Source organism: Schistosoma haematobium, chromosome 4 (genome assembly GCF_000699445.3).
Source record: "Schistosoma haematobium chromosome 4, whole genome shotgun sequence".
NCBI classification, from domain to species: Eukaryota; Metazoa; Platyhelminthes; class Trematoda; order Strigeidida; family Schistosomatidae; genus Schistosoma; species Schistosoma haematobium.
In genome coordinates this window covers 37,678,935-37,733,000 of record NC_067199.1, presented here as the reverse complement: position 1 = coordinate 37,733,000, position 54,066 = coordinate 37,678,935, and the positions used below count along the sequence as shown (strand labels likewise).

The 54,066-nt window shown below is 35.7% G+C and overlaps 2 protein-coding genes across 3 annotated transcripts; one reads left to right on the top strand and one right to left on the bottom strand.

Annotated features, from left to right (window-relative positions):
- Positions 1–7,332: 7,332 nt before the first annotated feature.
- MS3_00008005 (uncharacterized protein) lies at positions 7,333–23,521 on the bottom strand. The gene is made up of 8 exons (XM_051216340.1): positions 23,153–23,521; positions 22,744–23,068; positions 19,310–19,406; positions 18,090–18,134; positions 14,903–14,971; positions 12,810–13,155; positions 10,935–11,308; positions 7,333–8,193 (listed from the first exon to the last, which is right to left on the bottom strand). The coding sequence occupies exons 2-8, from the start codon at positions 23,062–23,064 to the stop codon at positions 7,778–7,780; spliced, it is 1,668 nt and encodes a 555-aa protein (XP_051066918.1). The 5' UTR covers positions 23,065–23,068; positions 23,153–23,521; the 3' UTR covers positions 7,333–7,777.
- A 12,710-nt stretch (positions 23,522–36,231) lies between these two features.
- Positions 36,232–50,927, top strand: MSH4_2 (MutS protein msh4; the record flags this gene model as incomplete). 2 transcript variants are annotated; one of them, XM_051216339.1, is made up of 12 exons in its annotated part: positions 36,232–36,421; positions 38,758–38,832; positions 40,299–40,404; positions 40,448–40,585; positions 40,634–40,717; positions 40,774–40,833; positions 40,932–41,050; positions 41,351–41,723; positions 42,943–43,065; positions 44,869–44,948; positions 47,393–47,624; positions 48,720–48,944. In XM_051216339.1, exons 2-12 carry the CDS (start codon positions 38,795–38,797, stop codon positions 48,942–48,944), a joined length of 1,578 nt encoding a protein of 525 aa, XP_051066917.1. In that variant the 5' UTR covers positions 36,232–36,421; positions 38,758–38,794. The 2 variants fall into 2 exon arrangements, with proteins under 2 accessions (XP_051066917.1, XP_051066916.1); XM_051216338.1 differs by adding an exon at positions 50,779–50,927 and having other exon boundaries at positions 36,232–38,832; positions 40,634–40,833; positions 48,720–50,736.
- Positions 50,928–54,066: the final 3,139 nt, after the last annotated feature.

Genomic DNA, 54,066 nt, shown 5'->3' with positions numbered 1-54,066 from the left:
CCTATTTTATGGTACGATGTGGTCTGTTTGGGTTTTATATAAACTCAGTATGTTTGAAATATGTGATTCATTTCGCAGAGACTGAGATTGGTGTTCTGGACTCGACAGGCAGGATAGGTGGGAAATAGGACCGGTAAAGTCTCGTACAGGTTTTATGCGTCATTGATACGGTCGATAATTCACTGTTCTCTAATTGGCAGTATCATTACGTTACACATCAATAGGGCACAAGACCACTAGTTATAACATTTTCACACATACTTTAAAATAACACATAACAGAGGAAATAAATGGGATTATACAAAATACAGAATAACTATACTAGTCAACTGAACTGATACAGAAAACATAATTGTTTTTGATTGAGATCATGAATTGATCGATGTTAGATCACCATTGAAAAACTGTAAACACTGAAGAGCGTTCGCACGAAAGACAAAAAGTCCTGGGTTCAAATCCTGTGTGCGTACTGCTGAGTAGTCCTATACCAGGACGAAATGGTCAATCAGTCCTTCTAGGTTTTTACTGATGGTCTAACATTAGTTGATTTATGATTTTAACCAACAACTTGCCAAACTATCACAATCCCATACTGAAAATATAGTTGTCACACTGAATGAAAATACATACGTATTGTATTCAATAAAGTCTATACAAGAATTGACAACACGAAATTTTGATCTTATAAAGTTACACTGAATGAAGTTCACACGAAACAGTTTGACCAAAATTCATCATCCATTTATCTTGTCATGTCATTTAAGAAAGAAAGCTGTTGATGAACTTATCATAATTAAATGTAAGATTTATTACAGGGTAATGATATAAATCAATATTTAAAATAACTTTTAAATTATTATATTTACAAGTTGATAATTATGTCATACTACGCGGCAGTCCGTTCTGTTTTAATTTACGGCAGCGAAACATGGCCACTAAGAGTAGAAGATACTCATAAGTTACTAGTATTTAACCAAAGATGCCTTAGGAATATTGCTAGCGTCTGCTGGGATCATCGGATAAGTAATAGTGAGGTTAGACACAGGGTGTTAGGGAATGACGGTAAATCAGTCGATGAGGTTGTGAATCTTCATCGACTGAGATGATTGAGCCACGTGCTACGTATGTCGGGACGCTGATTACCACGACGTGAAATGCTAACCGGTGTTGATGGTGGTTGGAAGAAAGTTAGTGGTGACCAAACCAAAACATGGCATCAGTGCTTGAAGTCACTAACTTCTAGTCTGTGCCATGTTGGGAGATCCAGAATACTTGGTTGGGGTCCGCGCGACTGTCGTAACCAATGGTTGGAGACTCTTGGTGACATGGCTCAGAATCGATCACAATGGCATAGGTGTATACACTCTCTGTCTTCCCTTAAACTAAGAGATTAAAGTCGCTTCATATCTTTCTTTCTACGAACTAATTCTTTCTTCCTGTACTATGTTCTTATACGCAATCTTTCTTTTATATATTACCACATCTGAATTAACTACTTTTATGAATCCAGTGTCCATCTTGTTGTGTTAATGAGGTATGGGAACTTGGACCGATGTATATATGTGCCTGGTCCTACGTTGTAGCTGTCTGACTGATATAGATGTTATTATTGTTAAGATTAAACTTCGGTATGTGGATTGTAAGTAGAAAAAAAAGCTAAAACAAATTCAAGATGAGGATGTGTCTGACTGATATTCCATTACCTAGTTCATAGTTTTGTCATATCATCCAGCAGACAGATAACTGAACTTCAAACAGTTTACTGATCTTCGCCAAGGTGAAGGATGTTCAAAGTGCATCAATCAGCTTCATGCCATGAAAAGGCGCATGTGGCAGAGGTGTCACCTTGTACTTCTGTTAACTGATGATGCTAATATATACTGTTAACTATTGAGAGAATTTATTCTAGCCAGTCACCTAGTTATTACGATAGCATAAAAGCAGGTTAAGTATTAACCACGGGGCGTGACATCGACGTAAGCTAGGAAATCACACCATTCCTATTCAACCCTAGTAGACACGCAGTCACCCACATAGATCACCAACATTGGTGATCGAATAGATTCCTGTTTATCAGGTAGTATATATAGGTCTTCAGGTGAATTATAAAACACTTAACAATTTGATAGTTGGATGAAAAACTTAATGATTGACAGGAAAGTGAGATCAATCTTTATTTGTTCATTTATCGAAGTAATTTGCACGGGATTCACATTTGCTAGCTAAGACCCACTGAAATTCAATCGACGATATCAAAAACAGAATAATCTAAGATTATTATAATAGTGATATAAATCCTATACCTATTGCACAGATGAATGGTTACCTGGACTCAATAGCCGAATAGATAACGTATTCAACGTTCAAAACGAAAAGTACTGGGTCGGTGTCCCGAAATCAACATCAATTCTGGGATGCATATATATTCAGGTGACGTAGGTGAAATAGGACGAAACGAGTATCCTAGATTCTACTGCAAGCCATAATTATTCTCTTATATACATATACATACAAAATACAAAAAATGGGAGTCGGGGATTACGTAATCTTATTTCTATTACACTGGTTGTTGTGATCTGCTAATGTGGATGTTGAAGGTATAAAGTAAAGTATATGAAAATCCCCCTTTTTATTGTTATAATATATATATATATATAAAGAGGTAAACAATGATAAATTTAAGGTCAATAAGAACCAATCAACATCGAGGTGCACGGAACAAGCTGTGAAGCACATATGGAGAAATTCGAACACTTCACTTCTATCTGAAGTTGGTGCTTATGATGTCGTTCAGAAGAACGATGAAAGCTCCACGATCAAACCATCCAGCTCAGAGAACAAAACTCCACCAAAACCTTTTTATGATATATAAATATGAAAATCAAGTATGATCCATGTAAGATGAAGTACAGATGTGAAAAACACGAAAAAAATCACAAATTGTATGCTTCAAGAGCATGGATATTTAATGTTAATTGATTTAAACAGAAAATCTACCTCTTTCCAATAGTTGAATTTTGTTTTGAACATTGAAGATTAGCCCACCCAGTCAAATCAATTTCTGTACATTTAGACATACATAAACATATAAACACATTTATGTTATTGGACATATGTGGTTTAACATTTATTGGTTTCAGTCGACAATTTTGCGCTTTCAAAGAATTTATCCTTTTATCAAAGAGCAAATAAATAATCAGTATTAGTATGGAGATTGTTGAGATCATGAATTGATAAAAGTTAAATAACTATCAAAAAACTGAAAGCATTCGATAGCTGTTTCATCTTAGTTTGAGACTACTTAACAATATTCATTTATGACCCAGAACTGAGGATTCAATTCAGCAACTTTGATCTCGTGCGCAAACGTCTAATCTCTGAACTACTGAGTCTGGATTCAATTGTGTGCATGTCTAACTTCAATCAATTCACAATATTGTGCAACATTTATTCATTACACGTGGCGTAAAACGATCTCCCGGATATCACTGTTAAATTTAAGTGATCAGCTCTTCTCATTAGAATATCAGGAATTGCATCTTGAAGGTTGTTAGCTGGACATAAATTGTATGAAAGCATGCTCAATGCACGATTGCGTTGGTGCATGTTGATTGGCTAATGCTTATCCAATCAGCGTTAGTCGATACTCGGAGAACACTCTAGAATCTTCTGACGTAAAAACTATAAATATACTAAAGTTTTTCCTACTGTGCTTCTTACTTCCATCTAACTTTGTTATTTGGAATATAATCCATTTCCTGTTCAACCGTGTTCTGATTTGGGGACTTTGTCGAGTGAATTGGTGCCCAAGAATACTAAGCAATAGGAATAGCTAGGTTGTAATAAGAGAGAATTATAACAAAGGTAGTCACTAGTGACCACATAACCATTATCAGTATAAAGTTTTATTTATCTGTAAATGATAATGGACACACATTAGATCATCTGTATTCTCATTTATTAAATAGCCTATAGCAATAAATCATTGAGGATTCGTTTTAACTCTAATATAATACTACTCATTATTCATTTGCTACATAAACTAATGAGTTTTCTACCTTCACAATTGTGATATTGATTTGTGACATCAGAAACTTGTTTTCCATAACCATATGTATGTACGATCACTTATTCACCAAATAGATTTGATTATTTTGTTTAAAATTTATGACTGTATAAATAATATTTTTTATTACTCTGTTACAATTAACATATGGTTCCAATGAACTAGACCCAGAGGTATTGCTTTTCTGTATACGGAGAATATTTAACCATAAACGTTTATAATACACAAACAGGCGATGATTACATCTCAGTCCTACAGGAGGTTAGTCACGGCTCGGATAGCTCAGTGGTAACGTCTCTGACTGTGAAGCTGGGTGACACGAGATCGAACCCGCCAGGAAGCACCAGTTCCCTCAAGATTACAGACACACCTTGCTGATGAGTGCCAAGTAGCACGAAACCCGGGTCCAGGGTTTCCTGTCGACTACCTCCAACCACCATCTAATCTCACACTAGTGCATGCAATGTCGAGCCACATAGGCTGGTGGCCACATTGCAACATGGTCGATAGCATTCGATCTGCATTAATAAGGACTAGACACGCATGACATTGATCGCCACCCAGTGATCAATCAATTGTAATGATAAACCTTATTTTACCGTCCATTTTTCCTAATTATCTCATGTAAACATATGTTTTGATCTGTATAGTAGATGAAATAAATCATTCAGGGTAATACATTTATGAATAAGCATAATTCGATCCATATATTTCCTGGATATAATCTTTTGGAAAATATTTAGATGACATGTGAACTGAGCATTGAATACAAATGTATATTTTTTGTTGTGAAATGGTCACAAAGTTATTAGCAATATTGAAATGAATTATTATGAACTTTAACTACTCATAAGTAGTATAATATATTTCCATCAAATTCTATAATTAGGATCAATGACAGATTAGCAAAGAAAATTGTCCTTGCGATGATTTGATTCACTTAGGCTGTACAATTGTATTCATAATTTTTTTATCTGCTCAAATTATAGCATACAGTAAAACAGAATGATGTTGAATAATGAGAAAATTTGAACTGGTATAGTGTCATATAAATTATTTGCGAAAATCAGATATTGAGAAGGTAATAACCGGTTAGTGAAAAGCGCTAAAGTGATAATTGCCCACTCGACAGTTATTATAAGAGAGTAATTAAAAATCGTAATAATGACTAATTAATTCTTGAGAAGAGTGATTAGAAAGTAAAGAAAGATAAATTATGAAAAGTAGAAAAGAAGAATGAAGAACTGAACATACTAGTTATTGTACGCAACAGTTGTGCTTGAAATAGCGGAAAGCAATAGCCGCTTCCGTACATACGTTTTTCATTTGGATTCCTCTTGAACCGGCTTTTCCCACTACATAGGATTTGGAAGGAAGCTTCTGGTGAAGAGGAATAACCAGACTTTACTAGATGATCTATGATTTAGCTTTTGTCTGACTTCTGTGGTGTTTTAGGAAACCAGGCATCTCCAAATATAGCCCAAGCTCTATTCCACAATTATTAGTAAACATCATACAAACCTAGCTATCTAGTAATCAATTCAGAAGTTGAGCTATAACACACTACTACAAATCATGGTTTAAATTTCCTCTAATCACCAAGAATTGTACCTGGCTGTTGTCTAAATAAGAAGGGCGAAACAAATTGATTTTATTGTTAAAATGAGTCTTGCTGGTATGTTGGATGACAAAGGTTAATTTGAAGTTCTCATGGATATAAGGTATTAGTATTCTTTCACGCATAACTTTCTAATGTCTTCAGTATGACTAGTCTTTCTTACTATCATTGCTGCGATAATTAATTTGATCACTTTATCATCCAACATCCTATAACTTTGTGGTATGGGAATCTGGACTAATGCACACATATGTGTCTGACGACGTCAATTATAACTGGATATAAACATGAGAAATCCGTAAGTTGAACAGAGTCACACAAATTCACATTTTTATGATAAAAGATTATCATCACCACTGCAAAGCTTAGTTGTAACAGAAAGTTGGGGTCGAATCATTCGAGTTAGCATCAATTCATGAAGTAATTAACTATTAGAATGAACCATGTTGACAAAGTCCTGACTTCTTGCTTCGAGTTCACGTTACTATCGTAAACATTGGGTGACCTGATGTCAAATCTCGTTCAATAGTGCAGATGTATTCAGTTTTTTGTCCCTCTTTAGATTGTAAACTTAAAAATCATCTTTTACATTTCATTGTGCGAAATTATTTCTTCTTCTCGAATAACATTTTCCTTCGCCTAATCTTTTGTACTATAACTGATAATGTTACTACTTCTACTACTCTGACATTTGTCTTCATTTCGCTATATTGATACGCTGAAACAACTTGAACCAATGCATATTGTACATAGCTTTAGATTGACTTATTAAGTCTTTTATGTGTGACGAGATCTCAGCACGGATACAGGGGGCTCGACTAGCTTTTGCCAACTTGCGTCATTTATGGCGTAAGCGAGATATCCATCTATCAACCAAAGGACATATTTACTGCGCGGCAGTTCGTTCAATCCTACTTTATAGCAGTGAAACATGGCCGGTAAGAGTAGAGGATATTCGTATATTACTAGTATTTGACCATAGGTGTCTTCGAATCATTGCTCGTATATCCTGGGACCATCGAGTAAGTAATGCAGTTGTTAGGAAACGGATACTAGGTAAGGATGGCAAATCAATTGATGAAGTAGTGAAACTTGATCAGTTGAGATGGCTGGGACACGTGTTACGTATGCCCAACCATCGACTACCCCGACGTGCAATGTTTTATGATGTAGGAGTAGGATGGGAAAAAGCTAAGGGCGGCCAAGCCAAAACACGGAACAAATTCATGAATTCACTGACAAGCGGTAGGTGTAGACTACCTGGTTGGGATCCGCGAGACGATAGCAACCGATGGTTAGAGACCCTGAATGACATGGCTCAAAATCGTTTGCAATGGCGCAGGTGCATCCACTCTTTGTGTTCTCCCAAATTCTAATCTTCTGAATTCTTCACGTCCCTTTTTTTCTCTTTCTAAATTTATTTCACTGGATTATACTCCTTGAATAACATCTTCAAACCCTTCTCGATTACTGCTTATACTCTTACTAACTCTACCACTACGGGATTTGGATCGACAACTGCATCTCTGTTCTAATGTTGTATGGCTACTAGAACTGATGTATGTAAGTACGAAGTTCTACGTTGTTACTAACTGACTATGTAGAAAACAGAATACACTAACGTATAATTCTAATAACATTAATATTTTTGGCTTAAAATGAGAAAATAAGATGGACAAATTACTAGTAAACAATACTAGTTTATTGCAAATACCACAGAATGATGTTTTATTTTTACGAAAAAAAGAAGTCACTTACAAATAGTAGTAAAGCCTTGTCTTTAAAGAAAAATAACTTTGGACAAGAATATTGATTGTTAATAACGCATTCAGTTATACATTAATCAAGAAAAAAGGTATTATGTGAGATAAAAAGTAATCATCCAGTCACAGAGCTGGGAGAAAAAAAACACAATGTTAGTACAATTAAAACGATTCATTGTAAGTCGGTAGGAGGCGGGGGAACAGAGAGAGAGAGTAATCGTGTAACCACATTTTTCACGTGACAAAATTATCATTACGACTACTACATATTTTATTGCAATAATATTACGACAATTTATCATTACAACAACAGTAATAAGATTACTGTTGTCAAGTTGATCCATTCAAATTAAGCGGGAATAAACATTTCGCTGGCATAATTCCATGATTACTACTAATCTCATTCATATGCATGTTAGTTTGAACAAGAGAAATATCTTTAACTTCATCAGTAAATGGTGGACAATTTGTACAACTATTCTTACGATGTATAGGTAAGATTGGTGATAAATCAGGACTTTGAAATGATATATCAGTGTAACAAACATTTGGACTAGTACTACCACAACGATATTGTTGTTGATATTGTGGTGAATTCATTTGAGATGAACAATAATCAATATGTTTGTAATGACCAACATTTGTATTAGTATCATCGAAATATATAACATTATCATTATTATCAATATTTTTAGAAGTCTGTTCAACTGTAGTTCGATTCAACGTATGCATGCTGACTGAATTATCTGAAATGAAATGATTTATTATTCATTAAAGAATATCTTCGCATAGACCTTTATCACATAAAGAATTAATTTATGAGAAGCTAGTTACGTTGTACAAGCGTACATACAGAATTTTGGGATTTCTATGTAGTTTTGTTCTCTGAGCTGGATGGTTTAGTCGTGTAGCTTTCATCGTTATTCTGAACGACATCGTCAGCACAAACGTCAGGTAGAAGTGAAGTGTTCGAACTTCTCCGCATATGGCTCACAGCTTGTCCTGTAAACCTCGATGTTGATTGGTCATTGTTGACCTTTAACCTGTCACTGTTTACCTCTTTATTTTGGTTATATCTCCTATTGATTTGATTTTTGGTCCTATAGGAGATACAACCAAAATAACGTAAACAATGACAGGTTAAAGGTCAACAATGGCGAATCAACATCGAGATCTACAGGACAAGCTGTGAGCCATATGCGGAGAAGTTCGAACACTTCACTTCTACCTGACGTTTGTGCTGACGATGTCGTTCAGAATAACGATGAAAGCTACACGACTAAACCATCCAGCTCAGAAAACAAAACTCCATTAAAATCATCCACCTGAGCTAAAAATCTCCATTTTTATGGAGTAAATATCGTAGAAAAATACAACAAATCGTATACAAAGATGTTTAAAGATCTATAAATGTTATTTTGAAAGACATTTATTTAGTTAGCTTATGTAATAAGACCTCTTTTATTCTAGTTCAATAACATTTAGTTAAGCCGTAGATTGTTAATATTCCCCTTGTAAATAATAGAGAGTTACTTTCAACAAGAACTTTTTTTATAAACAAAGAAGTTTAGATACAAAAGAATATGCCAATGTAAAACAACTTTAGATCATTGTGAAAAAATAAGAGATAAATATCAGAATTTTACAGTTTACATCACGGACTGATCCTAGTTAGCCATGTAGTGAAAATCAGCAGCTCTTATTCACGAACCCACTGAAGATTGTTGAACCTATAGGTTTAACCTTCAGATTGAATCGAGATTCAATGGATTGTATAAATAAATTTAATCTATTCGCTATATTATACAATCAACTTTAATGTTATCCGTGGGTAATTGCCTCACATATGACGGTTGAACTTTACTGATCTCAACCTCTCACTAGGACCCTCGGAATTATTCTCCTGCAAGTAGTCACTAGAGAGCATATGATTATTATTACTATAAGAGGTATGTGGAGCTCATTGGATTTTGTAGTTCATGCCACAGACTGGCCTTAATTTGATACTGAGAATGATCGTGGATGTGCATTCCCACTGAGGAATCCCATATTAAAACAAACAGGTATCCAGGACTTCCTGATTTTTAATGGTTGCCTGATTAATGTTAAGTTTGTGATTTTGACCAAAAAGTTCACCAACTTTCACAAATATCCGGTACACTAGCAATCAGAACTATTATCGGTAAACTCGATTATGTTTAGGAACATATTTCACTACTTCCTGAGTGTAAAAGTCAAATTAGGACCGGCACCGCCGACTCATCTATGAAAGTTTCAGTTAGCTGAGTTACACAATTGTTTGGAACTTAATCAGGGTCATGATCTCTATTTATCGCCCCATATAACCTTAGTTTTCTAGAAACTTCCAAAAAATACTAAATATATTAACAATATAGGTAATTATCCAAACAAACGTCACACAATCCTTTATTTTTCCAAATGTTTCTGAGAAATTTTTCTTCAGTGTTGATTGGATAAATCGTTTCCAGGGGTTTTGTAAGCTTCTGAAGATTTTGACGAGAGATATTTCTAGACATTCCAACAGGACAATATAATGAGCACATTTGAATAACCTTGAAAAACTCACAGACCTATCGGTTTGCTGTTACAAAATCTATGAAAATATAGTTCAAGATCTCTTGTCAGTCATCTACAATGTAGGACCAGAAACATATGCATCAGTCCAAGTTGCTACACTTCATTAGCATAACAAGATGAACACCGGATTCATAGAAGCAGTTAACTCAATGGTGTAATATATATAAAAAGATTTTATGTAAGGATATAGTATAGGAAGAAAGAATTAATTTGTAAAAAGATATGAAGCGAATTTAATCTCTTAGTTTAAGGGAAGACAACGAGTGTATAAACCTATGTCAGTTTGATCGATTCTGAGCAATGTCACCCGGAGTCTCCAACCATTGGTTACGATAGTCATGCGGACTCAAACCAAGTAGTCTTCATCTACCAATATGGCTCAGACCAGAAGTTAGTGACTTCAAGACTGATGCCACGTTTTGGTTTGGTCGCCCCTAACTTTCTTCCAATCATCACCATAATATAAATCAACAGTGCACCATTATAGATTAATGATTAAAAATATATAAGTTTAATACGAATACGGTCAAGCAGTTATCAATCAGACTGATAATAGTAACAATACAATTAAAATGATGAAATATGAATTAGGAGAATGGACTAAATGTTTAATTTATTAGACAGATACATCACATTCGGGTAATTAGCGTTGAGTCACATTCTAAGTGTGAGGTCTAATGATACTATTCGATGGTTTAGACTGAAATAATCGGAACCGGGTTCGAACCATCAAAAGTCGAGCGCCCTGACCATTAAGGCACTGCTCTATGTGGAGGATAATTAAACGAAATTGTCACTTTTTCAAATGAACAAAAAGCAATCAATAATACTAAGAAAATATGCGTCTAAACAAAAAGGAAGAATAAAAAGACAATTAGATCTAACATACCTTGATCTGTTAAATTATCATCATTATTCTTAATATCATTATTACTATCATCATTATAATAATTATCATCATCGGAACTATCACTATTGCCAACAGTATCAGCCCAACTTGCAGGCAAACACATTTGTAACGCAGCAGTTTCTTTAATCAATAAAGAACTTGATTCATTTTTAGGAGAAAATTTATCAATACTGAATTTTGTATGTGAAGATCCGTAATCCATTTTTGTTGATGACAGATAGCTTGAACATGCTGGTTGTGTAACAACAGATGAAAAGTTTAAATTATCATGATGATTATGACGACTTAAATCGTCAGATGAAGTTAATGTACGTTGTTGTTCATTCAATTCATTGTCATCTACGACCGTGTAACTACAATTTTAAATCGTAAGTTAGAAAGTTGGTTAGAAATATATAATAAAAAACCTATTTTGAATATTCGTATATTTAAGCCTTAAGGAAACTAGTTAAAGTGTAAAGTGATGATCATCAGTATAAACTGATGATGTCGTTCAGAAGAACGATGAAAGCTCCACGACCAAACCATCCAGCTCAGAGAGCAAAACTCCATCAAAATCATCCACCTGAGCTACAAATCTTCTCCACCATTTAAAGAATACTATTACGAAATATCCTATTGACTATGAATAAATAATTAATCAATTCAGAAGTATTAGTAGTAGTATAAAGAGGTGTTAGGATAATTTAAGAACTTAAAAGATTTACAGTTTAGGTCTATAATATCAGAATATTGGTGATGTGATCCAATCCCAAGGCCTTTAGATGAATCCGAGGAACTAGACGTGTTTTCAAGAGAGAAAAGTGATACACTAGAGAAATCACAAATAGGCCAAACGATAAATGTCCGTGAATAACCAAGTAGTTCTCATTTCTACGGAATGAGACGCATATCGTGAATGGCTTACAAGTAAATAAACATCTCTCTCAATCTTTTCACTACAAAGCCAGTTGGGCTCCGTAGATAAGGAGACTATGTATCAGTATCAACTCATAGACGCCACATGTCACAACAGGTAATTTGTTTGAATTTCTCCTAACAATTTGTTCAAATTAGTGATTTATAATGGTCAATGTACAATTCCAATAAAAAACTGACATTGCTCATGTTGTCTTTCGATAAAATATGACGTTGTGTATAATTGACAGATTCACCTGCACAAAGTATATAACAATCTCTATATTCTGGAAAACCCACCAACTGATTTGAATTATATGACTTGAAGCAAGAGATCAGCATAAAACAACAACAGATAATATCGATTTTCACCTCAGAACTAAATTTAAATACTCTTGTTAGTAGGATAGAGTTTTGACTATTCCATGTGTTGATTAGGCTCAAACCTAGATATCCTGATTAGTTCATTTCCAACCTACCAGAACAAGTGAATGCATCAACAAAATGCTAGAAGATTCTTACAGCAATGCCATATAAAATCCATTGTTTGTTAAAGGATTTTAGTAGGTGTGTAACTGGAAAATATATTGTTCCATCTTGATTCTTGTCCTAATTTAACAGTCGAGTCAAGTATTATGATCAGGGAATGCTAGATATGATTAAAATTAGTTTAATTTAACCATGTGATTGATTGATATCTTTCGTATGGGTTGATAGATTGGACTTATGTCGCAATCTAACGATCCAGGCCATCATTTTAGAACAAAATACCACAAAAGGCATTCATCTTCGCCTTCATTTCACAAACCAGTCTGTAACACAAAACTATATTCGATATTCTGATAACTGATGTAGAACGTTAAAACATTTAATTACACTGGATTTTGTGTGCATTGACAGGTCATTATAAAGGTGTATTTTAAAAAGAAAAGACATGAGAAAACTACATAGATATACCTAGGTTCTTCATTTATTTCGGATGAATCAGAGAAGAGACTACGTCGACTAAGTAAATGACGAGAATTTTTATGAAGTATTGACAAAGAGTTACTATTTGAATTGCAAGGAATAGGACGATCAACTGCACAAGCTGATAATGATATACTATTTGTGAATGGATCCGATTTTTGTTGTGAATTTGATTTATCATCATTGATGATCATTTCATTTGATGTTATTGACAACATAACTGAAGATTTCGCAACGGATAGATTTTTCATTGAATGATTCTGTTCAAAAGCAATTTGCATAACTGACTCAAAATCAAATGATGGAGGCATAGAGATTGATGTTTGTACTGCAACTAAATCAAAAAAGAAATATATGTGAGAGAACAGAATCAATGTGAAGTAATTAAAACATACTACTACATAATTCGAGATATAAGATGCTAAAATTACGTAACACCACTTGTCAAGTAGCAATCATAGAAATTAGATATATTAATCAAAAAGTATTTTATTGATTTAACACTTAGAACCGATTCGACATTGTATGAGATCTTACATTAATATTACAATTTATTTGATAAATCAAAGGATTAGATTTATCTAATGAAGTGATGGGTTAGTGATCAAGGAATGCGACTTTTGGCCACTAAGTTCTGGGTTCGAATACTGATTCGCCTATTTCTGTTTAAGCAACCGAATAGTATCAATAGCCTTCATATTTAGTATGGTTCATACCTAGTACCTGGTGAACAAATCAGTTTAGTCAATTTTTTTAATTAAAGGAAGTTTATGACAAATAGAGAAACATTGGGTGAAAACATGAATTTGAAATGGTTTGGATTATCTCGTTGTCGAGATGCAGATACATTCAGTTGACGAGTCCAAAATAGGACGAAACACGCGTCCTGGATTCCACTGCTAGCCACATTTCGTTTATTTGATATCAACTTGTGTCTTTTAATTTCTACAATCAAAAAAGGATTATTTCAGAGAATCTGTGTGCATCGTAATGTATTTTAGCGTCACATTCACTGTGTAAGGGCTAAACAGTATTGTCCAACTACTTAGACTAAGACTGATAAAATATACTTATGTTTAATAATCAACGCTGTACACTAATGACTTATAAATGAACTTGGTTATGTACACTACTTTCTTATACACTGAATAAGAGTAAAACTTACAACAGTTTCGATAGTCTAATTACGCTGCAGATGAATCTGGCAATGTTGGTTTTCTTCTCAGCCCCTACTACAACATAGTAAACTTTTACATTGTTACTGAATCGTTTTTATTACCTTAAAATTTGAAAAAAATTCTATCTCTAATAGTGAGTAGAATCAGTGAACTCAAGTTCTAAGATACGTTTCGGTAATGTCAGAAACAACTTTTTGAGCAAGTTTCTTTTTCAAGAATTTTTTAACGAATAGTTAGTTGAATAATGATTATTTAGTGAAGAAAATTACATACAGCAACGTTAATATGACATCTATATGAATTCAAAAATATTGAGAATATGGTTGATAACGCAAACCAAATATTAGAATGAAGAAAACATTGGGACTCAAAGTCTAGAGTAAGATGAAGAGTAAACGAATCTGCGCCATTACGAACGACTCTGAGCCATTTTGCCCAAAGTCTTTAACTACTGATATTCCGAACCCCAATGAGGTAGTCTGTATTTTAAAAAAGCTCAGACCAATAGGCGATCACTTCATGGACTGATCCCACATGTTTATTTGACCGACTATAGCTTTTTTTAAACATTTTACACCAACAAACATCGTCCATCGAGGTAGGTGGTGGTTAGATATACGTAACATATGTCCCAACTGATTCAATTGATGAAGATTCACTACTTTGTCAACTGATTTACCACCTTTGACTAGTACATTATGAATAAAACCGCAGCATAACTCATTTGGTCGTTCCCCAATACACGAGCGATAGCTTCGAAAACATCTATGATGAGAAAAACCTGCAGCCTACACACGCCTTCTGCTGTTTCTCGTTATCCGAAAATACACAACTAATATGTTATTAGACCGTAAAGAAAATGTAAAAAAGACACAACAATACAACACCTCTCTTTCCACTTACCTTCGCACATACAACTTGAAGTATTTCCTAGAATATAGGAATTCTTTTTCTTTTTACCTAAAGGAGTAGCTAAATAAACGAGAAAAGCACAAAGTTGATAATATCATAATATACAATCGTTAAAGGTAATACATAGCAGTATAAACCAACTGGTCATTGTTAGCAGAATAGAGTCTTGACTATTACATATTTTGATCAGGCTTAAATCAAAATATGTTGATCGGTTCATTTCCATCCAATCAGTGCTAGCGAAGAAATCCTATGTAAACAATTTGTTGCGAGTTTTATTAGAATAGACATTGTTTTGCTCAAAATTTATATTTATAAATGATTGATCACTGAGTAATAACCAATTTCAATTACCTACCTTTTTACAGTTGATTGAATTATATCAATCAAGTTACAACGTAGTTCCTAGTCTGTGTGATACCACATCGTGTACACTATGATGAGATTTTAGGTGGTTGATGGTAGCCGACAGAAAACCCTGAATCTACGTTTTTTACTATTTGGAACTTGTCGGAAAAGCATACCCGTAGTCTTAAACGAACACAACATTTCAAACTGCGATGCTAAGTGACGCAGATTTGAATAAAACAAAGAGCATCAATTCCCTTAAGATCGCAGGTACACCTTACTAAAGTGTACCAACCAGCATGAAACCTAAGTTAAACAAAATTTATTTATTTATTATTATTATTTTAACACATAGATATTGGTACAAGGAGGCACCAAATACATATGCGCCACACAAATCTCATTTGATATGTGTAAGGGTTTTGATACTATCCGGGTGCCAAAACCGAAGCAGGCAGTTTTCTTAGGGGGCCACGCCCGGAGCCGTCAACCTAAAGGTCTGATACACAAGGCAGTGGAGAAACGTAAGGAGATGCAGTCCCATGACAGCCGGTGACCAACGATTGGTTCATACGCCATTTGTTCCTTCAGGATACTGGAGCCTATATTCACCATTGGTTTGGAATCAGGGTTTTCCAACTCCCATAGTTGAACTCTCCATGTCCACCAACCCGGTTAAAGCGCCGGACGTTTACTTTTTGTCCTCTCAATTTCGTGAACAACATCCCCACCACGAAAAGGCAATGAGTAGGACTTCCCTGGCAGAGGCTATATACGCGTGGCCATGTGAGAGCATTTGGAGAGGGAGAGCGGACTCTCACTACTCTCGGCCGTACCAGGGCATGTGGGGGCAAACAAAATTTCCTACACACTTAGTCGATACGAGGTATCAAGTTGATGTAAATGTACTATTCAAAGTTAACTATTGAATATCTTCCACTTATGTATTCAGATGTCACCTCCTACACATAATGAAAACTATGAGAATTGAATCGGATATATATGACTTTTGCTTCCAACATAGATTTGTATAATCACTTGTTGTGCCTTTACAAATAATGAATTAATTACAAACTTGCCTATTTCGTTTTTATTAACAAGTAATTATTTCTAACAAATTAACGAATTCAAACTTACATTTAAATTGTTTACTTATTGTTACTCTGATATGACCAACTATTTCTATACTTACAATTTAATGTTTTTTTTCTTACGTAATCACTAAACAATAACTAACTGATCCTTAAATGTAAACATACATTTACGTTTTATTCTGCATCTTCATTCTTATGTAATAATTGACTGATTGCCCTTTTTTATTTCTTTCTGTCTTAACATAATGTCTTATTATGATGTTAATTTACTTAACACCATTTAAATGTTAACGATTTTTACATTAAAATGTCAAACTATATAGTATTACCAAGTTATAATGATGAGAACCCTATTGGAATAAACAAGATTCTGTGTTTAAATTATGTTTTTAATTTTCTTTACACCAGTGTTACACATTGAATCAGTTAAGTGATTAGTTTAATCAACAGAATGAGAATCTGTTTATGGTTGAAGTCTCAGATTGATCGTGGTTAGACAATCATCGTAAATCAGGAAGCATAGGATAACTGTTCCGTCTTAGCATCAGACTCTTCAGTGGCAATGAATTTATATATATATGCTTGGAATGATAAGTATATAGGAAGAACTGAGGGAACAGTTTGTATTAGATTTTCTGAACATGATCATAAAAATCTACATCTGAAAAGCAGTAAAGTGTAGTCATCAATGACCGATCGGATGAATAGTAAAACTCTCGAGTTCAAAACCATCGATATTAACTTAATTAACTGTAGTATGCTAAATCTTTGTTTATAATGATAATTCTGTAGGTAATTTTAAGCTGTTTTGACAGCTGATTGATTACCCATCCTGCTACTATGTTTAGTAGGGTTTCAGAACTTTCCAGAAGTCCGAGGTCATCTGAAATGCTATAAATACCTTCGATTTTCTGTACATAAACTGAGCTTGGAGTAAAGTGTTCTTTTCATGTTTCGCGCCTTTTCTTTCGTGTTCAAGTTGTCGTGCAGAGTTAGCCTGAGGTTATTAGAAGAGCTTAGGAAACCTACTTAAGCATTCAGTTAGAAGACTTATCACTGCTAAATTCAACTTTATCAAAACGACCGAATGCATTGTAGTGATTATTTCTTTCTATTACATCGTAGAACTCAGTTAGTTAGTTACATCCAACATAGAAACTAACAAATATATGCGTCAGCTCAATTTGTCCCACAACATTAGCACCGTGAGATAAAAATATCAAGATGAATCCCAGAGTAGAAGTGGTAACATAATTAATAGTAGTAGGAAAGATCAAGTGTAAAAAAAACTAAAGGTGTTAAAAGTTCAGGATTCATGAGCTAGACAAAGAGTGAACGTACCTACATCTGAAACTCGATAATCTATACGATATTACTATGAATAAGTTTAATTCATAAGCACCAGTCATAAACATTTTGATTGTTTAACTCATTACAAAATTGAGTATAATCAATATCTTCCTAATGTATTGAATAAATCACACTAAAAGCTATCAACGCCTGTAAGATTATGAAATCATCATCAATGAAAAGAAACTTTTCGGGTAAACGTTATCATTCACATATGATCACACACACACAGACATGCACACTGAGCAACATTTGATTTCTAGTAAAGAGTATTAAGTGTTTCACGTATGAAAATATAAAGGTTTAATAATATGCTATACACATATGTATTGTGCGACAATAGGTAAAGTAGAACAATAGTAGAAATTATGTTTATTTCTATTTACCTGTAGGTAGAAGAGATGAAGTCCTTGGGAGACAACTGGAGTGGACTAGAAACCATTTAAGAAGAAAAAATGAGTAAATAAAAATTAATGCTTAAGTGAAATCTTAAAACGGTTTTCAAAGTTAAGATAAAATAGAATGGAGATAAACACAGATCATATAGAAGAAAATACATACTACATAATTAAATCAGAATTTGACACACCTTGGTATGGTATGTAACTGTTTTTTTTATTAATGACTGGTATTCATTTCAGAAGTTAAACATCAGGCGTATTATCATGACAGAATACTTTACTAAAATGTAGAATCCTTACTTTCTATATCTAAAACTGTGTATATCACAAACGGAATGACTTAATTCCCCTACGAGTAATGCACTTTATTAGTGAACCCGAAACTCTTTAGTGAAGCTAGAACTACTAAACGACAGATAGGGATTTTGGTGATTAAACCTACTATTGTGTAAATTACTCCTCAAGACCGTGGGGACTATTATATTTTTTAAATTACTGGTTGGGTAACTGACGTGAAATGGCTGTCTGTCGCATTTTTATATGATATTAGTCAGGCTGATTCATTTGCGGTTATAAAAAAAACAACTTCTATTCTTTCTTTTTAAACTGGGAAGATCAGTTTGACGGGATAATCTTTAGGTGCTAGATTGGATAATACATCAGACAATCTAACTGTTCAAACTAGACTGCCATAATCAACGACCTCAAGAGCGAATTCAACACGAGTAACTGGTCTCCCTTAGTCTCAAGGTAATTATGACTTTTTTTTAACCTGATTGAGTCGACGAAAGGGTTTATGTCGATACTTTATTTAGACTGTTGGTAAGAAGGCGGTAATTTTGAAGTAGCTATAGACCAGTTGAACTATCACTCTAATTATTCTACACATCGTTCCAATAGTCTGGCTGTTTTTACAGCTTGTTCACCGAGTTGAGAAGCTGAAAGTTCCACCGAAATGTCTTTTAGCTTTAGTTAATATATCTACTAGCCTACCCACTAAAATAATATCTGAGCGTTTAACTTTCTGAAAATAGTCTAAAAACCCATACAATTTATATTTAATTGCTTTTCAACGAAATTTATTCAAGCGAAAGTTACCTATGTATAAAAATGAGTTTTAGATGTCGGCAATCATATTTAACACGGTAATAAATAATGAATTTCATAATTTTAGATAACAGCAAGTATTTTTGTATAGAACTTACATTTGGTTGGTGAGTCAAATACTACTGTGTCAGGGCTGGGTGCAATAAGATGATTTTTAAAAAAGCTATGAATTCTATTCTGAATCTCATCATCACACTGAAATTTTGTGTAAACAAAAGAACAATAGTGAAAATATTACTTTCATTATAATATTTAGAAGTTAATGGACAAAACTATGTAGCATTCATATCATTAAGTTGATAGGTGGTGGTGGTGGAGGCAGAGACAAATGTGACCAAAGTACAATCACAACATAGCAAGTTGGAAATTAGATTTGTTTATTGATGTATGTATGATTGTCAAAACTGGTCAATCATACAAGTATGGAAAGTAGGTGCAAGGTGGTCAGTTACAGTAGTTTGGATGTAATTATTAGTTTTTAATGAAGGAAACTCATTTTAAATCAGATAAGATGAGCCTTGTGGCAGTTTTGAATAAACACAATGGGTAATGGGTAATTTTTGTGTTAGCTCCGTACTTGTCGAGACCTTACCGCCGGAGACGGATATCCGTGGGATAAGGCGAGGTGTGCATTTTTAGGGTCGACCTTTTCTAACCCCACCCCTCCTTGTGGGAAGGCAGCACCGCTGTCATGCTGGTTGTCTGAAGGAAACACCTTACTGCTGTCACACCTCTGTACAGTCAGCAGTACGACTTCGCCTTCGGACCTTCAGTTTGTTGCTTTTAGTGTTACCGCTCTTCAACCGACCTGTCTGATATGGTAGGACCTTGAGGAACGGTTGTTCCAGCCAGTATAGCTCGGTTGCTTCATCACGATAGGCAAGCCCGACCACCACGTCAAGGTAGCAACAACGGTCGGGGAATAAACACAAACAAAATTAGGTTTAATGCTGTAGAATAGCATGCAAATTAGCGGGGCGACAACCGCATAAACGCAAATCTTACTTTATAAAACAACACAACAATTCAGAAGATAATTTTTTTAGTCCGTAGAAATAACAAATACTTTCGTGATACATTATGCATATAGTTGTATGCATCCTAAGGTCAACAAAAATCCGTATAATGATTATCTTTTCGTAGTTGAAGAACAGGCTTCTGAAAGTCTTTTTTTAGTATAAGAAATTATATGCAAAATATTTTTAGAATTACAACATGAACTGGAGACAGAACGGGAAACAAGTATTATATGGACAGAAATCTATTTTGTAATGCTATAATACGAAGTAAAATCCTACTAAACTGAAAAGTAATCTCTATCATTTTTAGACCGCTTGTAATTACTTTAGTGCAGAAGCAGTACTCCAATAAAAGAATACTTTTCAATTTTATTACACAAGTAAACAATGAAGTGTACTGAAACTTGCCTATAAAATGTGTAATCATAGACCCAGTTTTCTATTGAGTAACAATTGAATCATTGAACTTATGGTTAAAGGAAGTGTTACTTTACAACCTCAGTTATCAAAACATTTTACTTATATTTTCGAGTCCCTTGATCGACAATTGAAGCTAAATACGATAACATATCTGACACATTTTTATGGTACAACAGTTTTAAATAATTTACTGACTACAATGAAGACACTGAGAATTTGACTAGTGAAAAATATAAGTGTATTGTGTTAGAATTTCAGTAGGTAAACTAGGCTGCTCAATACACAAAACACAAAATAAAACATAGAATACTAGGTATAAATTGATTAAAAATATATAAACCCACAACTAGCGATCTTAACTTAGGTAACAGATTACACTCTATGTGGTTTCAGAAATTGTGGTCTTGAGTGCTGTTAGGGGTATGAGGGCGGTAATCGATTCCCGATTGCCCACACCGTGAAAGGGTTCTTCTAGAAGTACATGTAAAGGAAATTGGGTTAGAGTTGACCTTAGTGACCTGAGAGCGTGGCCGCAGTTTTCAAGTGACAACTGCTTGAGGCCGGTCACACGCGATCTTTTTGTGGGTAACTTTTATGTTAGCTCCGCACATGTTGAGACCTTACCGCCAGAGACGGGTATTTGTGGAATATGCCCTGGTACAGCCGAGAGTGGGGAAAGTCCGCTCTCCCTCTCCAAATGCTCTCACATGGCCACGTGCCTATAACCACTGCCACGGAAGTCCTACTCATTGCCTTCTCGTGACGGGGATGTTGTTCACGAAATTGAGAGGACAAAAAGTAAATGTCCGGCGCTTTAATCGGGTTGGTGGACATGGAGAGTTTAACTATGGGAGTTGGAAAACCCTGATTCCAAACCAATGGTGAACATAGGCTCCAGTATCCTGAAGGAACAAATGGCGTATGAACCAATCGTTGGTCACCGGCTGTCATGGGACTGCATCTCCTTACGTTGCTCCACTGCCTTGTGTATCAGACCTTTAGGTTGACGGCTCCGGGCGTGGCCCCCTAAGAAAACTGCCTGCTTCGGTTTTGGCACCCGGATAGTATCAAAACCCTTACACATATCAAATGAGATTTGTGTGGCGCATATGTATTTGGTGCCTCCTTGTACCAATATTTATGTGTTCAAATAAATAAATATATAACCCATGGGATAAGGTGAGGTTTGCATTTCTAGGGTAAACTTTTCTAACCCCACTCTTCCTTTGTAGGAAGGCAGCATAACTGTTAAGCAGATTGTCTGAATGAAACACCTTTCTGTCGTCACACCTCTGTACAGTCAACAGTACGACTACTCCTTTGGGCCTTGCGTTTGTTGCTTTTGGTCTTACCGTTCTTCAGCCGATTTACCTGGCGTGGTAGGACCTTGAGGAACGATTGTTCCAGCCAGTATATCCAGACTAGTTCATCAGGGTAGGCAAGCCCGACCACCACGTCAAGTTAGCAGCAACGGTCGAGATGTGGTTTCAGAGCGAACACTTCATGATTCATTATCAACTAAAAAACAGTTCATGACTTAACGATTTCTGAAGTGATTAATTTCAGTATTAAAGAGGTAGTTTCAATTTGGTAAATATTAATAGCTCAATTTGTGTTCTCGCCAGTACTCCTGGAATTCTTACTTCTACCATTATTTTCCCCTTATAACACTACCAAAGTTGTTTTAAGTCACTAATCAGGTACAAATTCGTGTACTCGGCTTCGAATCACACATTAAGTGTGAGGGCTAGTGTGACTACTAGGTTGTCCAGGCGCAAGTAAGTAGTTGAGATTAGAATCTGAGGATAAATGGTTGAAATTCGGACAGCCTAGAAACTGAGCCACTACTTCGCTCTTTTCTTAACCCCATGCAGGACTGCCAAATACAGCTTCGATGCTAGGTCCACCGTTTTTACAGTGAAACACAGTCCAAGAGTAAAACTTTTATGACAACTTACTGACGTGATAATTCATGATGCTAAGAAACAATCGGCCGGTTATTTTAGATATATGATACATGGTTAAAGTCCTTGCAAAATAATAAACAAGTGAATACTACTAAGTAAACTTATACCTTTAATAACCTAACATACCTGAGTATCCAGTTTCTCTTGAAGTTTTAATTGTAGTATTGGATTTTCGTCTATATCAGCAGGGAACAATTCTCCCTGAATGTCAGGAGATAAGATAAAAGGTGTCTTGATTCTGTTGGGAGTTGTTTTCCTTGAACCACTTTTGCTAATCGGACTGGGATTGTAGGCAAATATTCCTGGGCTGAAGTTCACTTGTTCAACACGACTGAGAAATTCTTTATGGAATGGATTAAAAATCAAACCCCCAGATGGAGTGGTTATTCCGAATTCTTCACCATATGGGCATATTTTTACTGGAGTACCGGCTCCAGGATTTTCCATTTACCTATAAAACAAACAGAAGACATTTTAATTTAACGTAAACTTATGACGCAACATTAAATGTAACATATACAGGCGTAAAACTCACTGAAAGATTGACTATTAAATAGTTAAAATCCAGTATTTCTGACTGGCTTTAAATTGTCACCGAATTTTTATGTAGGAAAAGATTATCTTTGAAAGTTACACGTAATACGTTGAGACCAAACATATATACACAAGGAATGACACTTCTGTGAGCTAACTGATACCACACAATCAGCAACCTAAAAATAAGGATCCGGAAACTCATTTTTAAGACATTATATAATGACAGTTAGCAATCAATTAAAAACCTATCTCAACCGAATGAAAGATGAAGATTATTTTGTGTGCATATTAATTTTACACACTACACTTCTCAAAAACATGAAAAAATATACTAAAAGTCAGTGGGCAAAAAGAAGACTTATAAGTCAAGAAAACTTTATTTTATTACATACGAGTACAAAGCCCAATGATCACATTGATGAATGAAACTGATTAGTCTAAACTCAGGATTGATTTGATTTTTTCCCAATCTACAGTAAACTATTCTACGCGAATAGTGAGCATAACATAAGCCAACCACCTCTGTTAACGTACGTGAAAGCTATGGTGAATGGCTTATTTACCTCGTTTAACACCATTTTTTGGCCACGATATTCGGAAATTATATAATCATTGATAATAGTATTTAAGCAAAAGAGTGCTGCAACGATAACAAATGAATTATCAATGAGCAGGCAGGTATTTATTCAACTTCAGGTGTAATCAAATGTCGCATTAAATTGAAATGTATGTGAACTCTAAGAACCCTGAATAAAAACCGACTAATTTACAAAATAGAGATTATTATTCCATTGACCTATTCACTATGGGACATAGGCGCTTTGATGCAACAGTCTGGTGGATATATCATTAATATCTAACATTATCGAGACTCTTATTCATTTGTAAGACAAATTTCGGTAAGAATACTAAAAAAATTGATTAAATTATGAAAAAGGAAAAGTCGTACATTTAATAAATTAGTATAGTTGTCAGTACAAGATACTATTCATCTAAAAATACAAACGGTGGAAACTTCGATCGTAGGAAACAATAGAATCAGAATGAGCTTCTATTTCGAGCCGTATTTGATAATTTCTCGAGCCGCTGAGTAGCATGATTTTTAGGACTTGAATAATGACGCCATGATGCATGACAGACACCAGTTTTATACACCTATCGTGTTTCACGGATTCACTCCATAAAACAGCCATCTTTTGGCTTTTCCTACTATCCGTGTCGGGAAATAATGAGCGATATGAAAGCCATTGAAATGGAACTTGTAAATCATAACCAAGCCATCTAATAAGCTAATTGACTTTAGTGCTATAAACATTTGTTCCAACCCGTATTGGGAAACCCTCGGAGATGGCTACCAAGATCCCTCGATTTAGAAGTCAGACCTCCCAAGTACGAAATAGAACTGCACTCATCGATGTGTTGTACAACTGACGATGTACAGTCAGAATGAACCTACGACTGTCTTCAAATCCTATAGTAGGGTCGATCCTGTTCTCCTTATCCAGAAGTTATCATGTCTGCGAGTATGTAACCTTTTCTAGGGACGTTTCATTTCCTGCTTTTATGTGACATGGGTTTCTGTAAAAATGAGGTGAAAGTGGACGTCAGAAGCATGAACCGGATTAACAGAAACGGAAGATCCGTCTAAGGAAGTTGGGGAACCCTAATTCCGAAGCAATGGTGTAAGTAGGGCCTTGGATATCGAGGACACGAATAATATGCGGACCTGCTCTGGCTACTGGCTATTATGGAACTCCATCCCGGGAGTTATATTGCCTTACACATTCTATACCTACATCTAACCTTGCGATTGTGGGGATCAACTCAGTTGGGGTTCTCTGGACCTTTTCCGACAGCTCATTGCCTGTTTTTAAACAGGGGCTGTCTGTCAGTATGAAATACTCATGTGTTGGTCAAACGAACTTAGTTGGAAAATTTCCAAAATCTGTGTTTCTATAGGTTATGCGTACTGACTAGAGGGTTCTAGCATCAGCAACAACCTAGTTTGTCAAAAAACCACCTTCCAGCTGAAGAGAAAATTAGGGAAAGATGCTTGATGAGTAGGACATGAATTGCGTAAATCTACGGCAGGTGCACGAGTCCCCTAAGATCAAACATCGACTGATAATAAATCAAGTGTTGAGTGACTGGCAATGTGTCAATTACCTCATATCTGGGGCTACAATAAACTAAACTATGCAGCAGCTCTTGTTCCCTGCATTTCGTACATTTCACTCTCATGAGATATGGTATCAATAACAGTAAAGGAAACAGTATCCAACAAATAAGGTCGATCATGCTTTACACTTGCGGGTTTGGCCAACTTTTAGTTACATGGAGTTTTCAGAATTAAGTTACTTATCGTATACAGAATAGATCAGCAACGTTCCTGTCACGGCGAATACATCCAGCATGAAAGGGTCCATTTGTACACTTACCTACGATCGCTTGTCAAGCAGACCCAAAGACTAATTTAATGGCACTGTGCTGCTCTAAAAGTGATTTTGAAGCGTTATCACTCAAAATTCACAAATTTGAGAATCATTTTTCTCCAGCTTCTAATTTCAGCCTCGTATTGTTCAACACCTCGTCTTTTCACATGGCCAGCGAGAGACGAGCCTTTTTGAACCAGAAACCCTGGCTTTTCAGCTTATAACCATTACGCAGAGAAGAAACCGTCAAAGAGAGTGCAAACAATACAGATACAAAGGCTAGCAAATGCGTCATTACTTCCTGTAACTTGACTGTAATTAACTCATTTGAAGTGAAAAGATAGTCCTTATACGTTACGGACGAAAAACTGAAAGTTTTACTCGATTGTGAACAACAGTTTTTTTTTTCTTTTGAAATAGCACTGAAAGTAGTGCAAGAATATCTACTTAATACGTTAGATTACTAGGAATATTTCATGGAATGCATATTCCTTCAAGACTCAATACATCAATTGAACCCCCATATACATCTTTAGTTTGGGAACCCCCTTTTCCCTTATTTTTATTTCAGTTCAGCGATACTGGGACAACATATAGTTCCCAAATTAGATGAGAGAAACAACTACAATTATCAAGACCGGCAAACAAATGGAAAGCCCTGAATTAAAGCTCGTCAGATGGTTCTTGTACTTATAAGGGTTTCATCATCACAACAATTCGAAAGACATTTGCCACGTCCCACTTCCACTATAAAACCCAAATGTGCGCTTTATCACAAATCCCAAATACGCGCATCCCTTGATAAACAAAGTTTCTGATTCGACATAACAAATACGACGGCACTGCTACGAAAATTGGTAACACTGTCAGGACTGTATTGTTAGATAAGAAACCTCATTGTCGTAGAAATATAATAATTGAGATCAGTTCCTGAATTGTTTAACCCAACCTTTTATCCATCTCTGCAAGTTTCACAAAACTCCTATCTTTTCAGGGAAATAAAATGCAATCATACACTAAGCTTGAAGGTGTGAATATGTATGGATTGTAATCAGATTCAAGAAAACCTTAGAAGTCATTTTTACTACTTTTACTGGACTATCATGAGTGCTATTCTAGGGTAAACAGCACTTCTCACGAAGGACACCATATACGAATGGCAGCTATTCCTCGTTATATAGAATATTTCGTGACTAATATCTAATCAAATACTTATAGCTGTTGTCTTCCGCACCCCTTATAAAACTCCCAATGTGTCAACAACGTTCCGACAGATATCTAGGCGGCTATCGAAATGTTGCAGCTCAAAGCGAACAGTGCATGACCAAGACAACTGTACGAAGCTTACTTATGGTCGGCCTGTAATGAACAATGTCCAAGTTCATCTCTCTTTGGGGGGGGGTCGAGATGACCAACCAATTATTGCATAGTACCGCAAATATTATTTACGAAATGTGTGTTTTGGTATGATCTTTGTGAGTAGTTCAAAGAATATTCTTGATGTATAGAGAAGAATATGGTGCTTGGCTTAGCCAAATTAGTCTTGGTTTTCTTGAATCGTTTTCTGCATTCAGAAGGAATCTATGGATTTTGATCGCTACATTTGTATGAGAGCGAGAGGATAAGATTGGTGGTCAAAGGAAGAGTATTGTGGTAGAATAGTAGGAATCCAGAACCTCAATTTAATGAACTGTGGTGTTTGAATGAACTGATGATTTCTTTGTACTTGTTGAATGCCTGATTTCGAATTCAAAATACATTACATTCGTTTGTGCCTATCTAGTACTTCTTGATCCGATTACGTTATTTCTGGGATTCCTAGTTCATACTATCATTCAAATAGTTCGAAACATTATATTAGCGTCGCGATGGAGCCTGCGATGGAAAAGTTAGATATTCATTCAATTTATGAAGCTTTTGAGGGTCACTTTGGAAGGTTCGAAATCTGGGCTATGACGAAGGAAGATGATGAGGATGTTAATATTGTAGCTTATTTCCTCACATTCATCGAAAAAGAAGCATATATCTTATTAAATCTCTGGCTATGCCGGAAAAACCCATTTCGCTTCCTTATACAGCTCTCAAGGAACTACTGCTAGACTATGTTCAGCATACAAATTTCGAATGCGGTAATGCAGGAAGATCTCTTTAAATGATTCATGAGGATATAAAACATTCCACTACATTACGTCACCCCAACCCGGTCCATACTCAAAGTTATGCAGATAACTCATTGAGGAGTTGCGATGCAGTTTGTGAAGATGGGCACAAGTTTTGTCAATGTTTGTTCTGTGGCAAGTTCCACTCTTTTAATTCATGTAAATCCCGTAATTCTAAGTGCTTTAAATGTGGTGGTATTAGACATATTCAGTCAGTCTGTAATACTAATGTCCATCTCATTCCAACTAATATTAAGTCTTGTAATTCTGATTCTAATAAGTCGAGTATTTATAATGACGATTTATCTTTATCGACGATTGAAATAGACAGTGTAGAGTTGTGGTGGCATTGGACCATAACCACACAATCCTCAAAGCCGAACACAAGACAACTCGGAAAATAGATATTCAATAATTAACGCGGATAAATACCTAACGATGGAAAAGGCGGGAACAAGGAATTGAATGAATTGGAGGTGATCGAATGGCATGGCTCGGCCATACAGGCGTGATTCCCACTGAATGTTACCTTATATCTTTTATTCATATTAAATATATTGTTCTTTCTCTAGCCTAAGCTTGTTCTCCACCATGTATTGGCAATTGTTACTATGTGGTGAGTTGGTATAGACGACGATATGACTTCCACGTAAGATCTTATAGATTAGGCAGTTATATCATGACAAATCTACAATTTTAGGATTAGGTCTATTATTAGAGCAGTACTAATACCATAGCAGACCATAATTCCACAGAGTCACATAGCAGTTAAGAGTCAAATGAAACTCAGAATTCTTGCGAGACAACAATTACTAATCAATCGATTTATCAGATTTCTCATGTTATTGTACCAAATATGGATTTTCCTAATGATTCACATATTTCTGATGAAATTTCTTACAAATCAGAAGAAATTATGTTGAGTGAACATAATTATGATCAAAGACCTGATGTAGTTTTGATAGATGCTAATTTTTCGAATGATCCTTTACTCTGCAATGACATTCTAAATAAATTTGAGGAAACTATTTCAGAAGAGTCAAATCCTAATGTCATATCAAATATCATCTGTCCTCTTAATGCATTTGTTTCTTGTGGTAAACTTGTTCAATGCGAACCACGAGTACTAAATGAGCTCGATTCTGATTACAATTCAGACGATTTCTCATCAACTGCTGTTCATCCTTATCACAAATCCACTTTCAATGTATACTCTAATCAATGTGAGAAATATGTTTTAAATGAAGCTACATTATTCATAACTTGGGGATATAAAGATCCGACATTATTTCGTGATGGGGGATAGTGTTGAAAAATCTATGGTTCGAATTCTAGATAATAATGATTTCATTACAAAATCGACATACTGATTGTATACAATTCCAGGTGAGTCTGTTCCGATTTCAGTTGTTAATTCTCATGCTACTGAGTGTATTCTAGATAATACAGAGTTTTTATCCAATATAATGTCGGACAGACTCAGGATGAACTTAAGAAGAAGACGTACAACCCATTACAGACAATTATATTCCATTTTAAGCTGTGGCGGATGTGGTGTTTGAATTAACTAATGATTCTTTTGTACTTGTTGATTGCTCGATTTTGAATTCTAAAGACAATACATTCGTTCGTGTTTTTCTAGTACTTCTTGATTCATTTGCGTTATTTCGGGAATTCTTAGTTCGTACTATAATTCAAATAATTCAAATTATTATACAGCCACATGCTTCGTCCGATCTTATAATGCCTAAATGGTTATAAATTTGTGTAGGTTTGACACTTCTAGATTCGTTGCACTACTTACTCGGGCTGTTACTGACTACAATCTTAGGGCTTTTCCTCCGCGGAAAATTCCCCGGTTTGTTTACAGAGATCCGTTCTTTAAGCTAGTGTTAGTTGGAGTCCAGCACGTAGTGGGACGCTGAAGTCATTGCCTCTCTGACCTCTTTAAGGTCATTTCTCATAGTTATTTTCTCTTCCGGTAGTTCACATAGGTCTTTGGAACTGTTGCCGAGAGCTGTCACGAACTAGCTAAGCTGATTAGCACATTGAAGAAAGTCTGCACTTAACTTTCGTAGTGTTATTTATCAACTGTGCGCCTGAACAAAACAGGCTCTCAAGAATAAAGAAAATTAAAAATCACTCCACAGGCTGCGACAACTGAAATGTACCTATATAGTCTCTTGTCACACCATAGAAGCGAGAATTCTATCATGAAATTATTGGTGCACACGAGTGGGGATCCCATTATCATCCCTAAGAATAGAACCTATCTGAGACGACTGACTTAACCATTTGCACTTAAACCTGTCAAATAAACGAAGACTTCAACGTCTGGGCAAATGATTTTGATACTAGATCGAGGGTTTAAAAGATACTTCGCCTTGATGTTCACTATGTCAAACTCAAACATCTTGGAGAGATACAAATCTTTGGTCTGTACCAAAAAAATGCCGTTTATCATTCAGTGGAACTTTGAGCTTCACAGGTGACAATAGAAGTACGCATTCCAGCGGTGACAACTGAAAGGTTTCGAGATAAACACGCAGAGATTTTAAACTTAACCAAAAGAATCCCTTAGACTTCCAGGGTCAGCCAAAAACAGCGCACGAAAATAAAACTCATGACACTTTTGTGCTTAAATGACACAGGAGATTAGTCGTCGGTAGACTGAGAATCACTGAATGCGAATTCGAACATATTCTACAGTTGAGTATTCTCCTCTCCTCTAATAGCTAACGGACATTACGTCTACAGCGTGTTACTCTACTGCTCGGAAATCTACACATGTCCTTCACCAACGATTCCCTGAACTTCCGCCCACAAATGAGGCACTTTATTATGGACAACCTGGTATCTAGACCGATCATGGATATGACAGACCCTCATTATCTTAAATATTGATATAACCAAATGATAGAACACATGGTTTACCCTCCCCCATCATACATTGATTACTAGTTATGCACTTATGCTCCTACTCCTCACTTTCAGATTTCAAACCTCTCTAGTGGTTAAAATTGCATTATTCTTCCTAAGTGTGATGTCCTTTTCTCTATGACAGATAACTCACTAACCCCATGGATGCTGATCAATTATGGTCAATCATAAGAAGCTTATAATGTCCCAAATTCTTATGAGTCGCTCTATGTCTTGTTTTCTGACCCCGAAAATTTTACGATTCTAAACTCTTGCATATTCTTTGATTTGCTATTTATCCTTAACATAACTAAACCACATAATTTGACCTGTTTTTCAAGTTTTACCATTAGTTATCTTCACAGCAGCGTGATATATTGAATGGATATCTAACCCACAATACAGAGGCATCGACCATCTAATTTACTTGTGACATAGAACTAGTAGAGACAGTGTATTCCAACAAAGAGCTCGGATTAAAGCAATATTCATGCACACCACAAACGTAAGAGAGCCTAACATCACAAAAGGAGGGGGGTGGCGTTACTGACCAGCAAACATGATGGTGGGGAGATAGCTTCGATCCACCCATGTCTGTTGGGTAGAACATTCTGTTAAATCACAGCTCCTTATGATCACGTGTAATGTCACGGACCAATGGTATAGATGTTAATTTATTATACAAAATATCTTTGTGACGTTGAACTGGTTTTACTTTCTATCCAGTAATCCTATTACAAGCTAAACTAGACAATTTGCTATAAACGAAGCCTGATCATGACCCTTTAAAGTCAATAAAAATAAAAATGAGCTGACATAGCTTCCATAAAAAAGGGAGATAGCCATTTGCGTATCAGAATACTGTTTTCAGTACTATATTTTAAAACGTCACATAATCCTATACTTTCAGCTTCTTTTTGAACCACGTCCATTTACACATTTCTTTGTCCATTTACACCATATTTCCACCTGTTTTCTTGAACCTACTAGAATGCTCTTGCATAAAAAGTACCTTATTAACAGAAAATTGGACTAAGTAGTCACACCTTCACTATTTAACCACAAATGACTCATTTTCAATATGCATGAACGTTGTATGCTTTGTTTCTTGTCTTTTCTTTTGTTTACCCTCTTTTTCAGCCCCGTAAAGATATGTAACCAATAACGCATATTATTATTATTATTCACAAACATCTTATGGGTACATGAGTGTTGTGAAGAAACCATTTCGGGTTACTTCAAAAATGTAATAATACACAAGTTTCAATAATGTTAGCACTATATTTGCCATATTTGAAAAAACAGAGTAATAATAATAGAATAATAATAATAAAAATCAGGTTCTGTGTAATTGAGAAGAAAATTGAATTGATTTTAAAGAAGGAACGAGGAAACGGGTGACTTTGTCCCGCTCCATCATTAATGCCTCGGATGTTCCATTGAGATATACAGTCTACGTCTATAGAAGCTCTCAAATTTACGTGGATTTGTAACAGCTTTACTTGATTAGTTGAGTATCGACCTCTAATAACTAAGTACATGTCAAAACAATAGAGTTCAAGCATCCATTCACTTCCTTATTTTGTATAGACATTATATTTCCTATTACCTTGTATTAAATTTTGAAAAGCTTTATGTATTTGTACAGGCAATCACCGGCTCCATTGTGACTGTCACGCGATCTATATGAAGACCTATTCTCCAGTAGTCTGGTTTCTTCTATCAATAAAACGAGGATTACCTACAGGCACGGAACTGGTGAACCCGACGTGATTTGAGCACGCAGACTTCCGATTATCAGTTGCACGTCTCAGCGCAACCTCCATAAAGCGGGCCAACTGTCATATTGACAACACTTGTCTTACTAATACTGTGGTGTGTGCTACTTATATTGATATAAGTAGTATATGTCGCGAGTTAAAACGTAATATCTGGCAGCAGAAGATGAGGTGAAGATCAAGAAAGGAAGAGCGAGTGCACAATGGAATTTGTAAGAAAACGCATGTACAATGGAATGGGAGACAATGGATGAGTGTTTGCAACGGAAACAGTCCAGTTTGATATGATGCATTAATATTTTGTAAATTGACGATTGACTTTATGGTATTCAGATTTTATTGAGATAGTCTGTAATTTTTGTGCTAAATACATTCGATTGTCCCCAGTCGTGTTCTTGTTCACTACAATGCTATTTACATTCATACGTGAGAAGTATTATCCCTCATACTTTTGTGACCAGTGTACCTTATAAAATATCAAACTAACTGAGTAGCCCACCATAGTGAAGATTATGTTCTGTAATAATTTGATCTTGCCTGTAAACTGGCATGCCTCATGTAACAGGATGTTATTTGAGAACAAATTATTATTATTATTTGTAGTAGTAGTAGTAGTACGTGATCATTGGCTCGTAACTACAAAGAGATCGGAAATCGGTCTAAAATACACGGGGAATGTAGCCAAGGCAAACTCAACTCTCCAGTTAATGAGTAGACAACTTGGGTCAATTACTCAAGAGTTGTTCTTAGGATTGTTCAAAATGTACGCACAGCCCCACATTGAAATCCACCATGTCACTGCCCCCTTTCTTCTCCTGGAACTCGAATTATCACTTTATTTTTTAATATTACAACCAGTTGGCCTCCTTTCTGGTAATGTGATAGCTGCTGGTATCTGCGATCCCTACTGCTTTGAGATAAACGAACTCACTCGGACTACAAAACAGGTCCACAGTTAACTATCAAACTGGTTAAAATTATTGCACTCAAGTGGCTTGACTACCACCCATTGGACATTACCAAATGCATGGAACTGTACTGAAACAAGAGGAAGAGAGGGCGAATAAATCAACTGGCTTATACCATCTCGTGACAATGACGTTGAATATTGAATACTGGCGTGTTTGTTTCTCAACGACAGAAAACCAGGGATTTGGGGCGGAGTGGAAGTACATAGGATGCACACCCAAGAGTCTATCAGTCTTGATGAATCTGTGTGGTGCTCAGTAAGATAGTCTAATCCCTCGAGGTGTCTAGCTGGATTCATCTACAGGAGGCCCTCTGTTGACATTAAGTTTGACAATAGTATGCTGAAGTGATTATCCCGCTCTACTTGTCTCGAATACACTCATATGCTGATTCTAGAAGAATTCAATCTTCTCAAAGTCAATATCTTTGAACATACATACGTTGGAGGCGACAACCCCACTGAAGGTGGGTTCTTCAACCTCATTGAAGATCTGTGATTATTCGAAAATGTCAGTTCAGCAAGTCATTGGAGAAAGTCAAACTCCGTTGCGTTTAAACAGGGTATTTACAAACGGAGAATTCCTAATTGACAAACTCTCAATCCTCAATGCCCTAGGGAAAAGCGATCATGCCGCCATAGCCTCCAGTTTTATGGGCGAAACTGAGCTAAGACATCCTATTAACAACAGACGCTGGAATTTCAAACGTTTGGGTGTGTCTGCTTTACAGGACAATCAACGGCAGGTGGACCGGGCACTTCAGTCTCAACTTGATGTGGATGCTCATTGGGAAATTTTACTCTACACTATCGCATGCACTACAAAGCAGCCTGTTCCGCAAACGGTCCCCAAAATTTACAAGTAACCTACAGTCATCAAGAACCGTGCTCTTCGTTTGCTAAGCTTATAAAGGCACTACTGGAAGAAATACTTATGAACTTGTAACAACAGAGCATATAGGCGATTCAAACAAGCAAGGAATATATGCAAAACGGCACTAAGAGAAGACAGGCTTCAGTATCAGATAAAGCTTATCAATAAATCTGTCTTCAATCCAAGAATCATATTACGCCATGCAGCCTCTCTTCGGCGAGCCAGAACCGGTGTTTCCCAACTGCTAGGTACTAACGGCTCAACCAACAACTACGGTGATGCCGCCGACCCTCTGACAGAACAGTACATTTGAACATTTCAGACGACTCATACTAACCATATTGATGAGAGCCTCACCTGACACTCAACAAGACTCTTTAAAGTGAACCTGAGCGCTGATTTGGTGTACCGGAAACTGCAGCACCTAAAAAAGACACTTCGGGTCCTGATATGGTCCGCTCTTCTATACTGAGAGATTCAGCTTCATCCTTGGCGACACCGATTAGCGTGATGTTCCAACATCACACCGATTTTTGAAGGAGGTCAACGCAAAGAACCTTCAAGCTACCTACAGGTAGCACTTCTCTCAACACCCTTAAAAATCATGGGGTCCCCTGATATCCAACGGTCTACACGAAAAATAACTGTCCACAAAATTCTTTTCACCCCAACAGCACGATTACAGGAAAGGTCATTCTTGTACAACCAACCTGCCGGTCGTGGTGGGCAGATGGACAACCGTCCTTGACCGCAAGAGGGAGGTTGACGTCACATATCTTGATTTTTCAAAATCTTTTGATAGGGTTAATAATATATGTTTTGTCAATAAGCTCAAACGATTAGGTATCAAATCACCTTTAATTGGTTGGTTCATTTCATATCTTAGAATCAGCATTTTAAGGTCAGAGCTAACTTCACTTTCAGTCTACGGAGTGTCTTGGTGGGATCCACTAGGGCTCAGTACTAGGACCTCTTCCTTTCTTGATTAATATGAACGGCCCCCCATGGCGGCTATCGTCAGATTTATTGCTTTTTGCTGATGATGAGAAACTCTGGAAGGAAGTATGCAACCAGGAGGATAAAGTGGCACTTTAGGTGTATCAAACTCGATTTCAAAGTTGGGCGAACAACAACGGACTAACCTTTAACACTTCGAAGTGTAGAGTAATCCATTAGATACATGTTGCAGACTATGAATAAAACTTAGGCAACTCCTCTTCGGAGGTATCCCATGTTGAAAAAGATCTAGGGTGGTGGTACCCTAAGAGTTGAAATCTTACGCTAACTGCGACGAAAAAGATTTTTGAGTAAACCTTGCACTGGTAACGTTGAAGAGCATTTCCAGCCGGTTAGACGGAAGAACACTTCAAATAATCTTCAACATTTTAATTCGACCCTATTTAGAGTATGGAAACATAGTGTTTCCTCCCTCACTCCAAAAGGATAAGGACACTGTGGAACGTATCCAACGGCGAGTAACGAAATCAGTTCGAGGTCTCAAATTCAATTCTGATGAAGAGCGCCTCCAATCATTGAACCTTTACTCACTAAAGTACAAGAGTCACAAAGGTGACTTTCTAATGACTTACAGCATCCTAAAAACTTCTAGGCACCCCCTTAGACACCTACAGATACAACACAGCACAAAGTATTGTAGATACAACTTTTACTCCTTAAGAGTTGTCAAATACTGAAATTCACTGACGGTTGAGCTATCCCAAGCGGCATCCTAGGAGTCCTTTAAGAGAAAACTTGACATATTCTTAAGGACTAAGGATAGTATCTTACTATGATTCATCAATTTCTTTTTCCTCTTTTATCGTTAATATATCTAGGTTTCTGCCTGAAAGTATCGATGATCCACTGCTGATAGACACGAAAGCCTGTTAAGTGAAAGCTTCTCTTATTCCGTTCATAACTATTTGAACCATTTGTACCATGTGGAGTGTCTTTCCTTATTTTTAACCCTTCAAGGTCGTTCGGTGCTACAAGGTCAAGGTAGGTCATACTGATCGCAAATTATCGAGTTCCTTCGGTTGTAGTACTCCGTTTATGTGTACCTGATTTATGTTATCTTTTAAGTAACAGCAGTGGTTCTCCTGGCTCACGTCAACCTTCGAAAATATCCACTGAAGGAGGTAATAGATTATTGTACATCCTAAATTAAATAACTTATGCTTTGGTAACCTTTACGATGACATGCACTGCAAGAGATTATAAATGCTGTTGCACTTTTAAAAAAATTTTTTTGAGCAAATTACCTCAGACTGACCAAATAAAACAAGTGCCGTTAATACGTATCCCCGAACACTGCCTACTTCGACAGTCGGTGTTTTCTGGTGTAGGAGTAGGCTGGGAGGAAGCAGGGTGCGGCCAAACCAGAACATGACATCAGTCCATGAAGTCACTAATAATCGGACTGAACCATGTTAATGGGTTTAAACTGCCTGGTTGAGGTCCACGTGATAATCGTAACCAATCGTTAGGGTCTTTCAATGACACGGCTCGAAGTCATTTGCAAAGGTACAAGTGTGTCTATTCTTTGTCTTCTTTCAGACGAGTTCGTAAATTTTTTGTCTTCATTTCACCAATTCATATTGTCTCGAATTACACCTTCAATACCTAATCTTTCCTGTTACCACTGATACTGAATGTATGGATAAATGTGGCTGTGAAAACGTGTTTAGACAGAGCTTTACTTAATGCTTCAATGGGAAAGTAAGTAAGCAGATAAAAAGCAAATAGTTTTGCTTTTATGAACTCTTTAAAAGTGTTCTTATTGGTTTTTTGTTCTGGATGACAAGTAAAATAAGGACATGACAGATGCTAGTCAGTCATCTACATCGTAGGACCAGAAACATGCATCAGTCCAAGTTGCCACACTTCATTAGCACAACAAGGTGAACACCGAATTCATAGAAGCAGTTAACTCAATGGTAGCAATATATAAAAGAAAGATTGCGTATAAGGATATAATAAAGGAAGAAAGAATTAGTTTGTAGAAAGAAAGGTATAAAGCAATTTTAATCTCACGGTTTAAGGGAAAACAACGAGTGTGCAAACCTACGCCAGTTTGGTCGATTCTGAGCAATGTCACTCAGAGTCTCCAACCATTGGTTACGATAGTCGTGTGGACTCCAACCACCAACATGGCTCAGACCAGAAGTTAGTGACTTCAAGGACTGATGCCACGTTTTGGTTTGGTCGCCCCTAACTTTCTTCCAACCATCATCAACACAGGTTAGCATTTCACATCGTGGTAATCGGCGTTCAGGCATACGTAACACGTGGCTCAACCATTTCAGTCGATGAAGATTCACAACCTCATCAACTGATTTATCATCATTCCCCAATACTGTGCGTCCAATCTCACTATTACTTACCAGGTGATTCCAGCAAATGCAAGCAATATTCCTAAGATACCTGTGATCAAATAGCACCTGTCGAATGCTAAGATATTGTTCAGTTACTTCAGAACTATAACTAGGTCTTATCTAGTCCTTCGATAAAATAAACAAGTTTAGTTAACCCAGTCTCACTATACGACCGCTTTAAAATCCCAGAAACCAACGTTTTCTAATAGCTCTTGGGGGTGATGAGTCTCCAACTATCACAGAAATAAATCAATTTTAAAATCATATATTCAGTATGATATTAGTCAGTTGGTTTTAATTTGTCTTTATTGTATTCCGGACCACTGTGATTTTGTGAGAAGTGATGACTACTCAGTTTAATAAACTTTATGGTAAATAATCATTAACTAGTCGATACATAATTGAATAAACCTGGATGTAATCTAATTTTCTTCGGTTTTCATCAATACACCTTTCCTTACAAAACTTTTCTGTTTTCCAATCAGTTATGGGATGGTTGTTGAAGCGTTATTTGTATGAGTCGTACAACCTACTCAGTTCGTATATATCCTGTCGTGTATTGAAAAAACCTTCCACTAGTTTGTAATCAGAAAATACCGAATCTAATCTCAATTCACAACAGCAGTTCACTATTTTCTGGACAGGATATGGGTGTTTGTGTAGAATGCTTGAGTTACAGTCTAATGAGCACTGCATTCAATTTCACGAATATATTAACATCTAGGAGGGTGAAAACTCTACACATTGGTTAAAGGGTCTCATAACTTCTGGTAGTTACTGTGTGACTGGTAATTATCTCCAGATCACTGTTTGGAAAGTAGGTAAATAAACGTTATTCACTGGTTGTTTGTCTTGATGAACAATGTGGGTTTGTATTTATTTGGCTGTTCTTAGCCTTCTTCCACTCTGTAATGACCAGTAGGGGTTGTCCAAAGATTAGTTCGTGGATTCAGAACTTAAGAACGTACCCAAATAAAGTAATGTCACATAAAAAGGACCTAATTGTATCTTTCTGCACTGCATCGTATGAAATATGTGATGTAAGTGATGCTTGTCTCTGTTTCTTGTTTCGACGTTAAGAATTTTACTTTATTTTAAAGAAAAATTAGACCCGGTTATTGAATGGAATATTTTTGAATGTCAATCAGCAACAAGGACGTGATTTCATTATCAAAGTAAGTCTTGCATTTGTGTAAATCAATAGCTTAAACTTTTAGAATTGGATTTATCATTTATTTATTTATTTAAACACATAAACATTGGTACAAGGAGGCACCAAATACATATGCGCCACATAAATCATTCGACTTGTGTGAGGGCTGAGATACTGCCCAGGTGCCCAGACCGAAGCAGGTGGTTTTCTTAGGAGGCCACACCCGGAGCCATCGACCTAAAGGTCTGATCCACAAGGCAGTGGAGCGTCGTGAGAGGAGATGCAGTCCCATGGCAGCTGGTGACCAACGATTGGTTCATACGCCATTTGTTCCTTCAGGATACTGGAGCCCATATGCACCATTGGTTTGGAATCCGGTTAAAGCACCGGACATTCGCTTTTCGTCCTCTCAATTTCGTAAACAACACTCCCGCCACGAGAAGGCGATGAGTAGGACTTCGCTGGCAGAGGCTGTATACGCGTGGCCGTGTGAGAGCATTTCGAGAGGGAAGGAGGGAGGGCCCACCCACTCTCGGCCATACCAGGGCATTTGGGGGCTTAGATTTGGATGCTGCTTCTGGTCAAATAAACTCATGTTTTTAGACTACCATTTATATTTTCCGTAGTAAAACAAAGTTATAATGTCGACAAAAAGATTCAGCATAGATGTCTGAATAGTTAATTGACGAGAGGTTTCATTTTTATTTGCATTACGTTTCCTTAGCATCCTTAACTCGAAGAGTGTTTCACAAGCATAAAGCAGAATTAATGGAATTGAAACGTACACTTATTTTTTTTTACTGACGGACGTCGAATGTGAACTAGATCGATATTTCTTCTTTATCCTTCACTAGTTTGTGGTCATCCTTCTACTTGTTTATCTTCCATTTGCAACAAATGTCCTGCTTTGTCCCCATGTTTCCTTGTTTCTGTCTTTTTTCCCTTTGTATGATGTTGTAGAGTTTAATAACTTACATATGCGGTTTTGTCTGAGATTTGTTTGATTCACCAAGAGGTTTAGCCATCGACAAGGGATTAATATTATTGCAAGCATAGTCTTTAGTACATTATAAACAGCGAAACCCAGCTATATCAATCAAAAGTTATTCGTGATGTTTTGGTATTCATTTTTGCGCCACATAACCCTAAACATTTTTTTAAAACACCATGTGACACCAAGCTGCTCTACCCATTGTTGAATGTCACGGAACGAAATTTACTAATTTCTGTTCGGTTATTCTCTTTTCTTACCTACTTAAATATTGTGACAAACTCTAAGGTATCATTTTTCCTTCAGAAAACTTTATCCTTTTCTCCATGCAATCAACAGATTTCTTATCGAACTCATCCTTTCAAATGTCATCGCATCACTTCATGTAGTACATATTTCGTTGTCCCTACTAGAGCAAATCTTTATTTTCGGAAAATGAGAATAACAACAATTGATAAAAACATTTAAAGTATTGTTTCTTTTCCTTGCTTTGATAGCTTTCTTCATCCCGATCGGATTTCTCGTCAAACACTACAAGGTATTAGTAGTGCAGCGCAACAGCAATTCGCTAAATCAGACCGATATAAACTATGCCGTGTTTTAGTTAGTTAATATACTTTAAGTATTAATTGTTTGCTCTTTTTAGATGTTTCTCCTTCAAAATGACTTCCTTCATGATGCAATAATTCATTTTGCAGCTGTTTATTTATTGTGGGACTTGTGGAAATCAGATAACTCTTCCATCAATAACAATCCATTCACAGAGTTTTTAATTTCATTTATGGTTAGTTTGTTTCGCATATCTATTCCTTAATTGTGTACAAAATTCTAGCAGGATGAAGTGCATTGCAAGTTGCCGCGATCTGCAATTTCAATGTTTCATACAATTCTTCGTCAACCCGATCAAATCCATGATGTATGTGGCAGTGTGTTTTATTAATATGCTTCAAAATTTATCCTTTTTACGAACAGTTTCTAAAGTATACTCCAGCACAGATATTTGATTTACCGTATCCTTCGACTGACATTAGAGTGAGTGTGAATATGTATCTGTTTTGCTGTCTATTTTTTAATGGAAGTTATTTAGAAAAACATTATATCTCTATTTTATTCCTTGTCATTCAATGTAGCTTGATTGGGATCTGGTCCCAGTAGCCAATTCACTGAAATCATCTGGCCGTGTTTCGAAGTTCGCTGACTCTGGAATGGTTTGTATTGTTCCTGATGAAGATATTCCACGTTCTTTTGAGTAAGTTTATTTGCTCTAGTATTCCAAATCCCCCTTTTGAAACTTGAAAAAACTCACTTCTGTGGTAATTTGGGTGATATTTACAAACTCAGACTTCATAATGATGTAATGTTTTATATTTCTTTTAACCAGTGAATGTATTTTAGATGCCAGCTCAACAATAACCTGATAACAGAAATTACATAAAAATAACTTGGCCTGTACTTCTGTTATTGCCGTCACTATATACATAAATGTATAACTTAGTAATAAATTAACTGAGAAGAATTCTCTGAATTTCATGTTATATTTTTATTGTAGGCCATCATTTCACCTGCATAACACAGATGATTCATGTGGTACATCTGAATTACAACGTCAATGTTTAGATTCTCTTTTGTTACGTAGTGAACTGTTAATAGGTCGCAATAATGTCTTCCCAGAGTTTCTTCGTATTTCCCCACCTTTGTTACCATGTCCCCAAGGAATTAATCAGATTTTATACAGTTTAGATGAAGAAAATGAATCCATCAGTCGTACAGTTTCCAACTTTAGTCCTTCAGAGAAAAGATCTATCAAGAAGTCTAAACCCACTTATGGCTGGTCAGAAGAACTTATTTGGCTTAATCCAGACATTGTTGAGCACGATTTCCATTGGAATAACAGTATGGAACTTGTTGATATAACAGTTGAGGTGAATTTTTAGTTAATATTTTTATGCAACTTAGCATTTTTTGCCAATTAGTTAATGGATTGATTTTTGTTAAATGTATATGAGTACTTTTCATTCAAGTATAATAATTTGGGTAATCTGCCAAAACGGTGCTTTCACCAGTTTTCATAGAATAACTTTCACACAGATTTTTCTCAGACTTTCAGGGCTTTTTCCGGGATTTGATTTACCAAGTTTTTTTGGTGATATTAGAATAAGGTAGTAGACCTTGTGAATCACTAAAATTCTCAGATGCATTTATTTCAGTACTTACATTTGAGTTCACTGGTGACAAGTTATAATGAAATCTAAGACTTCTAAAGATAATTGGATGAGTCCTCTGTGATAGCAGTGATATGTGTAAAATCAGAAGTTGGACTATAATTTCTAAAGCGCTGATCCCATTTGTGATTGATAGTTAGATATAATTTGGGATATTGGTTTACAGATTGTTATGTAGATCGCAAAAATTCAGACTTAGATAAAGGAAATCATTCTTTATATGAATGAGTCTGAAACAGTAACTTCTGATTGTTCTCACGATTGGCTTCATAACCTACTAAATTCAGTTGCTTAACGTAGTAGTATACATGAATTTTATTACGTATGCGTTCACACAAAGATGGTTGGGTTTCAAAGTTTAGGATATATATATATATATATATATATATATATATATATATATATATATATAGTGGTTAAAATTTCTTTTCTGCTCAGGTTAAAAACCCGCTTTTGTAGTAGAGCATTTTACTGCAAAACATTTACGATAGCGATTGTAGTAGAACATATAACTGTTGATCGTAGTCATTTCTCAGGCGTCTAATAATACTCCTCATACTGAAGGACTGTTTACTTGACTAAATACTATACTCTGTATAGTTTCTGTGTGATTTATTGATGATTAATAGACGTCAGTTTCAGATTATACCCTTTTACACATTTCGAATATTTCCATGTAATGATCCATGATATATATACTGGATTCACATAATATTATTGGTCACATGGGATCAGTCATTTCAATGACACAAAACTAACGGCCTACACACTTGTAACTTCATAAAATAGTGATCCTATCGAAATTAGTCTGCTTCATTGTAAACTGTACTTTATCAAGCGGTTAATATCAAATATATGTATTTCTGATATTTGTATTTTATAATCTTCGTAAACTATGTTTCTTGTCTTTTAACATTAGCTTCGTCATTTGGTTTCCGCAGCCATGACATCCACTTTAACCCAGTCGCAGCAACAAACTGTTGTTCAAGCAATTAAGGATAATCCAGATGTTATTTATAATGTTGGTATCACTCCAGAGATTGTAAGTTTATCATACTAATCTATATTTTCTACTACCTAGAGTTGATTGATTGTATATTTAACTTAGTTTTCAAATGCCCAATAGAGAGCATACTCTTGTTTATCACAGTTCGAGTTTCTCAGGTTAAAATATTTAATGGTTTAATCTGTTGACTTTCAACTATTACTCTGTTGTTATTCCGAATTTCACTATTTTGACTGTTCTAAATAATCAAGTAACATCCATAATTTGCACAAATGAAGTATGACAACTGCGTTTACTTAACTGTTAACGGTAACTGCGACAAAGAAATTTATTCCTAAGATTTGTTACGTTTGCACATTAGTCTGAATAAGCATATTTATCGATAGGGATAAATGAATAATTCAATTTGACAAATATAATAATAGTTGGACGTACTTCATATATTTTATATGTATTATACTGATTCATTTTTCCCTACTCCTTATGTCTTTACTACCATGTATAACCATTATCTATTCATTATTGATATTTGATATCTAAACAATAAAAAATATTTTGCTAGGTAAACTTTTTTATTAAAATAAAATGAGCAACATGTATATTTACTTTGAAATCGCCTCCCAGCCCTGCTAACTGGGCGGAGAAGACCAGTGTTATGACCTTGGATGTCTTGTTTTGCTACCACGCGACCTATCGACCAATCCGGATACGACTTATACGGATCTTTACACTAGGTCAACCAATGACGTTCAACCGGTGCGGGCAGTCTAGCGTCCTTACTGGTCCTATGTCCTCCGAGCCCTTCCACTTGAGTCCAGAACACAATACCAGCTTCGAATCAGAGCAGATCGTTTATTTCAAACATACTCGGTTTATATATCAACCAGACAGACCACAACGCACCATAAATTAGAAAATAACATGTGTACACAAATAAGCCAAAAAGTGGCTGTGCACGAGGGGGACAGTGAATAATAGACTGAGCATAGATTAAGAACCGTAAATCGTATAATAATAAATTATAGGTCAAAATAAAGCTTATAATAAGAGGAATATAAATATACGTAATGTAATTGTTGAATAATTATACAATAAGAATATTTATAGAATATTAGTCCATTAATAGTCCTCGGGAGTTACCTGTAATTTAATCTCCACTCGGATATAACAACCAGGTTCAGCTGAGGGAAAATATATTCCACAAGCAGTCATAAGCACAAACGAACCAAGCACGCAACTCAAGTGTGTATATATACAGTATTAAAAAGTCCTTGAGAACCGTCATAAAATAACGTATTAGAAGAGGAAACGAACCAATGACATTTAAAGTCCTTTCAAGTGAGAAATACAATCTGAAGGTAAAAATGGGCGCTTTTGGTGCGGAAACGGGAAATTCAAATTTCCAAAATAAAATTGCAAAAATAAGATATTTATCAAGTGATTTCTTGAGATCTAGCATCCCTAACGCATTCTGAGTGGATTTTATAAAAATCACTAAATAGACAGCACGTTGTTTTAAGGATCATTTATTGCGTTTGAGTCTCGTTGTGAATATCAACAATGAGATGTAGGCCTCATCCAGTTGACTAGTTTCAAATAGGATAAAATTCCCATCCTGAATTTTATTGTTAGCCACCATTCAACTTTACTAGATGTAATTGTATTGCGTTCTGTATCTTTAATTCTGTAGGACGGGTACGGCTGGTAGGGATGCTCTTGAAGTCTTAGCGTACAAACTTCATTGATTTAATGAATAGTTTTATAATCATATGATTTTAATATTGTTGCCTGTTCTTCGTTATTTTTCCACTGAGCCATAAAACCATTGAATCTTTAAAGGTACCGAATTTCGTTAACCGTAACCCAGTTATCGCTATTGAAGTTTTACAATTGTTGATTACATCACCGAAACGAGATGAGTAAGTCCTTTATGATTTGTTTGTTTGTGCGTGTGTGTTCAATTGTAATTCCCCTATTTGTTTAGTGTTTCTTATTCGATTTTTATGTTCGTAATTCTTATAATTCTATTTTGATATCCTTCTCTTCATAGTCCGTTGTTAATTAGTGTGTTAATTGGGGAAAATGTCTTATGATCACAAGAACTGTTGTTTTTTTTGGCAATTTCCTTAGCCTATATTTTCTTGACTTTTTTGTTCAAGGAACTTAATTCAACAGTTAAATATATAGTGGCTTGTATTTACTCTTTGTGCTGAGAATTAAAACTGACCAAACTCCCTTCAGCTTACATACAGGCTAATATGTTTAATTATTTCCAGTTGATGACATAATAATAAAACTGGATTGTCAATCAATAGTGAGTAATTTGTGTTTAATGTGAAAGGACTTTAGAGTGAAAGTCTTAAAACTGGCATCTTTCCATAACCTAACATAATACTTCTGGAATGTCAAGATAATTTTTATTGGTTGATATGTTTTTATTTTAAGTTTAGAAAGGAAAACTAGACGTGTAAGGTCAACTCACTAGATTATGATTACAATTAGTTGAGAAAAGGGTCAAAGTATTACTATGACAGTTGGAGGTTAAAAGACTGACTCTTTTGAAATATAAAGATCAGATATAAATCTTCTAATTTCTATGACCTGCAAATTTCGAAAGTGTAGAATTAGATTGTTTATTAATAATTCATTAAATCCACATTGTACCCCATGCCTAGTGGTTGGCGTGCTATTAGTCACCGTAAGCAACCTTCTACCCGAACTCACAGATTCTTTGGAACATACTGATTAAAACGAGTAGAAACCCGTCTTCCTATCCTTCTGATATACGGGCTTTTGCATGCACATATGAATGATTTTATTCAGTTTGAAGTAACACATGATGGATATTTGTCATTTTTTTTGCATTATTTAACATAGTTTGCTGTTTAGTGGAGTCAATTTCGCTGTGAGGAATGTCATTTTTAAGGCTGCTTTTAGTCCTTGATTATCTTTATCCGTTATTCGATCACCTTTCAGTGACGGTCAAATAAAATCATTCTTAGTAGGTGTATATTCGTCCATCTTACTTCGGTAATCAGTTCTATAGTTAATTATAATTTGATTGAAGGTATCCATCCTCTTACAGACAATGTTTTTATTGTATACTCCCTCTCGAGTTTTTTGGTGAGTGTGACTTTTTGGCTGTGTGGTAAGACGTTCTCACCAACCCATATTTATATTCAATAGGGTCTAAGCTGTTAGAGTTTAGGTGTTGCTCACTCTAGATTGCTTCTCAACGTACATGCTTTTGAAAAGTTCCGTCATTTCTTCTGGAAATATCTAAGTCGAGGAAACGGAACGCACTATTTATTTAATCTTCAACTTCAAGTCTAATATTAGTATGAATTTTCTTAAAAAAATTCAAGTATTTTGTTTGCGTAATTTACGTCGTTGCATAAAACAAAAGTATCGTCGATGTACCTTGCACAGTGCGCATTCTTGTTGTTGACAGTAAGTAATTTTGTTCTTTCCGAATTCGCAACATATATGTTGGCAAGAACAGGTGTCAAAGGATTGCCCATCATCACTTCATCTACTTGACAGTATAATTTATTGTTTAATTTGAACTAGACATTCTTAGAACATAGTCGTGACAACTGTTTGAGCTATATTTATGGTATGGATATAAGTTATAAATGTTTTGTAATGATGCCTATCGTTTCTTCCAATGGGGGGGTATTGGTGAAGAGTGATGATACATCATGCGAAACCATCAGCTTATTTGATATGTTTAGCCTCTCTTCAGGACTTGATATAGTATCATACACTGAATAACTAAAACTTTTCTAAATAATTTCTTTCTACCCTTACTTTTGCTTTTGCGTTGCTTAAATATCTGCTTGAAGACATTCGCACATCTGGAGATTACCATAAAGCTACCCTGTCAACTATCTGAACACACTAAGTCATAACTCACTGATATGGTTGTAGCTTTCCATCTTTTCGATGCTTATTATAGTGTAATTGTTAAATATACAGTTTAGTTATTGTTCGTCATCTAGAAGTTATGCAATTGAAAGACATGTGAACTGTGTTCACGACGCACTTTTCCTTATCCTTTCAACTCAACTAAGTGATTATGTAAGTAATGTCTTGTGTATTCCGTATCAGTTTTTTCGTCTTTATACGTTTGTTGGGAAACCCTGTGAACATATACCTGGTAATATAACTTTGTTGGGATAATAATACAATATCAATATCTATAGATCACTATCACTCATTTTAACTGTTCTCTGTTAATGTTACTATTTGTTTTGTGAATCTTTTTTTCTGTTTCTTGACTGATTAAATTTGGGCAGAACATAAACCTCTTTATTTTGATTGCAAATAATTATTGTAATTTTTCTATTGAAAATAAATAAAGGTACTTAAATGCTCTGCTAAAAATGGAAGTTACTGTACAGTCAATTGAAGTGGTAAATCGACTATCTACAAAAATTACATTACCTACAGAGTTTATACAAGATTATATATCGAATTGTTTAGCATTTTGTTATTCAGTAAATGACAAATTTTATCAAATGAGACATGTTCGTTTAGTATGTGTACTACTACAATCACTTATCAGGAATAACATATTGGATATTCATAATCAGGTAAAGTTTCTGTTTGTTTTCTAATTGTTGTTAATTTATAATAAAATCGAATTAAATTCAGTTATGTCAAATATTCATATTTATTTAATGGAAAGTAATGAAGGTGATATTTCGGTGTTCATTAGTGACTGATGTTTTATGCGATAAAGGAATTGGATTGTTTTTTCAGACAAACGGATATTTTGTGCTGGTTCTAATGTTACATGATACTGAGAAGTAATCGAGTCTTCATCAATATCTACTTATATGTAAACGACAGTATGTCTGAGGTTATGGTACTAAGTGACTTACGTTAAGAGGTTTGGATTATGCATTTTATCCGTGAATGTTCTAAAACTACTGTATCACTAAACTTGATTATCCAGTTTCCTAAAATCATTCTTATCCCATCGATTTGTCTTTATTTTTTACTTACATGTATACTTATGACAAATACATTTCACATTGTGTGAAATATTGGTTGTGGGATTAAAATTAAAACATTGGTTGTGAGTAGTTAGTCTACAGCATTCGGTTTCACGTCAAGAAATGAAAGGAAAAAGCTAATTATCTTATGTTAACAAAAATTTTTATGCCAAGCTGTTGGTTTCATGTTGTCGACCCTATGATGCCGCACGGTCAAATACCTTAAATCAATCGTATTTAGTAGCTTAATTCAAGATGGAATAAAATGAAAGTTCTGAGATGATTTGTCGTATTTGTTGGTGTTTCGAAAAATTCACGGGACCTAATACTGTCACACATCAAAAAGGTAAACTGTGAGCTAATTACACTATATCTGATAAATTCGAATCAAACTACGTTTACAAACTGGGTTCTAGGCGACTAACACAATTCATTGAGCGGCTTTTAATGTAAAAATGGTCATATATCTAAATAACATTAGACTGTTTATCAGAATTTAAAACAATATAGGTCTCATTATATCCGTGGATTGTCATCGTTAGTTTTGTAGACATCAAATTAAGTCAGTCTCTTTACGTTGAAAAAAGTTTTGTTGAATTTCTAAGCCAGTCGCAACAGTGTAACTGGATTTACATTTGATTCACAAATACTTGGCTTTCGGTATACTTACTTTGTATTCTTACTTTTCAGGATATCTTAATCGAAGTGAGGACTTTTTGTTTAGAATTTACTAAGGCTCGGGAAGCGACCACTCTTCATAGACTTATTTTGAATATGGAGAACACTAACACAGCTTCATCGGCTACAACGTTCAGCAACAACATTGGCACTTCTACGACTACGACTAGTCCTACTTGTTCATCAACTGGTATACCACAACAAGACATTTCTAATGAAAATAAAGAAACCTCCTAATAACTGGGTTACTATTTTACATTACAGATGAATTGTATAGATCATAAATAAAGACACAAAGGTCTGATTTTTATTCAGTGATATACAGTACTGATAAAGCGAATACTTATTTGTTTATAATCCTCACAAACAGTTACCTGTTGACATTATTGGTATAACTCCCCATGAAAGTATGAAGAAGGAAATTAAAATTGTTCAAAAGTTTATTGATTCATCGCTACTACTGAAGCAGAAAAATAAGTTTACAAGTTGTATATATAGTGAAGTCAAAAATAAAACAGCAAAGAACCTTTTGTCGCAAACGTCTTCGCACTTTGTTAGATTGCGAACCGCATTAGTGATGAGCGTTTGAGAAATTGCCGTCTTGTCCAGTTATTGCTAATTCCAAAGTAAAGGTGGTTGACTTTTCTCTCGACTTGCATCGCGAATCGTTCACCATATTTCTGAATGTGTTTTCTGTACATTCTTTAGCGTCGTCGAGTCCGTATATATTCTTCACTCCGTCTGAGTAATGACCGTTGTGTTATTTTGTAAGTTGTGCGTATTATTTAACTTCCATCTACTGCAATGCTCAAGAAGTTCATGGGCAATACAATTTATGTTTCTTAATTGCTTATGCTTAACTTGTAAGAGTTCGTCTTTTCACATATGCCAGTAGCATATGGCGGCAAGGATATCGGCACGTAACAAATATTCTACAATCGCACTCACAAGTGCTTATATCCACTTCATAATGCTTTCCACAGTCAACCATGAACAACCAGTCGCCATTTTCATATTCTGACGACAATCTCCTGGTCCATGGGTCACAAACCATTCGTGAACTACTACAAGGATGATTGTGAGTCATGTATGATTTTGTGACATATTCTTGATCTTCCAATCTTATACGGAACCTGGATTGGGGGTTTACAAACTTAGACCTTAAATGTCACATACTAAAATTCTCACGGTTCTTGATTCACTGACAGACCTTCGGGTCTACGTTTACGACCATACGTGCAATGAAACACCGTAAACAAGTATTTAAATCTCATATCCTTCAGCAGTTCACTTTCTGCGTGAATGTAATGGTTATGGGTAGTCTGAGAAGGAACTACCCAGGTTCAAATACCTGTTTGTGACGTTTCACAGCACATTCAGTCATAGGCGTAAATCAGTTCTGACAATGGATCGAAAATCGTGAGAATTTTAATATGTGACATTTAAGGTCTGATTTCGTAAACTACCAATCCAGGTTCTGTATAAGATTGGAAGATCAAGAATATGTCATAAAATCATACAACATGACTCACAATCATCCTTGTAGTAGTTCCTGAATTGTATTAGTTGCCATAGATTCACACAACCTGTTGACTCCCGAGCAGCATGGGTTTCGTAACAAGCGTTCATGCTTGGCTAACTTATTGCGAGAGAGGATTGGACAGCAGCCCCAGATAACGGTCTGTCTATCGATATGATATTCATGGATTGTAACGGAAAGAGAACGGCGAAAATCCCTCTACAGCTTCTTTGCTGAACAGTATTGTCACTTATTTGTTGCTTCTCCCTGTTGTGTATTTTAATCTTCGTTCAGATCTCGTTTAATCACATTTTTTATTCTTCAGTCTTCCTTGTTTGAGCCTTTATTATGTGATTTTGATTAAAGACTTATCTTCTGTTACCTCAAGGTCATGGCGTGGTTCAGTTTGTGACTGTTAACGTTTTGATTGTCTGCTTGGGAGGATTGCTGGAGTCCCTGCGGATAGATATTCGATCCCATCTTGTTGGGAATATTTTTATTGATTCTCAGGTATCGAACCCTTTGGTACTAACCGTTTCCTTCATTGTTTAGTGCGTTACTTTGCGTTAGAGAAACTTCTGACTGTATAGCACAGGCTGTACCGTTTGAGGAAAATGTACTTTTGATATAATTTGTTCTGTTTTCTAAATTAGAACTGTTTATATTGAACACAGAGTTTGTGTTTTGATATCATATAATACGAGTATCTCAAAACCGCGTTGTGGGCTATACAGAGGAACGTGGTCCGGTCTAATCGAATAAATTTTGGGTTCGTCAGTCCGTTGTTCCAACCGACTATTGGTTGTTTGGTCGGTACATAGATTTCAGCAAGGCATTTGACAAGGTTTCACACTTAGGTCTTATGCAGAAGCTCTCGGGGATCGGAATAATAGGTGCCGTACAGGAATGGATAGGAAACTTCTTGTGTGATCGGAGACAGAAAGTGAGGGTCAATGAAACGCTGTCCGAATGGAAGCCGGTTAAAAGTGATGTACCACAAGGCACCATTTTAGGCCCTCTACTTTTCCTTCTCTACGTTAATGAATTACCGCTTTCGCTTAAGTCGTCAACATTATTGTTTGCGGATGATGTGAAAATCTAGAGAACAATAAGAAGTGAGGCTGATCATTTGGATACCCAAGCTGACTTAGATAAATTAGTTGAGTGGGTTCGAGGTTGAGGCTTAGAAATCAATTCTAGGAAGAGTGTGCTGATGCACATTGGACACGGTAATAGTTACAATTATACTATTGATGGTACATCTCTTCCACGCGTTCAAGAACATAGAGACTTAGGAGTAATAATAAGTTATGACTTGAAAACAACTACGCATTGCAACGCAGCTGCTGTCAAAGTTTTTCATGCGTTATGGTCACTTCGCCGAGCAATGTTCCGAATTTTATACCCCACTTGTGTAAGACCACACTTTTAGCAATGTATCCAAGCAGCTTGTCCATGCCTGATAAAGGATACTAACTCGTCTGGGCGTGTTCAGCGTGTGAGAACAAAGTTAGTGAAGGGTCTTTCTAACCTCCCTTACGATGAGCGCTTAAAACACCTAAAACGTTTCCCCTTATCGTGTCGTAGGACACGGGGTGACCTTACACTGGCATTTCGAATCTTTCATTATGATTTGGATGTTAATATGTCTTATATTTTTGCTCTTTCCAGCAATACTAATCTCCGAGGTCATAGCAAGAAGGTTCACGAACCACGACCTAATAAACTTAAAGTGAGGTCCAGTTTTTCCCATCGCGTATTCAACGACTGTATCGCCTTACCCGAACAAGTAGTATTAGCCCCATCAGCAAATATTTTCAAGAATAAGCTGGATCTTCACTGGAAGGCAATCTGTCAGGATTAACACAGGTTCAACAAACTACTGACCCTATTACTGAGGACTGAACGAAATGCAACTGGTTTCAGAACTCATTTTCGCTTAAAAATTTGATTTCAGTCTATTTTTGACTTGGTAAATGGTGAATTTCACTAGCCTGACTTTGCAATGTTACAAATGACCACATTAGGCTTACTAAACATTCACACAGACTGTCAGCAACAACTATGTCAAAATACTAATAAAGTGAAATAAATGCCATGTGACAAGCACAAACATTTCGAAACTCAAAGTGAGACGGAAAAATCTGTTAATACCTGATAAATAATGATATTTCCAAATCCTCGAAAATGTGTTACATGTGCGTGAAAACCTACGGCTTAACGCCTTGACTGTCCCTGCGTATTTGAAACCGCTCATGGATAGAATTCAATTACCCCGAGATGCGCTAAATATCTAGATAACGAAGTTGGGGTAGAGTGATTTATATTCCCAACTTTAGTCAATTTGCGATGCTGTGAGGCCGACATCTGTTAGAATCATAAACATTTATCTCATACTTGATAAAGATTCTAGAAACTATTGTGATCCAAATTATTCCCTCGTATTTGTGAACAGTCGAGCTTGTGTTGCTCCAGATAATAGAGTTCTCTAAGGATGGTAACCACACAAGAATAAAGGAAGGCTGACAGATTTATCTCAAAAATAACATACACTTGAATCCAAGTTTGCTCCAATTGATGAGTCATAAACACTATATATTCCTCTGGTGTTCAGTTTAAGGAGTTAACGCAATTACCTTTGCATCTCTGGGTCATCATAGGCCATGATAAAGTATTTAGATAGTATAGATTAAATTACATTTCTGCCTGTCAGAAAGTGTGGAATTCATATACTTCTATCTTGAGAATAAACTGATGCCTTGTTCTTTCAGGCGATATTTGCATATAGTTTTCAGACCTTATTGCCCTCATATTAATTTATGACAAAGCTGAAGGCGATCATAAAAGAACTGGCCTTGGACATTTCTGGTTGATTGACTAGAAATATGTTACTATGATCACGGATTGGACTGCATTTGTAAAGATCACTTTGAAGGCACGCAAAGGACCGGTGCCAATGAGCGAGATAACTTTCAGTGCTCCTTTACAGTCAGTCCATCGATTACTAATCAATATTTAATTTGTCTAGACTTTTCTAATATTAGAACACAAATTAAAAATGCTTATTGGTTTAGGCTATTTAGTTGATATCGATTACAAACTAGAAAGAATTGACAGTTGACTTGATCTACTGAGAAAGTTCATGATCCATACTGAATATAGATTTTGAACATTGAAATTTAAATCCCACATTTTAGGATTGTTACTTGTTTTCGTGTTTTGATCTTGTATGATTTAAAGCTGGGTGAAATACTATCGATTATGTTATGAATTTGCTAATACACTGAGACATGAGCCGAAAAATATGGAATTGTTTTTAATATTTCATTGTAGAAGTATTCCATAGATTATATACATATATATCCGTGGAACTGTGTTGAATGGAAACAATTGTTCCCATCACTTAAGTGATTTTTTTTCACCAGAACAGATATATTACATACTTAGCTCTAATTTGTGGCCAGGCCAGTTAAAATGATTTGAACAGAATCGGTTTTGCACTAAATGGACGTTTGGAATTGAGCAACTTGGAAGAGCAAAGTCAAGAGAGACTATTTTTTATTGTGTCTTCTTCATAAATGTCAATTGATGTATTGAGGTACTCAGTTTGGCTAAAATATCTTTATTGCATTTATCAATTTCCCGTCACTCCTATGAATCTTGGTCATGATTCGTATCAATAGGATACACGGATATAAACATCCTCCAGAAGTATGTAAACAATGCACAATTTACACTTCACTTAGTCAGGATACACATAGGCATATTGACTTTTAAGCGGTTATTGACACTGTTTATAATGTACATATGTCCATATCTTGAAACCAACAATAGCATTAC

What these genes read in the sequence shown, in the direction of transcription:
- MS3_00008005 (XM_051216340.1), bottom strand. Translation starts at nt 23,064, where the DNA reads ATGGAAAATCCTGGAGCCGGTACTCCAGTAAAAATATGCCCATATGGT. An exon ending in ATTTGACTCACCAACCAAAT is followed by an intron (nt 18,135 to 19,309) that starts GTAAGTTCTATA and finishes AATGGTTTCTAG; the next exon opens with TCCACTCCAGTTGTCTCCCA. An exon ending in TTCAAGTTGTATGTGCGAAG is followed by an intron (nt 13,156 to 14,902) that starts GTAAGTGGAAAG and finishes TTTTTGATTTAG; the next exon opens with TTGCAGTACAAACATCAATC.